The 63,119-nt window shown below is 36.8% G+C and overlaps 2 protein-coding genes and 1 pseudogene across 2 annotated transcripts; all 3 read left to right on the top strand.

Annotated features, from left to right (window-relative positions):
• The first annotated feature begins 11,158 nt into the window (after positions 1-11,158).
• On the top strand, positions 11,159-12,052 carry LOC135232115 (olfactory receptor 8K3-like; annotated as a pseudogene).
• Positions 12,053-41,150: 29,098 nt separating this feature from the next.
• On the top strand, positions 41,151-42,005 carry LOC135232114 (olfactory receptor 8K3-like). The gene has a single exon (XM_064289415.1). It carries the CDS (start codon positions 41,151-41,153, stop codon positions 42,003-42,005), a length of 855 nt encoding a protein of 284 aa, XP_064145485.1.
• Positions 42,006-48,241: 6,236 nt separating this feature from the next.
• Positions 48,242-49,958, top strand: LOC135231677 (olfactory receptor 8K3-like). Its single transcript, XM_064288107.1, has one exon. The coding sequence runs from the start codon at positions 48,762-48,764 to the stop codon at positions 49,707-49,709; it is 948 nt and encodes a 315-aa protein (XP_064144177.1). The 5' UTR covers positions 48,242-48,761; the 3' UTR covers positions 49,710-49,958.
• Positions 49,959-63,119: the final 13,161 nt, after the last annotated feature.

Raw genomic sequence — 63,119 nt, 5'->3', positions numbered from 1 at the left:
GTCTATTGAGCTTCTTACTGGATGTCTTTTCCTTCTCCGAAAGTGGTGTGTTGAAGTCTCCTACTATAATTGTGGAGGTGTCTATCTCACTTTTTAGTTCTGTTAAAGTTTGTTTTACGTATCTTGCAGCCCTGTCATTGGGTGCATCAATATTTAATATGGTTATATCTTCCTGGTCAATTGTCCCTTTTATCATTAAGTAGTGTCCTTCTTTATCCTTTGTGGTGGATTTAACTTTAAAGTCTATTTTGTCAGAAATTAATATTACTACTCCTCTTTTTTGCTTATTGTTTGCTTGATATATTTTTTTGCATCCTTTGAGTTTTAGTTTGTTTGTGTCTCTAAGCCTAAGGTGTGTCTCTTGTAGGCAGCATATAGACAGATCGTGTTTCTTTATCCAGTCCGAGACTCTCTGTCTCTTTATTAGTGCATTTAGTCCATTTACATTCAGCGTAACTATAGATAAGTATGTGTTTAGTGCTGTCATTTTGATGCCTTTTTATGTGTGTTGTTGACAATTTCATTTTTCCACTGATTTTTTTGTGCTGAGATGTTTTTCTTTGTAAATTGTGAGTTCCTCATGTTCATAGTATTTGACTTTATGTTTGCTGAGTCGTTATGTTTTTCTTGGTTTTTATTTTGAGTTATGGAGTTGTTATACGTCTTTGTGGTTACCTTAATATTTACCTCTATTTTTCTAAGTAAAAACCTAACTTGTAATGTCCTATATTGCCTTGTATCCCTCTCCATATGGCAGATCTATGCCACCCGTATTTAGTCCCTCTTTTTGATTATTGCGATCTTTTACATATTGACTACAATGATTTCCTGTTTCAAGCGTTTTTTGTTTTAATCTTAATTTATTTCTGTGGTTTCCCTATTTGAGTTGATATCAGGATGTTCTGTTCTGTGACCTTGCATTGTGCTGGTATCTGTTATTATTGGTTTTCTGGCTGAAAAATTTCCTTCAGTATTTCTTGTAGCTTTGGTTTGGTTTTTGCAAATTCTCCAAGCTTGTGTTTATCTGTAAATATCTTAATTTCACCTTTGTATTTCAGAGAGAGTTTTGCTGGATATATGATCCTTGGCTGGCAGTTTTTCTCCTTCAGTGCTCTATATATGTCATCCCATTGCCTTCTTGACTGCATGGTTTCTGCTGAGTAGTCTGAACTTATTCTTATTGATTCTCCTTTGTAGGAGACCTTTCTTTTATCCCTGGTTGCTTTTAAAATTTTCTCTTTATTTTGCTTTTGGCAAGTTTGATGATAATATGTCTTGGTGATTTTCTTTTTGGATCAGTCTTAATTGGGGTTCGATGAGCATCTTGAATAGATATCCTTTCATCTTTCATGATGTCGGGGAAGTTTTCTGCCAACAGATCTTCAACTATTCTCTCTGTGTTTTCTGTTATCCCTCCCTGTTCTGGGACTCCAATCGCACACAAGTTATTCTTTTTGATACAGTCCCACATGATTTTTAGGGTTTCTTCGTTTTTTTAAATTCTTTTATCTGATTTTTTTTCAGCTATATTGGTATCAATTCGCTGGTCCTCCAGATCTTTGACTCTGTATTCAAATTGCTAGAGTCTGCTCCTCTGACTTCCTATTGTGTTATCTAATTCTGTAATTTTATTGTTAATCTTTTGGAATTTTGAATGCTGTCTCTCTGTGGATTCTTGCAACTCAATTTTTCCACTATTTTCTTGAATAATCTTTTTGAGTTCTTCAACTGCTTTATCAGTGTGTCCCTTGGCTTTTTCTGTAGATTGCCTTATTTCATTTCTGAGGTCATCCCTGATGTCTTGAAGCATTCTGTAAATTAGTTTTTTTATATCCTGTATTTGGCAATTGAAGGATTGTATCTTCTTTTGTGAAAGATTTTGATTTTTTGTTTTGGGAAGTTGTAGAAGCAATCATGGTCTGCTTCTTTATGTGGTTTGATATTGACTGCTGTCTCTGAGCCATCACTAAGATATTGTAGTGATTTATTCTATATTTGCTCACTGAGTCTTGTTTTGTTTTCTTTCAATCTATGTAGATGGGCTACTAGATTGCGCTGTCTTGATTGTTGTAGCCCTTGACTCACTTATGTCCTATTACCAGCTGGTTTGGGCTGTTACCAGATATATATACCTGAGTCTATTCACTATTCTTGAGTAGAATCTGATTTTGGGTCATCAAGTGTGTGATGCACCCTGTCACCTATCCACCTAGAGAAGTAGTAGTGATAGTTTTGTGCACCAGATTCTAGTAGCAGCAGGGGTTCACACTCCAGGGGGGGCAAGATGCTGACAGGCTTCCCCCAAGTGTCAGTGAGGTAGGTGTGTCTCTATTCCTAAAACACCTTGGTGGGTGGGCTCTGCAGCTGTACCTTAGGCCCCCAATGCAAGTACCTCTACAGATTGGTCGGTGTCACCCTCCTTAAACCCCTAAGGCAGGAGGCTAGGTGGTCTGGGGGGAGCTTCAGCTCTCAGTTCCCTGTTGTGGGTCAGTGAGGGCTCTGTTGAATACGCAGAGATATCAGACCTGGGAAACTTGTCTTTCCAGGAATCCACTAAAACCATTACAGTCAGATCCCTATCAGAAATGCCTTTGCATTATAATAGCCACCTTGTTCCCTGTAGGGATGAAAGCCCAAGACTGTGGATCACATATGCTTGTCTGGAGCTGGTTCTGTGTTTTTAATCCAATTAGGGAAGGATTTTTGGTCCCTGGGTTTTTTTTATAGCTGCTTCTCTCAGGCCAGGAGAATGGGTTAGGAAAAGACCAGAAAAAAAAAAAGAAAGAAAGAAAGAAAGAAAAACCACAGTGCAGTTCACTCTCTGGCTCAGGAAATTCCAATGTTAATGATGCCACCTGGGAAGGGGAGGGGGGGTTCAGATAAATAGGAGAGACTAGCACCCCGGAATATAGACAAAGTTACTTATCTTGCTTGGGATGACTGTTTTATCTGAGATTCCCGAGGGGTGTGTCGACTGTGTGCCCTGGCTGGGTAGAGATTGCCCCTGAGGGTTAGGCCCGTGTCCCGTGCTTGCGCTGTCTCAGAAAATTAAGCTGCAGTTAATTCCTCCGCTCCCAGTCCAAAGCCCAGGGCCAAGGTTCCCCAGCTGGGAAGCCGCACTCCCGCCTCCAAAACCAGTGGCTGCCTCCCGGCAACTTTTCCTCCTGTCAGCTGTGTCGCTGCACTGCCTGAGTGTACTGGCTGGGCTTCCCCCAACGTCAGTTCAGGAGGCTAGGGCTGCACCCCGTGTTCGCGCTGTCTCAGGATGCCCCACTCAGCTCCCCTGCGCCCAGTCCAAAGCCTGGCGCCAAGGTTTCCTGACTGGGACGATGGCTGCAGGCTCCGAAAACAGTCGCTGCTTCCCCGTGGTTGTTTGTTCTCAGTCTCTGTCACTCAGGTCAACTCTTTAGATCTGTGTTTGATGGTCGGGGTTCGTAGATTGTCATGTATGTGATCGATTCACTTTTCTTTCCGAGTCTTTGTTGCAAGAGGGATCTGAGGTAGCTTCTACCTAGTCAGCCATCTTGGCCCTGCCCCCAGCAACATGCTTTTGATACAATTATTTTACTGTGTTAAGAGACATTTAATTGGATCAAAGGTGAACACCACTATTTTGGAAGTGGTAAAGAGCTGCCCCTCCTGTATGAATAATCCCAAGAACACTACTGAAGTGCCCCCAGGAGTCCAGTGAACTGGGGCAATGCCTAGAGATGACTGGCAGGTTAATTTCACTGAGATGTCTCGAGCTTTTGGCAACTACAAATATCTGCTAGTGTTTATTGACCCCTTCACTAATTGGGTTGAAGCTTTTCCTTGCAGAACTGAAAAGGCAATTGAGTTTGTGAAACACTTCCTAAATGAAATCATCCCTTGATTTGGCTTCCCATCTTATTGGCAACAACAACGGGCCCCATTTTGTGAACTTGGTGGTACAATTGGTGGCAACAGACCAGGACATTAATTGGAACTTACACATAGCCTGGAGATGCCAGTCCAGCTGCAAAGTATGGTGGGCTAACCAGACTTTGAGGAGACACCTAGCAAAGCTGTGCCAAGAGATCAAATTGATATGGAGAAACGTTCTGCCTTTGGTCTTCTTGAGATTTCAATCCATCCCTAGAAGCAAATTAGATCTTAGTTCCATTGAGCTATTATATGAGCACACTTTATTAGATAACGCCAATACGACCAACATAGCCTGCCTTAATTATGACTAACTTCCTTCCCTCCATGAGGTTGGAGATGTTCAAGTTACTAAATATTTGCTGGTCCTTCGGGTGCCTCTGTCTTCCCTCCACAGGTACACTCACCTGAGGAGCCTGCCTGAGACAAAGGTGTCCTCCATCCATTCCAGTTTGGTGACTATGTTCTTCTCAAGGCGTGGAAAGGTAACTCCCTTCAGCAGAAGTGGACCGGCCCCTTCGATGCCCTCTTGGCTACCTCAAAAGCTGTCCAACTCAATGGGCTGAAAGCTTGAATCCACCATACTGGAGTAAAGAAAACCACAAATTTGTCAGTACTGTAAGAATTGGACTTATGAGGCATTTGAGAACCTTAAGTACTTGTTTTCCCGACACCCTCCTTCATGGGTGAGATTTCCCAAGAATGGAGGTTCAGAAAGGGTAAATAAATTATCGAAGCTCAACTCATGAAGAATAAATAAATTGTGCAAGTTACAGTAGTCTTAAGCATTAGAACTAAGTTTCAAACACGATCTAGCTCCATGTTCCAGGCTCATAACAGCTACTCTAAATTACCTCTTAATGTCAATTTTCTGCATTAGTGATGTCATCTCTGAGATGACAAAAAGTATCAGATTAAAAGAAGGGAAGTAGCAATGGGATTCATAAAATAGTGAATAACTAGGAAAATGTCTGGAAGAAAAAATAAATTCAATAAAGACAATGAATTAATAAATAGACTTAGCAACCTAATGGGTTCATTTTGGACATTTTGGATACTTGACTTGCTCAAACCAAACAATGGAAAACCATAACAAAGTGGATGCAGGACATAGTCTGAGCAGGTTTCTAATAAATGTGCAGTGGGTGATTTCAGGAATTGTCATTAGTAGTAAGGAACAGAATCCCTGGTAACACAGTGGTTAAGAGCTTAGCTGCTAATGAAAAGACAGCAGTTCAAATCCACCAGCCACTCCTTCCAAACCTTAGGGGGCAGTTCTATTCTGTCCTATATGGTCAAAATGAGTCAGAATCGAATCGATGGTAAAGGTTTGGTTTTTGATTTGGTAAGGAAGATGCTAAAAATAAACAAGGAGGTTCCCATTTTAAAAAAAAAATTGTGGCTTTCTGCCTTTGTGAGTTCAGTCAGCTTTAAAAAATTAAGATGGAAGTAGAATTAAAAACAAAACAAAGCAAAAAAGCTAAATCACTGCAGCCAATGATTTGTAGAAGTCATTCAGGGGCTTGTCAAGATTGATGTTACTTCTTTAAAAAGGGGTGTCTCCAAGGGAGAGGAGGGTTGGGGAAGGAAAAACACTAAATAGGCAATAGATAAATGGTAATTTGGATGAAGGGAAAGACAGTACACAATACTGGGAAAGCCAGCACTACTTGTACAAGGCAAGGTCATGGAACCTCCATAGACACATCCAAACTACCTGAAGGACTGAATTGCTCCCCTGAGGGCTGTGGGAACCATGGCCTCAGGGAACATCTAGCTCAATTGGCATAACAGATTTTATAAAGAAAATGTTCTACATTCTACTTTGGTGAATGGTGTTTGGAGTCTTAAAGCCCATGAGGGGCCATCTAGGATACTTCACTGGTCTTGCCACTTTGGGAACAAGCATGAATGAAGAAAACTAAAGATAGAAGGGAAAGATTAGTCGAAAAGACTAATGGACCACATCTACCATGGCCTCCACAAGAATGAGTCCAGCACAACTAGGTGGTACCTGGCTACCACCACTGACTGCTCTGACAGGGATCACAATAAAGGGTCCGGGACAGGGCTAGACAAAAATGTAGACACAATTCTAACTCTGAAAGAAAAATCAGACTTGCTGGCCTGACAGAGCCTGGAGAAATCCTGAAGGTATGGCCCCTGGACACCCTTTTAGCTCAGTAATGATGTAACTCCTGAGGTTCAACCTTTAGCCAAAGATTGGACAGGCCCACAAAATAAAATGAGACTAAATGGGCACACCAGCCCAGTTACAAGGACTAGGAGGCAGGACAGAATAGGAAAACTGGTAATAGGGAGCCCAAGGTTGAGAAGGGAGACCGTTGACATGTGGGGTTGTTAACCAATGTGTACTATTTAAGAAACTAGTTTGTTCTGGAAACCTTCATCTAAATTACAATAAAAAAAAGTTAATCACAAAAAAGGGAGAATTCTGAGGGGATTTATTCCCTATCATCTTCTGCTTCCTGGACATTTTTACTGGGTGAGCTTCAATTTTTTTTTAATTTAATATAAGGGCAAGAAATTTGCAAATATATTAACTTTGATTTTGCTGAGATACTGATCAATGAGAGAGCCATCATGTCCCACTACTAGACTTCTTTTTTTACATTAAACCCTCTTTCTTGAATTAGGTTGATTTCTCTATTTCCATAATTCTTAGCCAAAAATATTAGTTTATTACTTGAAGCAATAGAAATTAGTCAACCCTGTTGTTGTTGTTAGGTGTGGTCGAGTCAGTTCCGACTCATAGCAACTCTATGCACAACAGAACCAAACACTACCCGGTCCTGCGCCATATTCACAATCGTTGTTATGCTTGAGCTGATTGCTGCAGCCACCGTGTCAATCCATCTCGTTGAGGGTCTTCCTCTTTTCCGCTGACCCTGTACTCTGCCAAGCATGATGTCCTTCTCCAGGGACTGATCCCTCCTGACAACATGTCCAAAGTATGTAAGACGCAGTCTCGCCATCCTTGCCTCTAAGGAGCATTCTGGCCGCACTTCTTCCAAGACAGATTTGTTTGTTCTTTTGGCAGTCCATGGTATGTTCAATATTCTTCACCAACACCACAATTCAAAGGCTTCAACTCTTCTTCGGTCTTCCTTATTCATTTTCCTGCTTTCACATGCAACCCTAGATTAGGCAAAATAAAAATTGAACACTTATTCTCTCATAGAAAATGCTGGCACTTTTAAAACTCATCTCTTCATTGAACTTTCCTTTGTCCATCTCAAACAATTGATTCTATGGAAATTTTGAACTTATTTTAAAATGATTGACACAGAAGTAAAAAATAAGGATTGTTTCCAAGGCTTTATTTTTTACAAAGTCATTAAATTTTCATGATTTTTCTAACCATAAAGACATTTAACATCTACTTGAGTTAGCATGGGTTCTGCATCTTTTAAAGTGCTTTATACTTGGATATAGCTCTTATTTCTTATCTAGAATGTCAGAGAAATTGGCTTTTTTTTTCTGTTACTTTTATTTATTAAAACCTTTTTTTTTTTAGTAAGATATGAATAACACGCCATATTATTAGCTCACATGGCTTGAATTTTTTCTTCAGTTCTTTCAGCTTGAAAAATGTCAAGGTTATTCTTCCCTTTTGGGTTTTTAACTCCAGACCTTTGCCCATTTGGTTATAATACTTTACTTTGTCTTCTTGAGCCACCCTTTGAAATCTGCAGTTCAGTTTTTAGCTTCATTATTTTTTCCATTCTCTTTAGCTACTCTATGTTTAAGAGCAAGTTTCAGAGTCTCTTCTGACATCCATTTTGGTTTTCCCTGTCTTTCCTTTTTAATGACCTTTTGCATTCTTCGTCTATGATGCTTGATGTTGTTCCAAACTTATCTAATCTTGGTTATTAGCATTCAATGTGTCAAATTTATTCTTGAGATGATCTCTAAACTCAGGTGGGATATATTCAAGGCTGTATTTTGGCTCTCTAGGACTTGCTTTAATTTTCTTTAGCTTCAACTTCTACTTGCATAAGAGCGATCAATGGTCCATTCCAATATTGGGCCCTGGCTTGATTCTAACTGATGATATTGAGCTTCTCCATCATCTCTTTCAACAGATACAGTCCACTTGATTCCCGTGTATTTCACTTGTCAAGGTTCAATGGTATACTCTCCATTTCTGTCCTTAAAAAAATTTACTTGTGATGAAGAATTCGTTGGTTTTGCAATATTCCAACATGTAATCTCTGGTGTCATTTCTATCACCAACTCCATATTTTCCAACTACCAATTCTTTTTTCTACCTTTCACAATCTAATCCACCATTAACTATCAATACATCTGAATTGCAATTTTGATGCATTTCAGACTTCATAAGTTACTAAGCCTTCGATGTCTCATTTTTTGCAATACTGCTTGGTGGGTAAATTTGAATACCAGTAGTGCTAACTTGTGTTCTTTGGAGGCTTTTGGATATTGTCCTATCACTGACAGCATTGCGCTTCATGGTGGGTCTTGAAATGTTCTTTTTGAGGATAAGTATGATGACATTCCTCTTTAATTTTTCATTCTGGTGTAGTATACCATGTGACTGTCCAATTCAAAATGGACAATACCAGTTCATTTCAGCTCACTAATGCCTAGGATATTGATTTTTTCTGTGTTTCATTTCATTTTTTACAACTTCCAATTTTCTGAGATTCATATTCCATACAGTCCATGTTCCAACTATTAATGGATGTATGTAGCTGTTACTTCTCATGTTGAGTCATGTCGATAGAATGTAACATTTTAATCCAATAAAATAAGAGACAAGCTTTAAATAGACAATTTGCAATAATTTCTTTTTTTTTTTTAAATATAGGAGGTGTCAAAGTGACTAATATCCATCCCAAAGGCAAAAAAATAGGGAAAATATAGAAAAAAAACACATAGACATGGTGAATTATATTTAAGAAATGTACTAATTTTATTCCATTTGAGAACATATATGCAAATGAGGGCATATTGAGTGGTCTGACACAAAGGTAAAATATTTTACTCTAAATCCTTGGGTGGACAAATTGAAATTTAACTGAGAATAAATGTATCTAAAAGAAACTTACTTCCAGGTGAATACAAATTGTTTAGAAAACTAACAAATATCCTAGACATTTTGTTAAGCTTTCAGGTCCTTCAGACATAATTAACACATTGCTTGGTATCTCCTCAGGGAGAGCCTCAAGGGCTGAGAGAATGCTATAAGTTGTTCCAACTATGCCATGTTGAGAAGCGCATGGGTGTCAAAACAGATTCTTTGCAGGTAAAATGTGGAATTTTTTATGCATTGCCATGTGTTACTAATATCTAAAATATTATAGTGACATTTTAATTGATAGCAAAGACACAGAAAAATATTAAGAATTTTGTTGCAATTCTGTCTGCTTTCCATTATTCTTGATATGTTTTATGAGATAAATGTGCACTTCATTTATTCACTTTTATAACTTAATGCTACAAAATTTAATGTCTGCATTTGCTAATAACTTACTCAGAGACTGCTCTGCTCGTAGTATTCAGGAATAGATACATGCCAGATAGATAAATACATACTTAGATACGAAGATGGATAGATTGATAGGTAGGTAGATAGATAGATTGATAGGTAGATAGACAGATAGAATGATAGATAGATGATAGATTGATAGATGATAGATAGATAGACAGGCAGACAGACAGACAGATAGATAGATAGATAGATGATAGGTAGGTAGATGGATGGGTGGATGGATGGATAGATACACACACATACTTATGAAGCAGTGATATCACAAATTTTTAAACCTCTAATTTTGTTACATTAACCTGTAGAGCTATGTTTTATTTTTAAAACATCTGTGGTATATTCAGATGCATTTTTTAAAGATTATACTTTAATTTATCTGTGATATCTCATGCCACATGAAAGTTTCACTTTTAATGGAACATGCTTCGTGTTCAAAAAGATTTCAAATAACTTCTGTTAATTTCCATAGATATCATCATCAGTATATTTGCTTCTTCACCTATGCTACTGTATCATATTGTGATTTTTTAAACTTCCTTTTTCATAAAAAGTACAGGATACATTTTTACAAGGGAGAGTTTATGGCAACAAGTTTTTACTATTTGCCCAGATTTCCTCATATTTCTTAGGTTTCTCCAAGAGAAAAAAATATATGCCTGATTTGTTACAAAAAACCTAAAATGTGTCAGTTACAATATGAATGCCCAACTGGAGGAGAAAGTATTTTAAGTAGACCAAAAAAGAAAGTAATCTAAAGAATGACACTTTCAGACACTTTAGTCATAGAATGGTTGTTATGGACTATGGGGCTGGGGTCAGTTACAAGCATAACATCCCTAATGAACCTATTCATCATGAAAATGGTGACAAAGAACTAGTCCAGAAGAATATACCTATATATATCTTAAAGATCAAAACAATTAACAAAAAAAAATGATAATTTCAAGTAATTTCTGTCAACATCAAAAAGCGATAGATGATAATGATAGATAGATATATAAACGGACAGAAAGATGAACAAATAGATAGATAGAACAAATAGTACTAGGCACATACTAATTTAGAGTTATTTTCAACTATCATAGACACCTTGAAGAATTTCACTCTCATTTATCCTTCCTAACAACCCTGCAAAAAAGAGTTGGAATATGGTTTTTCAGATGGGGTTAAAAAGACTCATATAACTTATGCGATTTCCCCAAAAGACCACATTGTATGCAGAGGTTCCATCAATACACATATATCTCTAGGGATGTTTTCATGTATAAAGACAAATAATTTCCACTGTGATCAATTATGTGTCTATTGAAAACCTGTTTAGTATGTTGATTGTTCCATCCTGGACCATCTGTATGTATGAGTTTTCATAAGATAATGTTTTGAAGGAGGGGGTTCAAATATATTCATGTTTTTTTAGGTGTGTGAAAAAGACAAGTTTTAAGAAGAGTACAATCAATATCCATGACCTAACATCTAAAGGGTTAACATATTATTCATTTTTGTTTCATTTACCTACCAATGTATCCATCAATTTATCTAATATGTATATGTGTGTGTAAAATTTGTGGGAGTTGGGTATGTATTCAAATATTCTAAATGGAATGTTTGGATTTATACTCTTCATACTGGGTTTGCATACTATAAATCTACCAGATGTTGTTATAGGAAAGCTATTGAAGATGCTGATTTATCCCTTTAGAATAGGTTTCCTGATAGACCTAGATGGACAAACACAATCTAACAGCACTGAATGAATTCATTCTGTCGGGAATCACAGACTATCCAGAGCTGCAGGCTCCATTGTTTGGGCTGTTCCTCATCATCTACATGATCTTAGTGGTGGGCAACTTGGACATCATCATCCTCACCAAGATGGACTCTAGTCTACAAACACCCGTGTATTTTTTTCTCAGACACCTGGCTATCGCTAATCTTGGTTATTCAACAGCCGTAGGACCAAAAATGTTGGCACATTTTGTTGTGGATGAAAATACAATCCCCTATTATTTTTGTGCTACACAGCTAGTTTTCTTTCTGATATTCATAACTACTGAATTTTTTATTCTGTCAGCAATGTCCTATGACCGCTATGTGGCTATCTGTAACCCTTTGTGCTACACAGTCATCATGTCACAAAGGATGTGTTCTGTGCTGGTGGCAATCCCTTAACTCTACAGCATATTTATTTCTCTTCTAGTCACCATAAAGATTTTTAATTTATCCTTCTGTGGCTACAATGTCATCAGGCATTTCTACTGTGACATTCTCCCCTTGTTATCTTTGCTCTGCTCGAACACACATGAAATCAAATTGGTCATTCTTATTTTATCAGTTTTTGATTTGCTTTCATCCCTCTTAATAGTTCTTCTTTCATACATACTCATAATTGCCTCCATTCTCAGACTGAACTCAGCTGAGGGCAGGCACAAGGTCTTCTCCACCTGTGGATCCCACCTGACTGTGGTGGTAGTGTTCTATGTCACTTTAATCTTTATGTATCTGCAGCCCAAGTCCAGTCATTCCTTTGACAATGATAAAGTGGCTTCCATATTTTACACCCTGGTAATCCCCATGTTGAATCCCTTGATCTACCGTTTGAGAAATAAAGAGACGTAAAATGTGCCTTACATAGGACTTTAGGACGGCCATGCAATATATTTCCTCAAAGTTCACTATAACATATGATTCATGTAAAGTACATTTGGGCTTCAAACTTTTTTCTGTGTGCCTCCAAAGGGAGTAGCAAGCACAGAAAACACAGATAAGTTCAACATATATTTCTATATTGCCTTCTACCAGTGACTCTACTAAGTCTGTAAGTAGATTAACAAATGAAACAGTACAAAGTGTTGCCTTCCTTGAGCAGGAGTGATGCAAGATAAGCATAATAATTAAGAAACTTGAAAGTATATTAGAATGTTATGGGGGGTGTTAGATTTAAAAAAAAGAAAATTGAATGTCTTGAGTGGAATAGTGAAACTGTAGTAGATACAGGAAGATTTCCAAATACCTGGCATTTTCCTCATCTAGTAGAAAAAAAAAGTAGAAAGTGTCTGTGTGTGTGTGTGTGAGTGTGCGCTTGCACACACCTTCTGTTTTGTCGCTCACATTCTGCCCTGTTTGGCTAATTCTGATTAAAAGAAGGCTCAGTGTGGTGGATTGATTTGAAGTACTCAGTCATTTGAATTTGCTCAAATGTCCACTTTCTAAACCTTGAAATCCCTGTCTTTCATCATCAGGGCCTTTACTTTCATATTTGAGCCTTTAGAATTGGTTTACTTTGTTATTATTTTTACTATTGCTATATTGTAATATTGATATAAACAGTAGTAAAATAAAATTATATTCAACAGGTTCAGCTAGGTGTCTGGTTTTGTATAAGTTACCCCATTTTGTCTGTATCCAGATAGGGGGTATAACTGTTAAGATAAATTTATTGAGGTCAGCCACAGAAATTTCCAGGTTTTTTCTTTTTTTTCTGTCCCAGATTGATACTGCTTCCTAATTCCATGTCTTTGTCTCATAGATTGTTATCCTTATCTCTCTAGAAAAGAACAATTACTCTTGTTTAGAAGTCATTTTCTAATTGTTTATGTAGCCTTGCATAAGAGGTCTATTGTATGATGAGTTATGTTTGTTATCTTGTTTTTGTTTGGCTGAATTTTCTTAAACTTGATGAATATGAGTGTGCACTTTAGTTTGATCAGTATGTATTGTTTGAATTCATAATTTTGATAATTCTACTTGAAAGAAGCATAAGGAGATAATCCACGGTTTGGACCATGCTGTGTTTCCAGTGAGTGAGGTGTGATATGTAGCATTTTATATATTTGCCATGATTTCTGGACATAGTTGCTACATATTCCCTCTGAATTTTCCAAGCATATTTTCTTATTCTTTTAATATTCAGAAAATCTGTAAGGAGAAAAAAAATTAAATTTTAGACACGTTAATGTTGTCTTTAGAAAAGAATCCAATCTGGGTCTTATTTTAGGACCCTACAAGGTGGGTTATGATATATTTGCATACATGTAAAGGTTAGAAAACATGTGAGAAAAATATCGTTTATAAACAGGATATCAAAATGGAAATTTAAAACACACCCCATTCTGAATCATTCCAAGTGGCTAGACTGGGAAATTCTGTTACGTGTTTAGGGAAAAGAATTAACCGACTCTACACAAACTCTTCTACAAAACTGAAGAGAGGGGTATTTTGCATTTCCTATTTTTATATGAGGATAGCTTTACTCTGATATCAAATGTAAACAAAGGCATTAAAGAAAAGAAAACAACAGAGCAGGTATGTGAAAAATCCAAAGAAAAATTTAAGAAATTGGGTCCAGCGATATGTAAAAATAATAGCAATGGATCTTGACTGCAATTTTGATGAATTCAGACTTTGAAGTTGATAACATCTTCAATATCCTCATCTTTGGCATTGGTTGAATAAATGTGAATAATAGTAGTATTAACTGGTCTTTTTTGGCATATGAATATTATCATATCACTGATAGCATTGTTCCTCATTATAGGTCTTGGAATGATTTTTTTTTTTTTTTGCTGATGAGTTTGATGCCATTGCTCTTCAATTTGTCATTCTGGCATAGCATACCATATGATTACCTGTTTGAAAATGGTCGATACCATTCCATCTCAGCTCACTAATGCCTAGGGTATCCGTCTTTATGTGTTCCATTTCATTTCTTACAACTTCCAATTATCTGGGATTCATATTTCATACAATCTATGTTCAATTATTATTGGCTATTTGCAGCTGTTTCTTCTCATTTTGAGTCATGCCAATAAAATAGAATATCTTAATCTAATAAATAAAATAACAGAGAAGACTCGAACAGACAATTTACAATAAAAGGAGAGTTGGAGTGACTAATAACTCTCCTTGAGGTTATAAAAAAAAAAAAAATTAGTACAAACAGGCGGCATCAAGGTGTTGGATTAGTCAGATGCTTCCTAAGATCCCTCTTAACAACAAAGACCTGAAAAAACAAGTGAATCAATAATACATGACAGTCTAGGAGACCTGAACATCAAAGACAAGTTTAAGGAGTTGTCCGGAGTGGCAGAGAGAGGGAGAGACAGTTCAGAAGAAGCGAGGATTTTCCAGACCTGACCTGGCCAGCACCTTGCATTCTAGATGAGCTGGCTAGCTTGGGCTGAGGCAAGCAATTGTGTTTGGGATGCATTTTCCACATCAGGAGTAAGAGAATGGCAGATAGTCTGTTCAAACCTCTGGAACCATGGAGAAGCAGTTCTGAACTGGCAAAGGATAGGTACAAGCATCTAACCTACTGTGTGGTTCAAAAATCCCTTCCCCTCCTTGGGAAGTACCTCCCTCCCCTCTCTGCTCTGGGTCCTGGCCTGGTGTCAGTGATCACTAAGCTTGGTGGTCTAGAAGTATGACCTAAAGAGTGCCCCGAACCATTCTCCTAGATTTGGAGTAGGAAAAAATTAACAAAAAGGAAAAAAAATAATCTGCCAGCTCCCCTAAGCTGGGAATTCAGGGCACCATAGACCCTTTGCCTAGGAACAGGCATAAGGGGTCCTCAGGCCTTGAATGCCTTTCACTACTTCCTAGACCTGTGCGGGCCCATTTCAACACCATAGACATTCATTAGCCCAGTATAACAGAGTATATACCTGAAGCCTATTTTCAACTGCAACAGCTAAGACGAGTGGCAGATTCATGACATTTGATACTACTCTGCCGTTTAAGCAGGGTCCTCATCTACCCACATTGGGTCTGAGGACTGGTGGCTCCACCCATATCACCCAGCCACCTGTGGAGGTGTCTGACAATAAGTGTTTCTTCTCAGTCCCTACAGCCAACAGTATTAGGTGCCCAAAGTCCAACTGCAAAAGCCTCCTACCTACACACTCTAGGGAACAGACACATACCTGTAGACAACTGTCTACAGGACAGCTGTCAGCCCCCTGCCTTCCCCAGCATATGACCCCCTACAGCAGCCAGATACTTGGACCTACTCACATGACTCCTGCATGTCTAGGACTGTAGGTGAGAGCCTGAAAGGCACACTTGGTGAATGACTGACCTGCTCTCCTAAGCTGAATCAACACAAGAGAAGTAAAAGGACTCCTGGGCTCACATTCCTAGTCACAGCTCTAACCACCTGATGACAGCACATGACAGCTTTAAAGACATCAGTAATCAAAGCAGCTCACGAGACTAGCCTATTTGGACATATCAAAATAAAAATAAACTAGGACACGGTAAGTAAACATTAAGTAAATAAATATAATAACTTATTGATTGTTTGAAGACAACAGTCAATATCAAATCACATAAAGAGGCAGACCATGATGGCTTTAGCAAACCACCAAAACAAAAAACAAAGAAACCTCCAGAGGAAGATAACTTCTTGGAATTACTGGCAGTAGAATTCAAAAGATTAATGTACAGAGCTATTCAAGAGATCAAGAAGGAGTTTATGCAAAATGCAGAAAAAGCCAAGGAACACACAGACAAAGCAACAGAGGAACTTAAGAAGGTTATACAAAAGCATAATGACAAAATTAACAGGCTGCAAGAATCCACAGAGAGATATCGAACAGAAATCCAAAAGATTAGCTAAAGAATTTCGGAATGAGACAACTCAGTTGTAAGTCATAACAGCAAAATTGAGGCAATGGAAGGCAGAATTAGTGAGATTGAAGACAACGCATTTAACATCAAATTATCTGAGGAAAAATCAGATAAAATGATTAAAAAAAATGAAGGAACCCTAAGAATTACATGGGACTCTATCAAGAGAAATAACCTATGATTGTTTGGGGCACCATAACGGGGGAATAACAGAAAACATAGAATTGTTGATGATTTGTTGACAGAAAACTTTCCTGATATCATGAAACATGAGAAGATATCTATCCAAGAAGCTCATAGAACCCCCACACAAGGTAGATCACAAAAGAAAGTCACCAAGAAATATCATAATCAAACTTGCCAAAACCAAAGATAAGGAGAGCATTTTAAGAGTGGCTTGGGATAAACAAAAAGTCATCTACAAAAGAGAGTTAATAAGACCAAGCTCTGATTACTCAGTGGAAACCCTGCAGGCAAGAAGACAATGAGATGACGTATAAAGACTTGAGGGAAAAAAAAAAAAAAATTACAAGCCAAGAATTATATACCCAGCAAAACCGTCTCTCAAATTTGATGGCAAAATTAGGGCAATTCAGAATAAACAGAGGTTTAGGGAATTTGTAAAAACCAAACCAAAATTACAAGAAATACCTAAAGGGAGCCCTCTGGTTGGACAATCTATAACATCAGATAACAACCCAAGATTAGAACATAGGTCAGAACAACCAGATATCACCTGAGATAGGGAACTCACAAAAATAAATCCAAGCTAAAGTGCTGAAAATAGGGAATGGAGAGATGTCAACATGCAAAAGATGACAACATTTAAACAAAAAAGAGGGGTAAATAATGTAGTTATAGAACTTTCATATGGAGAGGAATTCAAAGTTGATATTAGAAATAAAAGATTGTTTTAAACATCAGAAAAATAGAGGTAAATATTAAAGTAACCACAAAGGAAATTAACAATCCTGCACATCAAAATAAAAAACAGGAAAAACATAAAGACCAGCAAATATGAAATCAACCTCAATGAAAAAGATGAAAAGAAAATACACACAAAAAAATGACTCAGCAAAGGAAATTAAGTGGAATAAAGAAACTGTCAACAAACAAGAACAAAAAGTATGCACGAAAATGACAGCGTTAAACTCATACCAATCTGTAATTACAATGAATATAATGGACTAAATGCACCAATAAAAAGACAGAGAGTTGCAGAAGGGATAAAAAATACATGGTCCATCTATATGCTGCCTACAAGAGACATACCTTAGATACAAAGATACAAACTAAAACTCAAATGGTGGAAAAAAAAAATTCAATCAAACAACAATCAAAAAAGAGCAGGAGTGGCAACATAAATTTTTGACAAAATAGACTTGAAAGCACCACAAAGGATAAGGGAGGATACTATATAATGATTAAAGAGTCAATACACAAGGAGGACATAACCATAATAAATATTTATGTATTCAATTTTTCATTAAATGAAAAGATTCGGTTTTCATTCAATGACAGGGCTCAAAAATACATAAAACCAACTCTAACAGCTGTGAAAAGAGAAATAGACAACTCCACAATAATGGTAGGACAGTTGACGCCATTTTTGGTGAAGGACAGAACATCCAGAAAAAGCTCAATAAAGACAAAGAAGATCTAAATTTCATAGTGAACAAGCTTGATATCATAGACATATGCAGAACACTGCACCCAACAGCAGCCAAGTATAATTTCTTTTCCAACCCAGGTGGAGCGTTCTCCCGAAGAGACCACGTATTAGGCCACAAAGCAAGCCTTAACAGAATCCAAAACATCAATTTTATAAAGCATCTTTTCTTACCATACAGCCATAAAAGTAGAAATCAATAACAGAAAAAGAAAGAAAAAAAAATGCTTGGAAACTGAGTGACACCTTTCTCTGAAACTACTGGGCTACCGAAGAAATTAAGGAATGAATAAAGGAATTTACAAAATCAAATGCAAATGAAAACGCATCCTACCAGAAGCTTTGGGACGCAGAGAAAGCAGTGCTTAAAGGTCGGTTGATAGCAATGAATGCATACAACCAAAAAGAAAAAGGGGACAAAATCAAAATATTAACCCTACATCATGAACAAATAGAAAGAGATCAGCAAGAGGAGCCCACACGAGCTTGTAACAAAAGAAGAGATGGAGAGATAATTAAAAAACTCCTTACCGGAAAAAAAAAAAAAGCCCTGCCCTTGACAGGTTCACTAGAGAATTCTACCGAGCATTCAGCGAAGAGTTAACATCACTACTACAGTTTTGCAGAGCATGCAGAAGTATGAAGTTAGGTTTGTTGCCTCCTTGTTTTTGTTTTGTTGAATTTTCTAAAATTTGGTTAATATGAGTGTACAATATATTTTGATCAGGACCTATAGTTTGAATTCATCATTTTGATTCTCCTACTTGAAAGAAGCAAAAGGAGATAATCCCAAATTTGGTTTACGGTGTATTTGTAGTGTGTGAGCTGCGATATGTAACATTTTATATATTTGTTATGATTTCTGGACATTGTTGCCCCATATTCCCTCCAAATTTTCCATGCATATTTGCTTATTTTTATGCTTTTAATACCCAAAAAGTTTGTAATGAGAAAAAATAAAGTAAATTTTAAATACACTAAGGTTGCCCATTTAAAAAAAAAAAATTCAACCTGGGTTTTAGGTCAGGACCATACACGGAGGGTTATGGTGTTTCCATGTATATAGAGACTGGAAAACATATAAGAAAAAAATTCATTGATAAAGAGAATATCAAAATGGAAATTTAAATTTAAAATACCCCCAATCCCCAGTCAAGTCTAAATGGCTTGATCGGGAAATTCTATTAAATGTTTAGGGAAAAAGAACTAGCCAGTTCTTTATGAACTCTTCCAGAAAACTGAAGAAGAGTGTATATTTCCATTTTCTATATGAGGATAGCTTTACTCTGATATCAAAGGTAGGCAAAAGTATTAAAAAAAAGAAGAAAACAGCAGAAGGTATATGTGAAAAGTTTTCTAAAAATTTAAAGAAATTGTGTCCAGAAACATGTAAAGAGAGTAATGCACCAAATTAGGTGTGCCCCAAGAATGCAGAGTTGGTTTTTAAAGACCAAGGAAAGACATTCACCATTACAACTAATTTGAAATGAAAATAAAGCCACATAAACAGATGTAGAAAAACATTTTCAATGTCCCAATATTGTGATAAAATTTTAACTAAATTAATACTGAAGGTGATCCAACAGATTGAGGAAATTATCTAACAAAATCATTAATATCACACACAAATAAAATTTTGCTAAAGATTATTCAAAAGTGGTTTTAGCAGTGCATCAACAACAAATTGCCAGATTTTCAACCTGGTTTCAGAAGAGGACATGGAATGAGAGATATCATTGCTCATGTCAGATGGATCATGGGTAAAAGCCGAGAATAGCAGAAAGATGTTTACCTGTGTTTTAATGACTACGCAAAGGCATTCGACTGCGTGAATCATAACAAATTATGAATAACATTGAGACAAACAAGAACTCCAGAACATTTAATCGTGCTAATGAGAAACATGTTCTTACACCAAGAGGCAGTAGTTCAAACAGAAAAAGAGTACACTGCATGGTTTAAAGTGAAGAAAGATGTGTATCAGGGTTGAATCCTTTCACCATACTTTTTCAATCTATATGGTGAGCAAATAATCCATGAAGCTGGATTACGTGAAGAAGAACTGGGCATTAGGATTGGAGGAAGACACATTAACAACCTGCATTATGCAGGTGGCACAATCTTTCTTGCTGAAAGCGAAGAGGACGTGAAACACTTATTGATGGAGATCAAAGACCATAGCTTTCAGTATGAATTACACTTCAACACGAACAACACAAAAATCCTCATAACTGGCCCAATAAGCAACATCATGATAAATAGGGAAAAGATTGAAGTTGTCAAGGATTTCATTTTACTTAGATCTACAATCAACATCCATGGAAGCAAGAGTTAAGAAATCAAAGGACACTTTGCATTGAGCAATTTGGATGCAAAAGATCTCTTTAAGGTGTTGAAGAGCAAAGATGCCACTTTAAGGACTAAGGTTGCCTGACCCAACACATGGTGTTTTCAATTGCTTCATATGCATGTGAAAGCTGGAGGATGAATAAAGAAGACCAAAGAAGAATTGACACCTTTGAATTGGTGTTTTGGGGAAGAATATTGAATATACATTGGTCTGACATAAGAATGAACAAATCTGTCTTGAAGAAGTACAACCAGAATGCTTCTTGCAAGCAAAGATGGCAAGACTTCTTCTAATGTACTTTGGATATGTTATCAGGAAGGATCAGTCCCTGGAGAAGGGCATCATGCTTGGTAGAGGGTCTACAATAAAAACAGAAAACCCTCAATGAGATGGATTGGCACAGTGGCTGCAACAACGGGCTCAAGCATAACATTTGTGAGGATGGCACAAGACCAGCCAGTGTTTTTTTCTGTTGTACATAGAGTAAGAACCAACTCAAAGGCACCTAACAACAGCAACAACAAAGTAGTGGGTCAGTGAAGAAAAGGAAGACCATCAATGAGATGGACTGACACAGTGGCTTGAAGGATGCACTCAGGCAAAACAATGGTTGTGAGAATAGTGCAGGACTAAGCAGTGTTTCATTCTGTTGTACATTGGGTCACCAGGAATTGGAACCGACTTGACTGACAACTAACCTCAACTAACGACAATATAAACAAGGAACTTTTTCAAACTGATAAAGGGCATCCGTGATCCACCTACAGCTGCCATCACACATGGTATGAAAGATTGAATAAATTCTCAGGAAGACCAGGAACACAATATGTAAATCTACCCTTGCCAAGTCTATCGGACATTTTAGTGGATGTTCTGGAAAGTAAAAGGCAATAAAAATAAATAAATAGAAAGCATTCAGATTGGAAAGGAAGAGGTAAAACTCTTTTTACTGATAGATGAAATTTTTTTATGTATAAAATCTAATAGAGCCTACAATAGAATTACAGTTTTAAAAAGTTAACTTAGCATTTCCTTGTGAATTTGCTTTTAGGTTAGTGGTCAATTAAAAAAAAAAAAAAGCCTGTCTGAATTTTAAGTGGGTTTTTGTTTATTTTACAGATACATTTTGGGATTTCTTAGATATAACACTAGTAATGGATTGAATTATGTCCCCTCAAAATATGTTTCAACTCGGCTAGGTCAGGATTCCCAGTATAGTGTCCTTGTCCAACATTTTGTGATCTTATGTGATTATTCTACATGTCGTAAATCCTAACCTATATGAAGTTAATGAGGCAGTATTACAGTTTTTTTTTTATGTTAATAAGGAAGGACTCAAACTGGATTAGGATGTATTGTGAGTAAATCTCTTTGGAGATACAAAAGAGTGAAATGAGCACAAAGGTGTAGGACCTCATGCCTCCAAGAAAATGTCACCACTAAATGAGAAAATCCTTTGGACCAGGGATCCAGTAGCCGAGAAGTTCCTAGTTCAGGGGAAGGTTGATGACAAGGACTTTTCCCCAGAACCAATAGAGAAAGAAAACTTTCCCCTGGAGCTGGTGTCCTGAACTTGAATTTCTAGATTCCTAAACTGTGAGATGACTTGGAATACACTCCATACCAAAGGGTAAACGGTGAGAGACTCATAGTGACTCAAAAGACAGAGTGGGAATGCCCCAAATGTTGCCTAGGCTGTAATCTTTATGGATGCAGAGGACCAAGTCTTTTCTCCCCATAATGGCTTGTGGGTTTAAACCTACAAATTTTCACTTAGCAGTGACTGCTGAAAAAATTATGTATATGTATACATATATATATCACAAATAAGCAAAAAAAAAAGCATGAATGGATACATTATGAATAGCTAAAATGGCAAAGTGCACCAAAAAGATTTATAGCATGATAAACGTATATTCATAATAAGACATTACACGTAAAATATCACACTTTACAATGTGTGACAGTTAAGGTTCTGTGTCAACTTGGCTAGGCCATGATTCTCAGTGGCATGGCAGTTCTATGATGATGTGATCATCTCCATGATGGCATCTGCTGTGAGTAGCACTCAGTTGACACCTGTGGCCTGCATGGAATAGAAGTCGACATTCTACCAAGGTTCATTGGCTTTTTCTCACTCTGGATCCTGCAATAGGCTCCTATTTTTCTGACCTCTGGTTCTTAAGAACTGAACCAGCAGCTTGCCTGCAGTTTTGGTTTTGGATCTTGGGATTCTTTGATCTTCCCAACCTGTGAGCAAGAGCCCTGCTCTCTGACCTGCAGATGTTCTGTTAGCCAGCCCATGCAGCTACATAAATCAGGTGAAGCCTCTATTCCGACCCACAGACTTAGGGCATTCCAGCTTCTGCTTCTACAGCCACGTGAGCCATTCCCTTGATATAAATCTCTCTCTATGTATATTTATATGCTCTACTGGTTTTGCTTCTCTGAAGAACTCGGCCTAAGACACAAGGGTAATATTGCTATGGTTGAGCATATGTGAAGCACAGCCAAATATGTATGAAGGTGAGAAAGATGTTCTGGGATGAGAATTGGAGAGAATGGAAAACCATAAAATATTGAAATATAATAAAAGAAAATTAAACAAACAAGCAAAAATCCTAAGCAGACTATGATGGCAGCTGACCACGGAACAAGAAGCAAATGCAACATTTCTGTTCCTGAGGTCAAAAACAAAGCTAACAAACAAACAAACCCTGAACAATAACCATAATAGCAACAATAACAACAGCAAACAAGGAAGTGATACCTAACGTATGGGCAATACAATACATTTATTCCATTTAAGTCTTTTAAATAATATAATAAGAAAGTGTTTAAGCACATCTTCATTTTGTCATCTATTTGAAGAGACAGCTGTAGAAACGAGGAATACTGACAGATCTGATTTATAAGTATGATGTTTTAATCCAGGTACCTGGGTGGTAAAAATGGAAAGTCAACAAAGAGTAAAAGGTAAGAATGTATGAAATAGATAAATACAGATATGTATACACACTATATGATTGAAAACTTGCTCACTGATGAATACAAATTGTCCTGGACAATTAACAGACAACCCCTAGATACTTTGTTAAGCTTTTAAGTGGTTCAGGACAAATCAACAAATTGCTTGGCATCTTCTCAGGCAGAATCTCCATGGGTGAAAAAAAATTCCATAAATTTGTCTCTCTATGTCATGTTAAGAAACACATGGGAGAGTCAAGACAGAGATTTCATTACAGGTAAAAAGATGGGCTATTTTTATATTTTAGCAATACCCAGGATGTTTCAGTGACACTTGCAGGGTCCCACCTTTATTCAATGGCAAATTCGTTGCAAGGATTTCTGAGGATTTCAGCAGGATTTCTGAGTTAGTCCTGTGTGCATTCTACTTTGTATAGTACCTGAGACGAGGATCTCTCTCCCTTTTTCTGTCATTTTTTTTTTCCAAATATTCACACTTTGTTTCAGAGGCTAAATGCTCATAAGCGTCTATGAAATATTATCGTTATATGGCTAAATAATATTTTACTTTGTATAAATAATTATATGAATAAAAAAGAATCAAAGACAAAAAAAAAAAAAAGTCCTGGAGTCAGTTTTGCCGCATAGCTACCCTGTTTGTGTCTGAGAACAGTGCTCCATAGGTTTTTCAATGGTTGCGACTTTCAGAAGTAGATCCTTCTTTCTTCCAAGGCACCTCGGAGTGGACTCGATCCCCCAAACTTTCAATCTGTAGCTGAGTGCTTGATTATCTGTGCCATCCAAGTGTCCTAATTATGTGAATAATAGAACACAAAGGTGAAAGTAAAGGAAGCATATAGAGCCTTAAAAACTACTCTGGCAAAATTATGAAGCTGCAGGTATTCAGTCTCCAATGTTGATGTCCTTCCAAATCCTTAGTTACATAATGGCTCTAGGCTCTTCTTATGTACCTCTCAAGTGTAATTTAATATTTAACATATATTTAAATAACTGTGTAAAAACCAAACCCGTTGCCATTGAGTCGATTCTGACTCATAGTGACCCTAAAGGACAGAGTAGAACTGCCCCGCAGAGTTTCCAAGGAGCTCCTGGAGGATGTGAATTGCTGACCTTTAGGTTAGCAGCCGCAGCACTTAATCACGAAGCCACCAGAGCTTCCCAAATAATTTGGTGCTGTCCATGGAGCTCCAGAGCTGTTGAGAGGAAGTCCCCTTACTGTCCTTTACCTTATAGGAAAAGCAGTACTTACAAATATAAGAACTTTTTTTCTTCACTCATTCATCATTGCAGCTAAACAAGATTTATATAGCTTTTATTGTATTCATTGAAGACAGCTGATTTCCTAATTGTAATACCTACTGATACTCAATTCAGTACTTCTTTAAAAAAAAAAAAAACATTTTATTGTGCTTTAGGTGAAAGTTTACATAGCAAATTAATTTTCCAGTCAAAGATTCTTACAAAAAAATGTGTCAGCACTCTTCTCATTTCCTTCCCAGCTTCATTGTTTCCATTAGTCAGGTTTCCCTGTCCTCCCTGCCTTCTTTCCCTGTTTGTCTCAAAAAGTTGATTGTTCTAAGGGGCACATTCTTCACAGATGTTATTATTTAATTTAATTACTCCATCTGTTATTGGGCTGAAAGGTGGCCACCGGGAGTGTCTACATGGGTTTCTGCAACCTCTTTCAAACCAGCAAATCCCATCTTTTTTTTTTTTTTTAATTTTTTGGAACTTTTTTTTTACATTCTGCCCCAGAATTTCTATTGTGATCCTGGTCAGAGTTGTCTGTAGTGGTAGTCAGGCACTATCTAGTTCTTCTGGTCTCAAATTAGAGGAGGCTGTGGTTCATGTGGGCCATATGTCCTTTGGACTATTTGCTTTCTTACGCCTAGGTTTTCTTCATTCTCCTTTGTTCTAGGTGGAAAGAGGCCAATAGTTTGTTTTCCGACCTAAGTAATGTGTGTGCATAGGGTCACAACTGTACAAGCAATGCTTTATATGAGAGTGTATTTCCCCAGTAGCCATTTTAATATTTAATATGGTACAATTATATTTTTCTATTTGCTTGATTATTCTGGAATCAGAGGCTGCTGGTACTGCTATTTTCATGTAAGTAGTATCATTTCAAACCGTTCATTCTTTTACCTTAAACTGCCATCCTTATCCTTCTCTGGCATTTTTTTTTTTTTAATCTGTGGTATGTTAGGGATACGTATATACATTTTAACTTATGTTTATATGCATTACATACTATATAATCGTTTAAAGTAGAGGGTCTCTTTATTCAAATGGAATTTCTTAATGAAATCACATTATATAAGAACAATGACATGGACCTCACTTTTTCCCATTTGTTCAAATCTCCTCTCACTATCTTAGATTCTTTCATGAGAAAATATATCTGATTTGTTACAAACAACTTAGTATATTAGTTAAAATGAAAATACTCCTAGGTTAGGACATATTTTAAGTAAATGTATATTAAAACACACTCCTGTTAAGGTGATCCTTACTCAGCAGTGACCCCATAGGGTTTCCAAGGCTGTAAATAACTATGGAAGCAGACTGCCACTTCTTTCTCCCATGGAGCCATGGGTGGTTTTGAACTGCTGATCTTTAGTTTAGCAGTCCATCAACTTATATTAAAATGTATTAAGTAGAAGATGTATTATCCAGAAGACCGGCACACTGACGGTCCAATTTTAGTTATGAACTTGAGGATTGGAGAGAGAAGAGCTGGGGTCAGTTACATGGGTAACACACTTCTCAACCTACTCATCGTCATAACCCTGACATAGAAGCTAAGTCACACTAGAACAATTTATGTATACATATATAAAGAAAAGTCCTTTCATGTAAATTATTGTCATCCTTTTAAAAACGACAATAACACTATACACTTGATATTTGAGATTTATATCCCAATACCTTAAATGCATTGAAACATTTAATCACTATTTATTTTTCCAACAACCCTGAGGGGAAGTGGTCATTTTGCATTTGTAAATAAAGAAATTAAGGTATCTTATTCTATGACCCACAAAACCAGAACCAAACCCGTTGCCGTCAAGTTGATTCCAAATCATAGCAACACTATAGGACAGAGTAAAACTGCCCCATAGAATTTCCCAGGAGTACCTGGTGGATTTGAACTGCTGATGTTTTGATTAGTAGTCCTGGAACTTAACCACTATGCCACTAGGGTTTCTATAACCCACAAGCGGTGGTATAACAGAGACTATATCTGCAAGGGTCTACCACCCAGAATAGTTCCCTGTATAAAGACAAATAATCCCTTGTTAATACATGTGTTCGATACCTGTCAAGTGTATTGTCTTAGTCAGTACCACCCATGGCACAAGGGCTTTTATAGGACTATGTTTTGAAGAAAGGCATATTAAATGTTCCCACACATTTAGTGAATTAGCACTTTAAAATTTTTATAATGAAATTAACATTTGCATTATAATTTTGTAAATGTGATTATGTGTTATTATTTACAAGAAAAAAGAAAATTTAGTAATCATCCATGTACCTATCACTTAAAATTTCAACTTTTTTCATTTTTGCTTCATACATCTATATGTATATATTAAAAAAAAAAAAAAAAAAAAACTGAAACCCTTTGCCATCAAGTTGATTCTGACTCATAGAGACACTAGGACAGAATAGAACTGCCCCAAGGTTTCTCAGGGAGAGGATGGTAGACTCAAAAAGCCAATTTTTTTTTATTATCAGTCAAGCCCTTAACCACTGCTCCACCAGGAATCCCATCTATGTATATGTATATGAACGTGTATATGTATCTGTATTGTGTATATGTATATGTGCATGTATATGTATATGTACATCTACAGCTACATGTACCTGTACACCTACATCTTTATCTGTGTTATTGCTATGTTTATATCAGAGTTTCTCAACTTCTGCCCTAGTGATATTTTGGACTCGAAACTTTCTTATTGTGTGGCGTTACCCTGTATATAGTAGAATGTTTAGTAACATCCCAGGCTTCCATTAGATACAAGTAGTACCCTTCTCCTAGTTGTGACATTGCAAATGTCCCAGGCATTGACAAATGTTCTTTGGGGAGCAAATTTTACCCAACTTATAACAAGTTCGATTTCTCTCTCTTTCCCTCTCCCTCGCTTTCTATTTCAATCTTCATGTGGCTATATATTATTTGTGGGAAGTGGGTTTAATTTCAAATAACTATATTGGAAAATTTGGATTTATCTTATTCATTTAACATATTGCCTTTGTATACCAAAGATCTACCAGATGATGCTATATAAAACCTATTGACTCTGCTGATGTCTCTATCCAGAATAGGTTTCCTCATAGACCAAGATGGAAAAACACAATCTGACAGCACTGAATGAATTCATTCTGACGGGAATCACAGACCACCCAGAGCTGCAGGCTCTATTGTTAGGGCTGTTCCTCATCATCTACATGATCTCAGTGGTGGGCAACTTGGGCATCATCATCCTCACCAAAATGGACTCCAAGTTACAAACTCCCATGTACTTTTTTCTCAGACACCTGGCTATTACCGATCTTGGTTGTTCAACAGCTGTAGGACCCAAATGTTAGTAGATTTAGTTGTGGATGAAAATACAATCTCCTATTATTTTTGTGCTGCACAACTAGCTTTCTTTATTGTGTTCATAAGTAGTGAAATTTTCCTTCTATCAGCAATACCCTACGACCGCTCTGTGGCCATCTGTAACCCTCTGCACTACATAGCCATCATGTCACAAAGGACTTGTTGGGTGCCGGTGGCAATAACCTATCTCTACAGCACATTTGTTTCTCTTTTGGTCACCATAAAGATTTTTAATTTATCCTTCTGTGGCTACAATGTCATCAGTCATTTCTACTGTGACAGTAACCCCTTGTTGTCTTTGCTCTGCTCAAACACACATGAAATTCAATAGGTCATTCTCATCTTAGCATCTTTGGATTTGATTATATCCCTTCTAATAGTTCTTGTTTCATATCTGCTCATTTTCTTAGCCATTCTCAGGATGAACTCAGCTGAGGGAAGGCACAAGGCCTTTTCTCCTGTGGATACCACGTGACTGTGGTGATAGTGTTCTATGGGACTTTAATCTTTATGTATATGCAGCCCAAGTCCAGTGGTTCCTTTGATACTGATAAAGTGGCTTCTATATTGTACACCCTGGTTAACCCCATGTTGAATCCCTTGATTTATAGCTTAAGGAACAAAGATGTAAAATATGCCCTGGTTAAAAAAAAAAAAAAGAAACTGTTAAGACATGGGAAAAAATAAGTAAAATACTTTCTAAAGTTTGATGTACTATATAAAAAAATGTATATATGGTTCCTATAAATTACATCATGTGCTTTAAAACTTGTCTGTGTGTCTCCATAGAGTATAGCAGGCCAAAATATATTTCTCATATTTTTATAAATTTTTTTCTATTTGTCAAGCACTCTTCTAAACGCATTGATGAACAAGAGTAAAAAATATTTTCCTTCCTTGAAGAGAAGAGATGGATCACAAATATAATAATTCAGTAAACTATAGTGCAGAAGAATGTGTTGGGTCCCTTGTGGCGCAGTGGTTGAATTGTTAGGCTGCTAACTGAAAGATTGGTGGTTCAAAACCACTAGCCACTCCATGGGAGAAAGATGTGGCAGTCACCTTCCACAAAGATTTACAGATTTGGAAACCCTGTGGGTTAGTTCTACTCTCTCCTATAGAGTCGCTAGGAGTTGGAATCTACTCAACAACAGAACTTTTTTTTTTTTTTTTTTTGAGAATGTGCTATAAAACAAAACCGTTTGCCATTGAGTTAATTCTGAGTTATAGCAAACTTAATGGACAAGGTAGAACTGTTCCATAGGGTTTCCAAGGAGCAGCTGGTGGATTCAAAATGCTGATGTTTTGGTTAGCAGCCAAGTTCTTAAGCAATGCACCACCAGGGCTAGAGCAGAATGTGTTGGGAACCATAAAGTCAGACAAGGAGAGTGGGTATGCTGAGTGGAAGTGGGAAAAGGTACGAGGTACAAAAGTGGAGCTACAGTGATCCTGGTGTTTTTTTCAACTATTAGAATAAACTCGCAGCATCAGTTCTTGCGTTTGTGTATGTGTGTTTGTGTAAGCACTTACGTTTTGTTTTAGCCTTCAGAGTTTCTGAGGGGAGTATCAGATTTTGGCCAGGTGGAGGAGTCTCAGTGTTCTGTGATGATGTGAAGTACTCAAGTTGTCTAAATTTGCTCAAATGTCCCCATTCCAGACCTTGGACTTCCTCTCTTTTCTTATTAATGACTTTATTTTCACATGCAAATCTGTTAACTCAACATACCTTACAATTAAGGAATCCACAGGTTCAGCTCAGCATCTGACTTTCTTATAATCAACCCATTTTGCCTGGATCTGGGAGTGAGGAAGGAATTCCAAACCTGGGGGCAACTCTGGATGACCTCAAGAAATTTATTTTAATTGGTATATAGATCAGGATATACACTAGTTGTTCTTATTTAATAATTATTAATTTTTTTTGGTATAGTTTCATGGGTTGTTATCTTTTCTTATCTGTATGAAATACTTTTTTAAATGTTTGTTGAATTATTTTTTGTATATATCTTTGGGTGACAGTATATTCTCTGATGATTTAAGTTTGCTACCTCTGTTTCATTGGTTTGGCCTTCCTAAACTTTGGTCAATATTGGTTGTGCACAATATTTTCATTGACTTTTTTTTACCCTACTTCTCAGAGGGAAAATGAGATAATCCCATGATTTGCACCATGCTGTATTTCTAATTAAAGTAAGGTCTGTTATGTGGCAAGGATAGAGTTATCTTGCCTTATGGACATAGTTGTTCCACGTTACTCAACAAGAATTTTCAGGTTTTTTTTTTCTTTTCAAAATTTCTACAGTACTGTTGAAGCTACTAGAACCTGAATTATTTTCTTCATTCAGGATCATGAAGTAAAATCCCCTGTGTAGTCAATGAAATTCGAATAAAAATAGTTCATTGGAATATATGAAAAAGATGCATGTTATATTGTCCTGTGAGCATAAATATTTTTGAAAGTTTGAAGCAGTTAGAAAGCGAAGATGGTCATAATAAGACAGAGCTCCCCAGGCTGGGGAAAATTCCACTTTCTTGAGCAGCTTGCTTGGCCTGCTCCTACCTTTACATGAGAATCCTGGTTCCTTTGCTTGACATGCCCCATAGCTTTACATTAAATTCCTGGTTCCCTTTTCCTTAACTTCTTCCCAAAACTAGTTGAAATCGGCAAAAACAAGTTCAGGCGCCATGTTGACTTTCAGGAAAATATTTTACTTCTCATATAGAGTAATACTGTGCGTCTGGTAGAGTTTAACCACCATATTCTGAACATGCATTGCATGAAGTTATATGTAAACCCCATTGCAGCGGTCTAGTATCATTAACAATGTGGCTGATGTAACTTGTATGAGCTTCCTACTTGTAAACCCATTGTAAGTAACCTTTCCCCTTGCCCTCTCTGAGCAGTCTTGGCAATAGCAGCCCCAACTGTTTCCCTTCCTTGCACAGTGAAATAAAGACATCTTTCTACTCTCCTACTCTTCTACTTTGGTCTATTGCTCATTGGCTGAGATGAGTTGCACCAAGCAGAACCTGAAGTTTCCACCCGGCAACATTTCTGGTGAGGCAGACAGGAGTCATCTGCTCAGTTCCAGTGGCAGATAGGACAACAGACCAGCCCGACATCTGGTGCCACCAGGAGATTTCTCCAAGAGACCTTCTAGTAGCCCTGGAATTGATTCATCTGGGACCAAAGAATGACCTCTTGGGAGATGCGAAATGCCCCTGGGTTATGTGGTAAGTACCTATATAAGGTCTTAGCAGAGTCCCAAGAAGCAGGAGGAATCAACCATAGAGGGCATTAAAGGCTCTAGGTATTTGGAGTTATTTGTTAAATAACAGGATAATTCCTAGGTAAGGCCATTAGACTCCCAAGAAGTGACAGGAATTGAGCCTTGTGGGTATAAAAGTCTCTAGGAGTCTGTTATTAGGTTGGTGCAACTACTTATGTTGTGTGAGTGTGTAACATGTGTGTATGAGGCATTCACACAGTTCTCAGACACACACCCTGAGAGTCTTGGAAATTCTCACCTCATGAATATGATATATATCAGAGTGCCCAGGATATATGGAGAAAACTCCCAAAACTTGAGGAAGATGTGGAATTAGGGATCTCATTTATTTTTGAGCTTGCCCATGAGGCCAATGGGTAAAGAGTCTAGTTGAGGAGGACTGGAGGAATGTCTCCCATTGATCCACTGTGTATAATGAAGTTGTGTGTGTGTGTTGGGCGAGGGGGAACTGTATGGTTTGCAGTGGGTACCAGAGCAACCCACTCTGCCCTGAGCCTGAAAAAGACAGCCCTGACAAAACAAGCTGTGTCAGTCTGGGAGTGTCAGGTAAGAGAAGAACCATCCCTTCCTCCAGCCTCTAACCTGCCGTATAGAAGGCAAGTCATTAACATATTCTTTTCTCTACATATCTGACTGTCCCATTCCCTTGCTGAAAAGAAACTTGTGCAAAGTGAAAGCACAAATTTCTTTAGATAAAGAGACCAGGCAGATGCAGGTACCATCAGAGAATGGATGGTGAGTGGAGATGGCCCTTACCACAGAGTTGCCCACCAATTACAGCATGGAAGGACACTACCAGGGATCAGTAGAGCCAGACATTGAGCACGCAGTGATCCTGTGGTTATACGTATGGGCCTACAAGGTGCCAGCATATGTCAAAAATGTTCCCCCATTGCAGTTGAGCCCCAACCTGGCATAGTTTCCCTTCCACTTAAGCATTAGTCTGAGTGGAGGTCTGACAGGTAAGGGCAAAATCATCACCAGATACGTGAAACATGGACTGCTCAGACCATGTCAGTCACAGTTCAACACCCCTATCCTGACGGTGAAGAAAAAAAATGGAGAATAACAGTTTATTTGGAATCTGTGAGACATCAATCAGGTAAAAGTCATGGTCCACCCTGTAGTTTCCAAACAGTGTGTCCTGCTATTGACCTTGTTGCCCAGTTTTTCCAGATTCACTGTGCTGGATCTGAAAGATACATTCTTCTGCATATGAAGAGATTAAAAAAAAAAAAAAAAAGGAAATTTTTACCTTTGAGTACAAAGACCTGGGCAATGGACAAAAAGCAACAACTCTGCAGACAGGTCCATCCCCAGGGGTTTAAAAACAGCCCCACTCCTTTTAGACCCACCGTAGGTAAGGAATTGAGACAATTTACCCTGACCAATGGTATACTCCTCCAGTATGTTTACTCAATGTTAGCCACAGTGAGTATGCTTGCCTCCAGAGTACCACAGAGGTCTTGAACTTTCTAGAAAATGTAGGGTATCGAGTCTCAAAAGTAAAAAGCTCAAGTCAACAAAATGGAGGTGATTTATCTGAGTTTAAAATCAGATAGGAAGGTTGAGAAATCCTCCCTGCCTGAAAAGACTCGATCTGCAGATTGGCGGCCCTTACCAACTGGAGATAGCAACAAGGTTTTTGGAGAATGGTTGATTTTTGCCACATCTGGATTCCAAATTTCAGACTTATTGCCAAGCCTTTACACGAAGCCTTAGAGGGAAATGACACAGATCCCTTAAAATGGACCAGGACAGAGCAATAGGTTTTTGATACGATTATGTGACGGGGTTAAGAGGCATTTAATTGGCTCAAAGGTGCACACCACTATTTCAGGAGTGGTAAATAGCTGTCCCTCCTGTGATAAAATAATCCTCAAAACACTGAACCACCCCCAGGGGTCCAGCGAACTGGGGCAATGCCTGGAGACAACTGGCAGGTTGATTTCACTGAGATGCCTTGAACTCCCAGAATTACAAATATCTGCTGGTCTTTATTGACACCTTCACTAACCCTTGCAGAACTGAAAAGGCAACTGAATTTGTGAAACAGCTCCTAAATGAAATCATCGCTTGATTTGACATCCCACCTCCGTTGGCAACAGCGGGCCCCATTTTGTGACCTTGGAGGTACAACTGATTCAAAAAAGTCCTGGACATTAATTGGAACTTACACACAGCCGGGAGAGGCCAGTCCAGTTGCAGAATACAGTGGGCTAACCAGGCTCTGAAGAGACACCTAGGAAAGCTGTACCAATAGACAAAATTGATATGGAAAAAGGTGCTGCATTTGGCCTTCCTGAGAGTTTGATCCATCCCTAGAGGCAAACTAAAGCTTAGTCCACTTGAGGTATTATATGGGCACCCTTTCTTAGATAACCCTAATAAGACCAACATAGAAAAGACCAACATAGCTTGCCTTAATTATGACTAACCTCCTTCCCTCCATGAGGTTGGCAACATTCAAGTTACTAAATATTTGCTGTTCCTTTTGTTGACACTGTCTTCTCTCCACAGATATGCTCACCTCAGAAGACTGCCTGAACCAAAGGTGCCCTCCGTCCATTTCAGTTTGGTGATTGGTTTCTTTAGCAGAAGTGGACTTGCCCCTTTGAAGCCCTCTTGGCTACCTCAAAAACTGTCCAACTCAATGGGTTCAAAGTTTGAATCTACCATCGTGGAGTGAAGAAAACCACAAACTCATCAGAACAGTGAGGACTGGACTTGTGAGCCATTTGACAACCTTAAGTACTTGTTTTCCTAACATCCTTCTGCATGGATGAGATTCCCAAAAGAGGAGTTTCAGAGAGGGTAAATAAATTATCCACGTTCAACTCATGAAGGATAAATAAATTGTACAAGGTTAGAGTGGTCTTAAGCATTGGAACCAAGTTTCAAACACGGTCTAGCTCCAAGTTTCAGGCTTATAACAACTATTCTAAATTATCTCTTAATGGCAATTTTCTGCATTAGTGATGTCAACTCTAGGATGACAAAAAGTATCAGATTAAAAGAAGGGAGGTAACAATGGGGTTCATAAAAGAGCGAATAACTAGGAGGATGTCTGGGAGAAAAAATAAATTAAACGAAGACAATGAATTAATAAATTGACTCAGCAACCCAATGGGTTCATTTTGGATGCTAGGCTTGCTCAAACCAAATAAAGGAAAACCATCACGAAGTGGATGTAGGACTTAGTCTTGGCAGGTTTATAATAAATGTGCAGTGGGGGATATCAGGAATTATCATTAAGTAGTAAGGAACAGAATCCCTGGTGACACAGTGGTTAAGAGCTTAGCTGCTAACAAAAAGGGTGGCAGTTCAAATCCACCAGCCACTCCTTCCAAAACCTAGGGAACAATTCCACTCAGTCCAATATGGTTGAAATGGGTAGGAATTGAATCATTGGCAAAGGCTTGGTTTTTGATTTAGTAAGGAAGGCGCTAAAAATAAATAAACAAGGAATTTTCCATTCCAAGAAATGATTTGTGGCTTTCCACCTTGAGGAATTCAGACAGCTTACAGAAATTAAGATAGAAGAAAAATTAAAAAAAAAAAAATGCTAAATCACTATAGCTAATGGTTTGTAGAAATTGGTCAGGAGCTTGTCAAGGTTGATGTTACTTCATTAAACAGGGAGGTCTCCAAGGGAACTGAGGGATGGGGATGGAAAAACACTGAATAGGCAATAGGTAAAGAGTAACTTTGTGAAGGATAAGACAGTACACAGTGAGGGGGAAGCCAGCACAACTTGTACAAGGAAAGATCATGGAAGCTTCATAGACACATCCAATCTTCCTGATGGACTGAATTGCTGGGCTGAGGGCTATGGGTACCATGGTCTTGGGGAACATCTAGTTCAGTTGGCATAACATAGTTCATAAAGAAAATGTTCTACATTCTACTTTGGTAAGTAGTGTCTGGGGTCTTAAAAGCCCGTGAGCACTCATCTGCACTAGTTGCACCCCTTTGGGAGCAAGCAAGAATGAAGAAAACTAAAGATACAAGGGAAAGATTTCTCCAAAAGACTAATGGACCTCATCTACCATGGCCTCCACAAGACCCAGTCCAGTACAACTATGTGGTGCCTGGTTACCACCACTGACAGCTCTGACAGGGATCACCAATAGAGGGTCCAGGATGGAGCCAGAGAAAAATGTAGAACAAAATTCTAACTCAGGAAGAAAGGCCAGACTTGATGGCCAGACAGAGACTGGAGAAACCCTGAGTGTATGGCCCCCCAGAAACCCTTTCAGCTCAACAATGGAGTTACTCCTGAGGTTTACCCTTCAGCCAAAGATTGGACAGGTCCATAAAATAAAATGAGACAAATGGGGCACAGCAGTCCACTGGCAACTAGAAGGCAGGAGGGAACAGAAAAATTGGTAATAGGGATCCTCAGGTTGAGAAGGGAAAGCGTTGACATGTCATGGGGTGGTTAACCAATGTCCTAAAACAACATGTGTACTAACTATTTAATGAGAAACTAGTTTGTTCTGTAAACCTTCATCTAAATTACAATAAAAAAATAGGTTAATCACAAAAAAGGGGGAATCTCTGAGGACATTTATTCCCTATCATCTTCTGCTTCCTGGACATTGTTACTGTGTGAGCTTCAATTTTGGGGGGAATTTAACATAAGTACAAGAAATTGGCAAATATATTAAAGTTGAGATCCTGAAGCAATGAGAGCAATCAGGCCCCATTACTGGCCTTTTTTTTTTTTTTTTTTCAAATTAAACCCTCTTTCTTGAGCTAATGATCCGTTTACTAATAAAGTGTTTCATTACCTGCGTGGGAAAAGAATTCCTAGATGACACAATGGAAGGGACAGAAAAACCACATGCAATTGTGAAGGCTGGGCACCATGGAATTGTAGGTTAAGATATCCGTGTAGCCTAAGATGTGAAATAACCAGCTGAAAATTTATACAACATTAGATATTGCCATGATTACTGTAAACATCCAAGAGCTTTCCAACAAAGTAATCATGTAGATCAAAAGGAACAATACACAACTAAGGAATATCCATCAACCAAAAAAATTAAAAAAAAAAAAACTGTCTAATCCACATATATAGGTTTTCATTGAAGGAGCTTCTGAAAATAAGACAGAGACAGAGAATGATAAGAAAATACTGAGAAGCTTGAGTATACAAGTTAAATACTATTTAAAATTAGAATAAGAGCTAATGTGTGATCCATTAAAATATTTAGCAGCCCACAATAATCTTAATACTTGTTTTTGTTAGATGTCGTCAGGTTGGTTCTAATCACAGAAACCCAGTGAACAACAGAAGAAAAGAGTGCCTTGTTCTGCACCACCTCACAATCCTTGCTATGTTTGAGCCCATTGTGGCAGACACTGTGTCAATCCATCTCGTTGTGGGGCTTCCTATTTCTCACTGACCCTCTACTGTAGCAACCATGATGTCCCCTTCCAGGGACTGATCCCTCCCACCACGTGTCAAATAGAACCCGCATATAATTTCTTTATTAGAGAAAGTTACCACCAAGCAGAGGGAGCTGAGGGAATTGACAAATTTCTCCTACCTACATATCTGGATTCCCTAGAGAACGAGTAAACCAGTGGAGAGCTGAACAGAAATGCTTTGAGGTAGGGAAGACTCAGAAGTCAAGGGACAGGAGAAGTGATGTTCTAATTTCCAGCATATGTGACTGACACATTCCTAGAACTGTGAGGGGCACGAACTTCACTACAACATGGGGTGTGACTTCCAATTTCCACACTGTCATATTCTAGCAGAAGTTCACCCTTTATTTATAGCCAGGATTACCTGTATACAACAGCACCTAACAATAGCAAACCTGTATAGTCTCCCTAATGAGAAAAGTAAAAATATTTAGTATGATATAGTTCTTAAATCCCAGCAAACATGCAGACTATAATATATGAAATAACAGCAAAGTGTAAGATCAGATGTATTTCTCTATTTACATAATTCTTAGCCTAAATATGAGTTTATTACTTGAAGCAATAGAAATTAGTCAGCCCTAGAAAAATTGCACACTTATTCTCTAATAGAAATGTGCTCACATTTTTAAAACTCATCTCTTCATTGAACTTTTTTTTGTCCATCTGAAACAATTGAGTCTATGGAAATTTTTAACTTATTTTAAAACACTGACACAGAGATAAAATATAAGTATTTTTTTTCAAGGCTTCATTTTTTTCAAAGTCATTAAATTTTCATGAGTTTTCTAACCATAAAGACATTCAATATCTACTCGAGTATGTATGGGTTCTGCATCTTTTAAAGTGCTTTGTGCATGAATATATCTTGTATTTCAGATCTACAAACTCAGATAAATTGGATTTTCTTCTTGTTACTTTTATTTACTAAAACCTTTTTTTAAGATGTAAATAACATACCATATTATTCACAAGGCTTGATTTTTTTCTTCAGTTCTTTTAGCTTGAGAAATGTCGAGGATATTCTTCCTTTTTGGTTTTTTAACTCCAGATATTTGCACATTTCTTTATAATACTTTACTTTGTCTTCCTGAGGCGCCCTTTGAAAACTTCAGTTGTGTTTTTAATTTAGTTATTTCTTCTGTTCTCTTTAGCTAGTCTACGTTTAAGAGCAAGTTTCCGAGTCTCTTCTGACATCCGTTTTAATTTTCTCTTTCTTTCCTTTTTAATGACTTTTTGTATGCTTTATCTACGATGCCTGATATTATTCCAAACTTGTGTAATCTTTGGTCATTAGCCTTCGATGTGTCAAATCTACTCTTGAGATGATCTCTAAGCTCAGGTGGGATATACTCAAGGTCATATTTTGGCTCTCTTGGACTTGCTGTAATTTTCTTTAGCTTCAGCTTGCCCTTGCGTATGAACCCTCAGTGGCTTGTTCTGCTGTTGGCCCCCGGCTAGGTTCTGACTGATGATATTGAGTTTCCCCATCGTCTCTTTCAACAGATGCTGCTGATTCGATTTCTGTGTGTTCCAGTTGGCAAGGTTCACTTGTATACTCTCCATTTCTGTGCTTGAAAAAAGTTATTTGTGATAAAGAATTTGTGGGTCTTGCAGTACTCCAAAGTGTTATGTCTGGCATCATTTCTGTCACTGAGGCCGTATCTTCCAACCACCAATTCTTCTTTTTTCCAACTTTCACATCCTAATTACCATTAATGATCAATTTATCTCAATTGCAATTTTGATGTATTTCAGACTTCATAAGTTGGTAAAATCTTCAATTTCCCCTTTTTTGAAATTAGTCGTTGGTGGGTAAATTTGAATACTAGTAGTACTAACTTGTCTTCTTTGTAGGTTTTTGGATATTATTATCTTTTCACTGATAGCATTGCACTTCATGATAAGTCTTGAAATGTACTTTTTAAGGATGAGTGTGATGTCATTCCTCTTAAATTTTTCATTCCATCATAGTATATCATGTGACTGTCAAAGTCGAAATGGACAATACCAGGCCATTTCAGTTCAATCATGCCTAGGATATTGATCTTTATGTGTTTCATTTCATTTTTTACAACTATGAATTTTCTGGTATTCATACTTCATAATTCCATGTTGCAATTATTAATGGATATTTGTAGCTATTTCTTCTCATGCTGGGTCATGCCAATAAAATAAAATATGTTAATCTAATAAAATAAAATAAGAGAGAAGTCTTAAACAGACAATTTGCAAAAATAGGAGGTGCTGAAGTGACTAATATCTGTCCCCAAGTTAAAAAAAAAATAGCGAAAATATAGAAAAAACACAAAGACATGGTGCACTATATTTATGAAATATACTCGTTTTATTCCATTTGAGAACATTATGCAAATGGGGCATATTGAGTGGTCTGACCAAAAGGTAAAATATTTTACTCTAGATCCTTGGATGGACAAATTGAAGCTTAACTGAGAATAAATGAGTAAATGTATCTAAAAGAAACTTCCTGCTGAATACGAATTGTTTAGACGTTTTGTTAAGCTTTCAGGTGCTTCAGACGTAACTAACACATTGCTTGGTATCTCTCTCCTCAGGGAGAGCATCAAAAGCTGACAGAAAGCTGTAAGTTTTTTCCCACTATACCATGTTAAGAAACGCATGGGGTGTCAGAGAAGATTCATTACAGGTAAAAGGTAGAATTTTTTATGCAGTACCATGTTTTACTAATATCTAGATGATTTTAATGACATTTTCATAGCCCCATTTTTAATTGATAGCAAAGCCACAGGAAAATATTAAGAATTTTGATTCAATTTTGTCTGCTTTCCACCATTATTCTTGATAGGTTTTACATCAGATAAATGTGCACTTCATTTATTCACTTTTATAACTTAATGTTTGGGGTTTAATTTCTGCATTTGTATGCTAATAGTTTGCCCAGAGACTCCTCTGCTCATAGTATTCAGAATTAGGTACATGCCAGATAGATAAAGAGATACGTAGATGGGTGGATAGATAGATGATAGATAGATAGATGATAGATGATAGATAGAGAGATAGAGAGATAGAGAGATAGAGAGATAGAGAGATAGAGAGATAGAGAGATAGAGAGAGAGAGAGAGAGAGAGAGAGAGAGAGAGATAGAGAGATAGATAGATAGATAGATAGATAGATAGATAGATAGATAGATAGATAGATAGATAGATAGATAGATAGATAGATGATAATGTGGGTAGATAGACACACACAAATGTTTTTGAAGCAGCAATGATCACAAAGTTTTAAACCTACAATTTTGTTATATTAACCTGTAGGGCTATTCTTCTATTTTTAAAACATCTGTGGCACATTCAGTTACATTTTTTAAAGATTATACTTACATTTATCTGTGATATCTCATGCCACATAAAAGTTCCGTTGTTTAATTTAACATGCTTCATGTTCTAAAAGATTTTAAAACTTCCAGTAACTCACATAGATGTCATCATCATTATATTTTCTTTTTCTCCTATGTTACTGTCATATTGCAATTTTTTTTAACTTTCTTTTTCATAAAAGGTAGGGGATACTTTTTACAAGGGGGAGTTTATGGCATCAAGTTTTCACTATTTGTCCAGATTTCCTCGTATAGTTCAGGTTCCTCCATGAGAAAATAAAAATATACCTGATTAGTTACAAAAAACTTAGAATATGTCAATTACAATATGAATGCCCATTTAGAGGAGAAAGTATTTTAATTAGACCAATAAAGGAAGTAATCTAAACAATGGCACTGTTAGAAACGTTAGTCATAGAATGGATGTTATGGACTATGGGGCTGGGGTCAGTTACAAGGATAACATCTAAATGAACCTATTCATCATGAAAATGGTGACAAAGAACTTAAGTCACAGTCCAGAATATACCTATAAATATCTTAAAGATCAAAACAATTAACAACAAAAAATATACAATTTAGAGTAATTTCTGTCAACATCAAAAAACAACAGATGATGACAGATAGATGATAGATATACAGACAAACAGAAAGACAGGCAAATAGGTAGACAAATATTACTAGGCACATAGTATTTTAGGGTTATTTTCAAGTATTGCAGACATATCGAACCATTGAACTCTCATTTATCGTTCCTAACAACCCTGCAAAAAAGAGGTGGGATATGATTTTCCAGATGAGGATAAAAAGATTCATATAACTTATCTTAATTGCTCAAAGTAAAGCATTTTATACATTACAAATGGAGGTATAGCAGAGGTTGCATCTATATACATATAAGTCTAGGGATGTTTTCATGCATAAAGACTAAAAATTTCCACTGTGATCAATTATATATCTATCCACAACCTGTCTAGTATGTTGATGGCTCAACCCTGGACCATCTACAAATATGAGTTTATATAATATTTTGAAGGAGAGGGTTCAAAACGTATCCACGTATTTTTTTTAGGTATGTGAAAAAGACAAAAATTTTAAGAAGAGTACAATAAATATCCATGCACCTAACACCTAAAGGTTTAACATATTCAGTTTTGTTTCTTCTATCTATCAATGTAACCATCAATCTATCTAACGTGTATATGTGTATATGCGTGTGTCAAATTGTTGGGAGTTGGGTATGTACATATTCAAATACCCTAAAATGGAACATTTGAATTTATAATATTCATACTGGTTTTGTATACTAAAAATCTACCAGATGATATCACATAAAAGCTATTGATGATGCTGATGTCTCTATCCAGAACAGGTTTCCTGGTAGACCTAGATGGACAAACGAAGTCTAACGGTGCTGAATGAGTTCATTCTGATGGGAATCACAGACCGTCCTGAGCTGCAGGCTCCATTGTTTGGGCTGTTGCTCATCATCTACATGATCTCATTGGTGGGCAACCTGGGCATCATCACCCTCACCAAGATGGACTCCAAGCTACAAAAGCCCATGTACTTTTTTCTCAGACACCTGGCTATCACTGATCTTGGTTACTCAACAACCGTGGGACCCAAAATGTTGGCAAATTTTGTTGTGGATGAAAATACAATCTCCTACTATTTTTGTGCTACACAGCTAGCTTTCTTTGTTATGTTCATAGCTAGTGAATTTTTTATTCTGTCAGCAATGTCCTACGACCGCTATGTGGCTATCTGTAACCCTCTACACTACACAGTCATCATGTCACGAAGGATGTGTTGGGTGCTGGTGACAATCTCCTATCTCTATAACACATTTGTTTCTCTTCTGGTCACCATAAAGATTTTTAATTTATCCTTCTGTGGCAAAAGTGTCATCAGGCATTTCTACTGTGATACTCTCCCCTTATTATCTTTGCTTTGCTCAGACACACATGAAATCAAATTGGTCATTTTCATCTTATCTGTTTTGGATCTGATTTCATCCCTTCTAATAGTTCTTATTTCTTACACACTCATAATTGTATCCATTATCAAACTGAGCTCAGCTGAGGGCAGGCACAAGGCCTTCTTCACCTGTGGATCCCACCTGACTGTGGTGGTAGTGTTCTATGGGACTTTAATCTTTATGTATCTGCAGCCCAAGCCCAGTCATTCCTTTGACGCTAATAAAGTGGCTTCCATATTTTACACTCTGGTGATCCCCATGTAGAATCCCTTGATCTACAGTTTGAGGAATAGAGACGTAAAATATGCCTTACATAGGGCTTTAGGACGATTATGCAATATATTTTCTCAAAGTTCACTGTAACATATGATTCATATAAATTACATTATGGGCTGTAAACTTTTTTCTTTTGCCTCCAGAGGGGATAGCAAGCTCAAAAGCAGAGATAACATGTATTTCTATACTGCCTTCTGCCAGCCACTCTACTAAGGCTGTAAGTAGATTAATAAATGAAACAGTACAAAGCGTTGCCTTCCTTGAGCAGGAGTGATGCATTATAAGCATAATAATTAAGAAAGTTGATAGTATATTAGAATGTGCTGGGGGTGTTAGATTAAAAAAAAAAAGAAATTGAATATTGTTAGTGGGATACTGAAACTCTAGTAGATACACAATGATTTCCAAGTACCTGGTGTTTTCCTTATTTAGTAGGAAAAAAAACGTAGAAGTGTTTGTGTGTGTGTGTGTGCACACCCCCACACCCCTTCTGTTTTATTGCTCACACTCTGCCCTGTATGGGTAACTCTGATTAAAAGAGGGCTCAGTGTGGTGGGTTGATTTGAAGTACTCAGTCATCTGAATTTGATCAAATGTCCACTTTCTAAATGTTGAAATCCCTCTCTTTCATCGTCAGTGCCATTACTTTATATTTGAGCCCTTAGAGTCTGTATATTTTGTTATTATTTTTATTATTACTATATTGTCATATTAATATAAACAGTAACAAAATAAACATATTCAGCAGGCTCAGCTCGATATCTGGTTTTGTCTAAGTTAGCCCATTTTGCCTGTATCAATGGGTATACCTGTTAAGATAAATCTATTGAGGTCAGCCACGGATGTTTCCAGGTGTTTTCATTTTTTCTGTCCCAGGTTGATATACTTCCTAATTCCATGCTTTTGTCTCATAGCTTGTTATCCTTATCTCTCTAAATAGAAAACAATAATTACTTTTGTTTAGAAGTCATTTTCTAATTGTTTATGTGCCCTTGCATAAGAGGTCTATTGTAGGATGAGTTAGGCTTGTTGCCTTGTTTTTGTTTGGCTGAATTTTCTTAAACTTGATGAACGTGAGTGTGCACTTTAGTTTGATCAGTATCCGTGGTTGGAATTCATCATTCCAATTACTCTGCTTGGAAGAAGCATAAGGAGGTAGCCCATGGTTGGGCTATGGTGTGTTTCTAGTGAGAGAGGTGTGATATGTAGCATTTTGTATATTTGCCATGAATTCTGGACATAGTTCCTCCATATTCCCTCCTAATTTCCCATGCATATTCTCTTATTCTTATTCTTTTAATATTCAAAAAACTTGTAATGAGAAAAAAATTAAATTTTAGGTATACTAAGGTCAGCTTTTAAAAATAATCCAATCTGTATTTTAGATTAGGACCCTATGAGGTGGGTTATGATATATTTCCATGTATGTAGAGACTAGAAAACACATGAGAAAAATATCATTTGGAAAGAGGGTATCAAAATGGAAATTTCAAACACTCCCCATTCCCAATTATTTCAAGTGGCTGGATTGGGAAAATTCTGTTTAGCATTTAGGGAAAAAGAATGAGCCAATTTTACACAAACTCTTCTGCAACACTGAAGAGAGGGGTATTTTGCATTTCCTGTGTGAGGGTAGCTTCACCCTGCTATCAAAGGCAGACAAAGGCATTAAAAGAAAACAACAAAGCACATAGGTGAAAAATCTAAAGAAAAAATTAAGAAATTGACTCTGGTAATGTGTAAAGAGAATAGTACACCAAATTAGGTGTGCCCCAGAAATGCATGGTTAGTTTTACATTAAAAAAACAATTAATGACATTTACCATAATTCAAACGAAAATGGCAGACAATGCCATATAGATAGATGTAGAGAAGTACTTTAAAAGTACCAGTAATTGTGATAAAACTTCAATGAAATTAGTATTAAAATGGCACTCTCTCAAACTGAAAGAGGGCGCCCATGAACAGCCTACAGTTATCATCACACATGGTGTGAATGTTTAAATACATTCTCAGTAAGACCAGACACAAAACAAGTTAATCTATTCTCACCGAATCTAGTCCACATTTTAGTGGCTGTTCTAGGCAATACAAGAAGGCAATAAAAAATTAAATCAATAGATAAATAGCATCCAGATTGGAAAAGACAGAGGAAACCTTTATTTATTGATAGATGACATGGTTTTTTATGTAAAAAAATCTAATACAGCCTACAATACAGTAATAGAACTAAAAAAATAACAGAATTTATTGGTGAATTGACTCTCAGCTTATAAGTATATTTAAAAAAAAAGTCTTTTGTATTTTAAGTAGGCCTTCATTGATTCTATAGATACATTTGGAGATTTCTTAGATATGACACCAAAAACAAAATCCATAAAAGGTTTGACTACTTGAAATATTAAAACTTCTGCTTTTCACAAAACGCTTGTATAAAAACAAGTTATATTCTGGAATATAATATTTTCATAAAATATATCTCATAAATGGCCTGTGTCCATAATATGTGCCCCCCTCCCCCTGGCGCATTGGTGTCAATTAGATTCTGACTTATAGTGACCTTATAGGAAAAAGTAGAACTGCCCCACAGGGTTTCTAAGGAGCAGCTGATGGATTCAAACTACCAAAAGTTTGTTTAGCTAGCTGCACAGCTCTTTATCACTTTCCCACCAGGTCTCTAAAATATATACAGTGATAAGCCCCAAAGCTCAATAATAATAATAATATAATTAAAAAAAGTCCACAAAAATGATCGCAAAAACACTCAGTTATTCATAGGGCTATTCTACTTGCAAAAAAGCTCATTAAGAATGTTCAGTTTATTTTTATCAAAGAATTTCAATTTAAAACATTAATGACATAACTCTATACATCTATTAGAATATTAAGTGTTTGGTAAGTATGTGGGGGAAATGGAATGTTCATAAACTGCTAGTGGAAAATTAAAATGATGAAAATACTTGAAAAAATAATTCATTTTAAGCATCAGGGTCTTAAAAAGCTGAACAAAGTTTTACCCTAAAATTTAACCAATTTACTCATATCTACCCAAGTGAAATGACAGCATCTATCGTTGTAAATACATGTAACAAATGTCCATAACACCTTTATTTGTAATACTCAAAAACTAGAATCAACCCAAATGTTCATCTATTTGGGAATGGATGAATAAATTGTGGTATTTTCAACAAGTTAATACCACTCAATAATAAAAACTACTGAATTACTAGTACATACAATATATGGATGACAAATACAAATTGATACATTGGACTTGGTCAAAATTAAAACAACTCACACTTAGACATTTATCCCACAGATGTGAAAACTTATGTTCATATAAAAACCCTTACACAAATGTTCAAAGAAACATTATTTATAATAGCAAAAAACTAGTAACAACCCGTAATGTCCTTCTATGGGTGAATAGATACTTAATGGCTGAATAGATACTTAAACTGTACTAAATCCATACATGAAATAATACTCAGCAGTAAAAAAGAACAAAGTATTGATGCACACAACAGTGTGGATGGACCTCAATAGACTCATGGGAAGTGAAAACCATCATTCATCAAAGGTTGTTGTTGTTACCTGCCATTGAGTGACCTCAACCATGGCAACCTTATGAAAAACAGAAGAAAACGCTGCCTGGCCCTGTCCTAGCCTCACAATCATCAGCGTGTTCAACTGCATTGTTGCAGCCACTGTGTCAATTCATCTCATAGACAGATTTTTTTCGTTCTTGTTGGCCCTCTACTTCACGAAATATCATGTCCTCATGCAGAAACTGGTCTTTCCCGATAACATGAGTGAAGTAAGAAAGCCAAACGATGTTCTGTTGGAGGCAACAAAATATGTACCATTCAAGAATTTTTGTTTTGTTAGGTGTCATCCAGTCCACCGAAAATCATAGCGACCTTTAGGACAGAGTAGAACTGTCCCGTAGGATTGCCTAGGCTGTAATCTTTAGGGGTGCAGATGCCCAGGTGTTTTCTCCCCGGAAAGGCTAGTGGTTCAAACAGTCAGCTTTTCAGTTAGCAGTAAGATATATGTATATATAACCAAACAAAGTCCAGTGCTGTCGAGTCGATTCTGTCTCAAAATGACGCTATAGGGCAGAGTAGAACTGCCCCACAGAGTTTCCAAGGAGCACCTGGTGGATTTGAACTGCCGATCTTTTGGCTAACAGCCGGACTCTTAACCACTACGGCACATACATACCATTATATAGGAGAAATAAGCAAAAAAAAGTGACAAATGGATACATTAGAAATATTTATGATAACTAAATACAGAAGAAATATTTATAGCACAGTAAATATGCATTCATAGTGAAACATTACACACAAAATATCACACTTTCTGAGGGTGTGTTGATATGGTAGAGCATTATATGAAACACAGCAGAACATGTGTCAAGGTGAGAAAAAAGTTTTGGAATGAGGTTTGGACAAAATGAAAAAACATAAAATATAAAATATATTGATGGAAAATAAAACAAACAAGCAAATACATAAACACATGATGCCAATTGACTATGAAAAGAGAAGCAAGGGAAACGTTTCTGTTCCTGAGGTCAAAAAGGAAAAAAAATACCTTGAAAATAGCGATAACAGCAAAAATAACAGTAAACTAGGAAGTAATACTTCACACATGCACAATGCATTACTTTATTTCAATTAAGTCTTTTAAATAATGCAATAAGAAAATGTTTAAGCATTTCATCATTTGTCATCTATTTGAAGAGACCACTGTAGAAATGGGAATATTGACAGTTCTGTTTTACAGATACAATATTTTAATCCGGATCCCTGTGTGGTAAAAATGAATGTTAACAAAGAGTAAAATGTAAGACTACATGAAATAGATGAAGATAGACCTGCATATACACTATTATGAATAAAAATTTGGTCACCGGTGAATACAAAATGTCCTGGACAATTAACCAACCACCCTCAGGTATTTTGTTAAGCTTTCAAATGCTTCCGGAACAATCCTTGGCATTTCCTCAGGGAGAGTCTCCAAGGGTAAAAAATATCCATAAATTCTTTGCACTCTGTCCTGTTAAGAAACACTTGGGAGAGTCAAGACAGAGGCTTCATTGCAGGTAAGAAGATAGACTATTTCCATATTTTACCAATACCCAAAATGTTTCAGTGACACTTGCAGGGTCCCACCTTTATTCAATGGCAAAGTCCTTGCAAAATAATAAGATTTCTGAGTCCGTTCTGTGAGCATTCTACTTTTCAATAGTGCCTAAGACCCGGAGCTCTCTCGCTTTTTATTTCACATTATTATTATTTTTCAAATATTCACACTTTGTTTCAGAGGCTAAATGCTCCTAAGCATCTTTGAAACATCATCATTATGTCTAAATAATATTTTTACTTGATATAAGTAATTATATGAATAAAAAACTAACAGAAAAAAAAAAAAACTTGTCCTGGAGTCACTTTGGCCTCTAGCTACCCCGTGTGTGTCAGAGAACTGTGCTCCATAGTTTTTCAAAGGCTGTGAACTTTCAGTAGATCTTTCTTCCAAGGCACCTCTGAGTGGATTAGATCTCCCAACCTTTCAGTTTGCAGCTGAGTGTTTAACTGTTTGCACCACCCAGGTGGCCTAATTATGTGAATAATAGAGCTCATATATGAAAGTAAAGGAAGCATATACAGTATTAAAAATACTGTAGCAGAATTATGAAGCTACAGTATTCACTCTCCCAAGTTGTTGTCCTTTCAAATCCACTGGCTCTAGGCTCTTATGTCCCTCTTAAGTGTAATTTAGTATAGGACCATGTTTTGAAGTAAGGCATATTAAATGTTTCCACACATTTAGTGAATTTGTACTTTAAAACTTTTATAATGAAATTAACACTTGTATAATAGTTTTGTAAATGTCATTATGTAATTGTCATTACATAAATGAAGAAAGAATATTTAGTAATCATCCATACACCTACCAATTAAAATTTTAAATTTTTTATTTTTGCTTCATATATCTATACGCATGAAAAAAAAAAATTGCCATCAAGTTGATTCAGACTCATAGAGATACTAGAGGACAGAATAGAACTGCTCCATAGGTTTTACAAGGAGAGGCTCGTAGATTCAAAAACCCGATTTTTTTGATTATCAGCCAAGCTCTTAACCACTGCTCCACCAGGAATCCCATCTTTGTACATGTAGATGTATATGCACTGTGTATATGTATATATGCATGTATATGTATGAGTATGTCTACATCTACATGTTCACGTACACTTACACCTGTGTCTTTATCTGTGTCTATCTCTATCTCAGTTTACTACAGGGTTTCTCAACTTCTGACATACCGACATTCTGGGCAAGAAATTTTGTCATTGTGCGGGAGTTACCCTGTATATAGTAGAATGTTTAGTAACATCCCAGGCTTCCATTAGATACGAGTAGAACCCTTCTCCTGGTTATGACATCCAAAATGTCCCAGGCATTGACAGATGTTCTTTGGGGAACAAATTTTACCCAACTGATAACAAGTTAGATTTCTCTCTCTTTCCCTCTTTCCCTCTCTCTTTATCTTCATGTGCCTATACTTTATTTGTGGGAGTGAGTTTAATGTCAAATAAGTATACTGGAAAGTTTGGATTTATCTTATTCATTTATCATATTGCATTTGTAACTAAAAATCTACCAGATGATACTACATAAAAGCCACTGACTATGCTGTTGTCTCTATCCAGAACAGGTTTTCTGATAGACCAAGATGGACAAACACAATCTAACAGCGCTGAATGAATTCATTCTGACAGGAATCACAGACCGCCCTGAGCTGCAGGCTCCATTGTTCGGGCTGTTCCTCATCATCTATATGATCTCAGTGGTGGGCAACTTGGGCATCATCATCCTCACCAAGATGGACTCCAAGCTACAAACTCCCATGTACTTTTTTCTCAGACACCTGGCTGTCACTGATCTTGGCTATTCAACAGCTGTGGGACCTAAAATGTTGGTAAATTTTGTTATGGATGAAAATAAAATCTCCTATTATTTTTGTGCTACACAGCTAGTTTTTGTTATCATGTTCATAAATGGTGAGCTATTTATTCTGTCAGCAATGTCCTACGACCGCTATGTGGCCATCTGTAACCCTCTTCTCTACACAGTCATCATGTCACAAAGGTTGTGTCTGGTGCTGGTGGCAATCCTCTATATTTATTGCATGTTTGTTTCTCTTCTTGTCACCATAAAGATTTTTAACTTATCCTTCTGTGGCTACAACGTGATCAGTCATTTCTACTGTGACATTAACCCCTTATTATATTTGCTCTGCTCAAGCACACATGAAATTCAATTGGTCATTCTCATCTTAGCATCTATTAATTTGATTACATCCCTTTTAATAGTTCTTGTTTCTTACATGCTCATTTTTGTAGCCATTCTCAGGATGAACTCAGCTGTGGGCAGGCACAAGGCCTTCTCCACTTGTGGATCCCACCTGACAATCTTGGTAGTGTTCTATGGGACTTTAATCTTTATATACATGCAGCCCAAGTCCAGTCATTCCTTTCCGGCTGATAAAGTGGCTTCCATATTTTACACCCTGGTGATTCCCATGTTGAATCCCTTGATTTATAGCTTGAGGAACAAAGATGTAAAATCTGCCCTACATAGGGCATGGAAAAAAATATGCAACATCTTTTCTATAGTTTGATGTGTCATATGGTTCCTATGAAATACATGATGGGTTTCAAAACTTGTCTGTGTGTGTCCATAGAGTATAAGCCAAAAAACCAAACCCAGTGCCGTCAAGTCGATCCTGACTCATAACTACCCTATAGGACAGAGTAGAACCACCCCATAGAGTTTCCAAGGAGCGCCTGGTGGATTCAAACTACCGACCCTTTGGTTAGCAGCCATAGCACTTAACCACTACGCCACCAGGGTTTCCCCAAAGAGCATAGCTAGCACAAATATATTCTCTATATATTTGTAAATATTCTGTGTGTCAGTCACTCTTCTAAATGCACTGATGAACAAAAGTGTAAAAACTTTTGCCTTCCTTGAAGTGAAGAGATAGATTACAAATACAATAGTTAAGTAAATTTTATAGTAGATAAGAATGTGTTGGGACCCTGGTGGCACAGTGATTAAAGTGCTTGGCTGCTTACTGAAAGGTCAGCCTCGAGCAGCTTGCTTGGCACACCCCTTAGCTTTACATTAGAATTCTGGTTTCTTTGCTTGATATTCCCTATAACTTTACATTAAAATCTTGGTTCTCCTCTTTTTTAGATGCTGACCAGACTAGAGGAAATTGGCAGAAACTGGCTTAGATGCCATGAGGACATTAAGGATAACCTTTTAAACCTCATACATAGTAAATTCTCCATCTCTGGGTAGAGTTTAACCACCATATTCTGAACACACTATACATGAAGTTGCTTTTACACCACATTGCACCTAAGTACTGTGATTAATAGTGTTGCTGTTGTAACTTGTATGGGCATCCTACTTGTAAACCCCTTAAAGGTAACCTTTTGCTTCTTTCTCACTGAGCAGTCTTGGCAACATCAGCCCCAACTGCTTCTTCCTTTGCACAATGAAATAACCGTGCCTTTCTACGCTCCCACTTGAGCCTCTGGCTTATTGGATGAGAAAAGTCACGCCAAGTGGTCCACAGCAACAACGAGCACATCCAGGTAATGATATCTCATACTTCTTGACTGGCGTATCTTTGTCATTCTTCAAGATTTAATTAATTTTCACAACAGCTCTGTGAAAATTTAGATATTAATATTTAGATATTTTAGATGATAAAATGGAGGTTCAGAAAGGGTAAATAAATAACCCAAGTTCAACTCACAAATAATAAATAAATAGTCCAAGTTCAGTGTGGTCTTAAGCATTAGAATCAAGTTTCAAACATGGTCTTGCTCCAGGTTTCAGGTTCCAGTTTCAGAACAGCTAGTGTAAATAACTTCTTAATGTCAATTTTCTGCTTTAATGATGTCATCCCTGAGATGACGGAGCATATCAGATTAAAAGAAGAGAAATAGCAGTGAGGTTCAAAAAGTAGTGAATGCCTAGGGCAATGCCTGGGAGAGAAAATAAATTCAGTAGCGACAATGAGTTAGTAAACTGATACAGCAAGCTAACTGATTCATTTGGATGCATGATTTGTTCAAACCACATTATGGGACACCATCAGAATGTGGATGCATTACATAGTCTGAGCAGGTTTATAATAAATGTCCAGGGGCAGGTATCGGGAATTATCATAAAGTAGTGAAGAACAGGAGCCACAGTGACACAGTGATTACAGCTCATCTGGTAACCCAAGGGTCAGCAGGTGGAACCCGCCAGCATCTCTTTGGAAACCCTAGGGGGCAGTTCTAAACTGTCTAATCTGTAGGGTCACTAGAAGTCGGAATCACCTGGAATGCATGGGTTTGTTTTTTTGGTTTAGTAAGGTAGATGTTATAAATAAACAAACAAGGAAGTTCCCATTTTAAGAAATGATTTGTAGACTTTTGCCTTGGGAAGTTCAGCCACCTTTTAAAAATAAAGAAAGGACTGATGTTACTTCCTTAAAAATGAGGTCTGTGAGAAGATTTATTTGCCATCATCATCTGCTTCCTGTACTTTGATGCAGTGTGAACTTCAATTTGGGGAAAATGTAATTTAAGGACAAAAGATTGCCAGATGCATTAACTTTGATTTTGCTGAGCTACTTGAACCAATGAGAGCCATCAATCCCCAATACTGGATTTTTTTTTCATTTTCTTTTTCTCTTTCTTTTTTTTAAATGAAATAAAGCCTTTTTCTTGAGCTAATGTTTGAGTGATGCATTTACTTATTGAGTGTTTCATTACATGCCTGGGAAAAGCATTTCTAGATGATACAATGAGAAGAGACAGAAGCACTACATGCAATTTTGAAAGTTGGGCACCATGGAGTTCTATGTTTTGCCATTTATATAGCATAAGATGTGAAAGAACCACCTGTAAATGTGCAATATATTGGGTATTGCCAGGATTAATGTAAACATCAGAGAGCTTTCCACAACAGTAATCATAGAGACCAAAAGGAACAACACAACTCAGTGATATCTATGAAAAGAAAAGAATTTTGTCTAATCCATTTGTATAGCTTTTCCTCAAAGGAGCTCCTGAAAATAAGAGAGGGAAAGAGAAAGAATGATAAGAAAATACTGAGGAGCTTCATATACAAGTTAAATATTATTACAATTACAATAAGAAATAATCTGTGATTCATTAAAATTCTAATGATCACCAATAGTCTTAATACTTGTTGCTGTTAGGTGCCTGGAGTTAATACTGATCAAAGAAACCCCATGAACAACAGAACAAAAGAGTGTCTCGTCCTGCACTACCTCACAATCCTTGCTATCTTTGAGCCCATTGTTGCAGTCACTGTCAATCCATCTCATTGAGCATCATCCTATTTTTAACTGACCCTCTTCTATACCAGTCCTGATGTCCTTCTCCAAGGACTGAACCCTCCCACCAAGTGTCAAATAGTATCTGCATATGATTTTTCTATTACAGAAAGTTACTACTAAGCAGAGGGGTCTGAGGGAATTGACAAATTGGTACTACATATGTTGGGGGATTCCATGGAGAAAGAGTAAACTGGTGGAAAGGTGAACACAAATGCTGAGGAGAAGAAGTCTCAGGGGTCAAGTTACAGGAAGAGTGATATTCTAATTTCTAGCATATGTGAATGGCACATCCTAGAACTGTGAGCAGCATGCCCTTCACTGCAACATGTGGTGTTTCTCCCAGTTTCCACTGTGTCATGTTCTAGCAGAAGTTCATCTCATAATTATAGCCAGTCTTACCTGTATATAACAGCAACTAGCAACAATAACAAATCTGTATGGTCTCCTTGATGAGAAGAATACAAATATTTAGTATGATATTATATTACTTAAATACCAGCAAAATGCACAATATATGAAATAATAGGAAAGTACAAGATCAGATGTACCTGCCTGTTTACATAATTATTAACTCAAAATATTTGTTTATTACTTGGAGCAATAGAAATCAGTCAACCCTAGAGTAGACACAATGAAAATTTAACATTTATTCTCTCATAGGAAATATTTTCGTTTTTAAAGCTCAGTTTTTCATGGAACTCTTCTATGACCACCACAATCAATTGATTCTATGGAAATTCTGAATTTATATGAAATAACTTTTTTTTTTTTTTAACTGACATAGAAATAAAACATATGAATTTTTTTCAAGGTTTTATTTTTTCAAAGTCATTAATTTTTCATGATTTTTCTAACCATAAAGACATTTAATTCCTTCTCAAGTGAGTTTGTGTTCTGCATCTTTTAAAGTGCTTTATACATGGGTATATCTTTTATTTCACATCCAGAATGTCAGAAAAATTGGATTTTTCTTGTTACTTTTATTTTTAAATCCTTTTATTGAGATGTAAATAAGATACCACAAAATTTACTCACATACCTTAAATTTTTTCTTCCATTCTTTCAGCTTGAGAAAGGTTGAACATGTCCTTCCCTTTTGGTTTTTTAAGTCCAGGTCTTAGCACATTTCATCATAATACTTTAATTTGTCTTCTTGAGCCTGCCTTTGAAATCTTCTTTTCAACTTTTTTATTTCTTCTTTTGCTTCAGCTACTCTACATTTAAGAATAAGTGTCAAAGTACCTTTTGATATCCATTTGGTTTTCTCTTTCTTTCTTGTCTTTTAATGATCTTTTGATTCCTTTAGTTCTGCTGTCCTTGATAGCATCCAAACTTGTTTAATCTGAGGTCATTTGTGCTCAGTATGACAAATCATTACTTGGAATAATTTCTAATTTTAGGCAGTATATATTCAAGGTCATATTTTGGCTGTCATGGACCTGCTCTAGTTTTCTTCAGCTTAAACTTTTACTTGCATATGAGCAATCAATTGTCAGTACCATGGTTGGTGCCTGGCTTTGTTCTGACTGATGATATTGAGCCTCTCCATCATCTCTTTCCATCTAAAAAAAAAAAAGATGTACTAAATTTGATTCCTGTGTATTCTTTCTTTCAAAGACCACATATATAGTCTCCATTTCTTTTGTTGAAAAAATCTATTTGTAATGAAGAATTTGTTGGTCTTGCTATATTTGTACATGCAATCCCGGGCATCATTTCTATCACCATAGTTGCCATCTAGGGATCCTCCATTTTTTTTCCAATTTTTAAATTCTAATAACTAGTAGTTAACAATGGATTTTGATTACAATTTTGATGAATTCAGATATCCGGAATTGGTTAGTAATTTGAATAGTAACAGTAATAACAGTATTAACTGGTCTTTTTTGGCATATGAATATTATCATATCACTGACAACATTATACCTCATGATAGACCTTGGAATCATAACAGAATAGTACGACAAATTTTACTCCAACAAGGTTGAAAATCTGGAGGAAATGGGCAAATTTCTAAAAAAAACACTACCTACCTAAACTAACACAAACAGAGGTAGAAAAACTAAATAAACTTATAACAAAAGAAGAGATGGAGAGGTAATTTAAAAACTCCCTACAAAAATAAAGCACTGGCCCTGACAGGTTCATTAGAGAATTCTACCAAACTTTCAGTGAAGAGTTAACACCACTACTACTAAAGGTATTGCAGAGCATACAGAAGGATGAAATACTCTTGAATTCATTTGATGAAGCCAGAATAAATCTGGTGCCAAAACCAGGTAAAGACACCACAAAAAGAAAATTACAGACCAATATCCCTCATGAACATAGATGCAAAAATCCTCAACAAAATTTTAGCCAATAAAATTCAACAACATATCAAAAAATTATACCCAACGACAAAGTAGGATTCATTTTTTTATGCAGGAATGGTTCAACATTAGAAAAACAATCAATGTAATACAACACATAAATAAAACAAAAGATAAGAAATAAATGATCCTATCAATTGATGCAGAAAAGGCATTTGACAAAGTCCAACATCCATTCCTGATAAAAAACTATCAGCAAAATAGGAAAAGAAAGGATATTCCTCAACCTAATAAAGGATGTTTATGCAAAGCCAACAGCTAACATCAGCCTAAATGGAGAGAGTCTGAAATCATTTCCCTTTAGAACATGAACCAGACAAGGAGGCACTTTATCACTGTGCTTATTCAACATTGTGCTGGATGTCCTAGCCAGAGCAATTAGGAAAGAAAAAGAAATAAAAGGCATCGAAATTAGGAAGGATGAATTAAAAGTATCCCCATTTGCAGATGATGTGATCTTATATACAGAAAACCCCAAGGAATCCACAAAAATACTACTGAAACTAATAGAAGATTTCAGCAAAGGGTCAACGTATGAGATAAACATACAAAAATGAGCTGGATTCCTGACACCAACAAATAAAACTTTGAAGAGGAAGTCACCAAGGTAATACCACTTCCAATAGCTCCCCAAGAACAGAAAATACTTTTGGGATAAATCTAACCATAGATGTAAAAGACCTACACAAAGAAAACTACAAGACACTGTTGCAAGAAACCAAAAGAGATCTCCCCAAGTGGGAAAACTTACCTTTGTCACAGATAGGAAGACTCAACAACCTGAAAATAAAAATTCCACCCAAAGTGATCTACAGATTAAATGCAATCCCTACCCAAATTCCAATGGCATTTTTTAATGAGATGGAAAAACAAATCACCAACTTCATATGGAAACGGAAGAGGCCCCAGATAAGTAAAGCACTACTGGAGAAGAATCACATACTAAGTGGTTCTAAAACCTATTATACATCCACTGTACTCAGAACAGCCTAGTCCTGGTACAACAATGGATACATAGTGCAAAGGAACTGAATTGAGAATCCAGACATAAGTTTATCCACCTGTCAGCAGCTGATATTTCACAAGGGCTCAAAGTCCAATAAACAGGGAAAAGACAGCCTCTTTAACAAATGGTACTGGCATAACTGGATATCCATGTGCAAAAAAAGAAACAAGATTCATACCTCACACCATGCACAAAAACTAACTTAAAATGAATGAAAGGCCTAAATATAAAACCTAAAATGATAAAGATCATGGAAGAAAAATTAGGACAATGATAGTGGCCCTAATACATGGCATAAACCGTATTTAAAACATTACTAACAATGCACAAACTGCAGAAGAGAAACTAGATAACTGGGAGCTCCTAAAAATCAAACACTTATGCTCATCAAAAGACTTGACTAAAAGAATAAAAAGGCAGCCTACAGACTGGGAAAAAAAAAAAAATTGGGGGGTATGACATATCTGAACATGGTCAAATCTCTAAAACCTAGATGATACTGCAAAACTCCAACAACAAAAAAAAAACAAGTAACCCAATTTAAAAAATGGGCAAAAGATATGAACAGGCATTTCAGCAAAGAAAACATTCAGGCAGCTTACAGATACATGAGGAAATGCTCACAATCATTTTTAGACATTACAGAAATGCAAATCAACGCTAAAAGGAGATACCATCTCACCCCAAAAAGGCTATTATTAATCCAAAAGCATAAAATAATAAATGTTGGAGAGGTAGTAGAGAGACTGGAACACTTATACACTGCTGGTGGGAATGTAAAATGGTACAATCTCCTTGGAAATTGATTTAGCACCTCCTTTTTAAAAATCTAGAAATAAAAGTACCATACCATCCAGCAATTCCACTCTTTAGAATATATCCTAGAAAAATAAAAGCCATTGGAAAAGTAGATATGTGCACACCTATGTTCATTGCAGCACTGTTCACCATAGCAAAGAGATGGAAACAGTGTAGATGCCCATCAACGGATGAATGCATAAACAAATTATTCTGTATTCACACAACAGGATACCGCACAACAATAAAGAACAATGATGAATTCCCAAAACCTCTCACAATATGGGTTAATCTGGAAGACATTTTGCTATGTGAAATCAGTCAGTCATAGAAGGACAAATATTGTATGAGACCACTTTTGTAGGAACTCAAGAAAAGTTTTAAACACAGAAGAAAATATTCTTTGATGGTTACAAGGGTAGGGAGGGAGGGAGGGCTGGGGAATTCACAAACTAGGTAAAACCCACTGCTGTGGAGTTTATTCTGACTCATAGCAACCCTATAGGACAGAGTAGAACTTCCCCATAGGGTTTACAAGGAGCACCTGGTGGGTTTGAACCGCCGATCTTTTGGTTAGTAGCCGTAGAAATTAAGCACTGAACCACCAGATAGTAGATAAGAATTATCTTAGGTGAAGGGAAGGACAACATACAATACAGGGAAAGTCAGCACAACTGGATTAAACCAAAAGCTGAGAAGTTTCCTGAACACAAGCAAACACTTCAACGGGCAGAATAGCAGGGGTGGGTGTCTAAGGACCATGGTTTTGGGGGATATCTAAGTCAATTGGCAAAACAAAGCTTATTAAGAAAATGTTCTGCATCCCACTTTGGTGAGTGGCATCTGGGCTCTTAAAAACTTGCAAGAAGCCATCTAAGATGCATCAATTAGCCCCAATGAACCGGGAGCAAAGAGAATGAAGAACACCGAAGATGCCAGGAAAATATTAGCCCAAGAGACAAAATGGGCCACATAAACCACAGACTCCATCAGCCTGAGACCAGATGAACTAGATGGTACCCAGCTACCACCAATGTTCTCCATGACATGGAACACAACTGAGAGTTGCTGAAGGAGCAGAGGAAAAATGAGGTGCAGAACTCGAATTCATGAAATTCAGACTTAATGGTCTGACTGAGACTAGAGAAACATGGCCCCCGGACTCTCTGTTAACCCGGAACTAAAACTATTCCCGAAGCCAACTCTTCAGACAAAGATTAGACGGGACTATAAAACATAAAACAATACTAGTGAAGAGAGTGCATCTTAGTTCATGTAGATACAAGAGACTAAGTGGGCAACTCCTGTCTGGAGGCGAGATGAGAAGGCAGAAAGGGGCAAGAGCTGGTAGAACAGACAGAGGAAATCAGGAGCAGAAAGGGGAGTGTGCATTCACATTATATATGTAGAAACTAAGGTCACATAAAAACATATGTATAAATTTTGTATGAGAAACTAACGAACTGTAAACTTTCACCTAAAACATAATAAAAAAGTGAAAATACAGAAAAAGCACAAAGAAATGATATATCATAATATGAAATTTGCTAATTTTATTCCTTATGACAACATTATGGAAATGGGGGAATATTGAGTGGTCTGTCCTAAAGGTAAAATATTTTAATTCAGATCCCTGGGTGGGACAAGTTGAAAGTTAACTGAGAATAAATGAATGTATGTATCTAAAAGAAAATCACTGGTGAATACGAATTATTAAGAAAATTAACAGACGCACTAGATATGTTCTGAAGTTTTCAAGCGCTTCAAACTTAATTAGCACATTGCTTGGTGTCTCCTCAGGGAAAGCCTTAAATGCTGAAAGCTTCAAGTTGTTCCCACTATGCCATGTTAAGAATCCCGTGGGGTGTCAAACAGGTTAAATACAGGTAAAAGGTAAAAATTTTTATGCAATAACATGTTTTACTGACATTGAGAGTGTTTTAGTGACATTTTCAAGGCCACATTTTTAACTCAATTCTGTCTGCTTTCCATCATTTTTCCTAATATGTTTTATATGAGATAAATGTGGATTTCATGTATTTATTTTTATAATTAATGCTATGAAATTTAATTTCTGTGTTTGCTAATAGTTTACTCAGAGACTACTCTGTTCATAGTGTTCAGGAATTGATATATCCCAGATAGATAGATTAGATTAGATGATAGATGATGATGGATAGATGATAGATAGAGAGATGATAGATAGATAGTTGATAGAGAGATGATAGATGATAGATAGATTGATAGATGATATATAGATAGATGATAGATTGACAGATGATAGATAGATGATAGATACATAGATAGATGATAGATGATAGATAGATAGATGATAGATAGATGATAGATAGATAGATAGATAGATAGATAGATAGATAGATAGATAGATAGATAGATAGATAGATAGATAGATAGATAGATAGATAGATAGATAGATAGATAGATAGATAGATAGATAGATAGATAGATAGAACGAACGAACGAACGAACGAACGAACGAACGAACGAACGAACGAACGAACGAACGAACGAACATAGGAAGCAGGGCTCACAAAGTTTTAAACCAACAATTCTGTTATCTTAAGCTGTAGGCCTATTGTATTTTTAAAATATCTGTGGTATATTCAGATGCAGTTTTTAAAATTTATACTTAAAAAATTGATCTGTGATATCTCCTGACACATAGGAGTTCCGATGTTTAATGGAAGATGCTTCATGTTCAGGCAGTTTTTAATAACTTCCATTAATTTACATGTATGTCATCATCAGCATGTTTTCCCTTTCTCCTATGCTATTGTGCCGTCTAGTGATATTTTAAACTTTTTTTTCATAAAAAGTAGAGGATTTTTTTTTTTTTTTTTACAAGGGAGTGTTTGTGAGATCAATGTTTCACTATTTGTTCAGAATTCTTCATATATCCTGGGTTTCACAACAAGAAAAAAAGATATGAATCAGGTTTGTTACAAAAAACTTAGAATTTGTCAGTTATCATACAAATGTCCAATTGGAAGAGAAAATAATTTAAGTAGACAGACAAAATGTAAAGTATGGGACTTTTGGACACTTTAGTCATAGAACTGGTGTTACAGAATGTGGGGCTAGGTTAGTTACAAGGACAGGGTCATAATAAACCTATTCATGAAAATGGTCACAAAGAGCTTAAATCACAGTCTAAAGATCAAAACATTTAACACTAACAAAAAATCATTTTAAATAATTACTGTCAACATCCAAAAAATACAGACAACGATGGATATATCTATATATCTATCTGTATCTATCATGTATATATATACATGGTAGATATAGAGATATACAGCTAGATAGGTAAGATGGTAGATAGGTAATAGATTGATAGATGATAGACAGACTAACAGGCAGGTATGTAGGTAGGTACGTAGATAGACAAATAATACTAGGGACACACTACAGTTATTTTCATGTATTGTAGACACATTCAAGCTTTTAATTCTCATTTACACTTCCTGACAATGCTGTCAAAAAAAAGTTGAAATATGATTTTTCAAGTGGGGATAAGCAGATTCATATAACTTATGTTATTTGCCCAAAGTACCACTTTGTATGCATTACAAATGAAGGTATAGCAGAGGCTTTATCTATATAAATACAGCTCTGGTGATGTTTTCATGTACAAAGACAAATAATCTCCACTGTAATCAATTTATCTCTATCTCTCTCTATATAGAGATACATACATATATACGAAATTATAAATCCGTCTTGGTCGTCTAGTGCTGCTATAACAGAAATACCACAAGCAAATGGCTTTAACAAAGAGAATTGTATTCTCTCAGAGTCTAGCAGGCTAAAAGTCCGAATTCAGGGTGCCGGCTCCAGAGGAAGGCTTTCTCTCTCTGTCTGCTCTGGAGGAAGGTCCTTGTCCTCAGTCTCCCTTGCCCTGAGAGCATGTCAGCAAAACAACCTCCGGTCCAAAGGACTCGCTGTGCTACTGGCACTGCTTTCATGTTTGTACGAGGTCCCCATGTTTCTCTGCTAGTTTCTCTCTTTTTATATTTCAGAAGAGATTGGTTTAAGACACAATCTAGTCTTGTAATCTCATCACTATAACTGCTGCTAAGCAATCTTTTTTTCTTTAATTCAACTTATTACATCATAGTGATAGGATTTACAACATGTGGAAATCACATCAGATGATAAAATTGTAGACAAGCATACAATACTGGGAACCATGACCTAGCCAAGTTGACAGATATTTTGGGGGGGCACAATTCAATTCATGACAGTATCTATTCAAAATCTGTCTGGTCTGTTCACTGTTCCATCCTGGACCATCTATAATCATAGGTATTCATAAGACAATGTTTTGAAGTAGCGGGTTCAAAATGCACCCTTATTTTTTAGGTATACGAAAAAGACAAAAGTTTAAAGATAAGTATAATTTGTTGTACTGCAGGGGCTTGTGTGTTGCTGTGATACTGGGAGCTATGCCACTGGTATTCAAATACCAGCGGGGTCATCCATGGCAGACAGGTTTCAGCTGTGTTTCCAGACTAAGACAGATTAGAGAGAAGGACCTGGAAGGCTACTTCTGAAAAGAATTAACCAATGAAAACTGTAACAATAGCAGTGTAACATTGTCTGATATAGTGCTGGCAGATGAGCCCCTCAGATTAGAAGGCATTCAAAATACAACTGGGAAAGAGCTGACTCTTCAAAGTAGAGTCAACCTTAATCAAGTGGTTGGATTCAAGCTTTTGAGACCTTCATTTGCTGATGTGGCAGTACTGAAAAAGTGAAGAAACAGCTGCAAGCACCCATTAATAATAGAAATGTGAGGTGCATGAAGTAAGAACCCCTAAGCATTAGTGAGCTGAATTGAACTGGTATTGGCTATTTTGAATCAGACGAACATATTGTCTACTATGCCGGGAATGACAACTTGAAGAGGAACGGCCTTGCATTCATCTCCAAAAAGAACATTTCCAGATCCATCCTGTGCTACAACTCTGTCAGTGATAGGATAATATCCACCTGCCTACAAGGAAAACAAGTTAATATAACTTTTTATTCAAATTTATGAACCAACCACTAAGGCCAAAGATGTAGAAATTGAAGATTTTTACCAACTTCTGCAGTCTGAAATTGATTGAACATGCAATCACATTGCACTGATAATTACTGGTGATTAGAATGTAAAGGTTGGAAACAAAGAAGGAGGAATGGTAGTTGGAAAATATAGCCTTGGTGATAGAAATGATGCCAGAGATCGTATGATAGAATTTTGCAAGACCAACGGCTTTTTTATTGAAAATAACATTTTTCACCATCAAGGACCTCTCCAGATGGAATTCACAGGAGCTAAATCTACTACATCTACTACATATGTGGAAACAGATGATGGAAAAGCTCAATATCATCAGTCAGAACAAGACAAAAGTATGGCTGTGAGTATATTCCACATGAATTTAGAGACCATTGCAGGAGCAGATTTGATGCCTTCAATACTAATTTCCAAAGGTAAGACAAGTTGTGGAATGATACCAAGGGCATCATAGATAAAGAAAGCAAGAAGCCACTAAAAAGACAGGAGAGAAAGAAAAGGCCTAAATGGAAGTCAGGTGAGACTCTGAAGCTTGCTCTTGAAGGTCGAGTAGCTAAAGCAAAAGAAAGAAATGATGAAGTAAAAGAGCTGAACAGAAAACTTCAAAGGGTAGCTCGAGAAGACAAAGTATTATGATGATATGTACAAAGACCTGGAAATAGAAATCCAAAAGGAAAGAACATGCTCAGCATTTCTCAAGCTGAAAGAACTGAAGAAAAATTTCAAGCCTCAAGTTGTGATACTGAAGACTCTAAAGAGAAAATATTATATTACCAGAAAGCATCAAAAGAAAATGGAAGGAACACACAGAGTCACTATACCAAAAGAATTGGGCGATGTTCAACCATTTAAGGAGGAGACATATGATCAGGATCTGACGGTACTGAAGGAAGAGGTCCCAGCTGCACTGAAGGCTCTGATGAAACATAAGGCTCTGGGAATTGATGAAATGCCAAATGGATGCAACCTTGGAAGTGCTCACTCATCTGTGCCAAGAAATTTGGAAGACAGCTACTGGCCAAGCAATTGGAAGAGATTCTGATTTATGCCTGTCTCTAAGGAAGGTGATGCATCTGAAAGCAGAAATTACTCAATAATATCATTAATATCACATGCAAGCAATATTTTGCTGAAGATCATTCAAAAACAGCTGCAGGACTATATCGACAGGGAACTGCCAAAAATTCAAGCCAGATTTAGAAGAGGACATGGAACCAGGGACACCATTCCTGATATTAGATGGATCCTGGCTGAAAGCAGAAAATACCAGAAAGATATTTACCTGTGTTTTATTGACTATGCTCAGGCATTCGACTGTGTGGATCATGCCAAACTATGGACCCCATTGTGGAGAATGAGAATTCCAGAACATTTAATTGTTCTCATGAGGAACCTGTGCGTGG

Source organism: Loxodonta africana, chromosome 7, assembly GCF_030014295.1.
Source record: "Loxodonta africana isolate mLoxAfr1 chromosome 7, mLoxAfr1.hap2, whole genome shotgun sequence".
Taxonomy (NCBI): Eukaryota; Metazoa; Chordata; class Mammalia; order Proboscidea; family Elephantidae; genus Loxodonta; species Loxodonta africana.
This window is presented reverse-complemented; position numbering and strand designations above follow the sequence as displayed.

Bases quoted from the DNA above. Each gene is read 5' to 3' on its own strand.
- LOC135232114 (XM_064289415.1), top strand. From the start codon at position 41,151: ATGGACAAACGAAGTCTAACGGTGCTGAATGAGTTCATTCTGATGGGA.
- LOC135231677 (XM_064288107.1), top strand. From the start codon at position 48,762: ATGGACAAACACAATCTAACAGCGCTGAATGAATTCATTCTGACAGGA.